Source organism: Delphinapterus leucas, chromosome 3 (genome assembly GCF_059928025.1).
Source record: "Delphinapterus leucas isolate spDelLeu-1000000601 "Yukka" chromosome 3, BTC_Dleu_Yukka2, whole genome shotgun sequence".
Lineage (NCBI taxonomy): Eukaryota > Metazoa > Chordata > Mammalia > Artiodactyla > Monodontidae > Delphinapterus > Delphinapterus leucas.
Genome location: NC_143131.1, coordinates 149,501,711 through 149,573,799, shown reverse-complemented (window position 1 = coordinate 149,573,799; position 72,089 = coordinate 149,501,711). Strand labels below are relative to the sequence as shown.

Genomic DNA, 72,089 nt, shown 5'->3' with positions numbered 1-72,089 from the left:
CGTTCTTCTGCCTCAGTTATTCTGTTATTGATCCCTTCTAGAGAATTTTTAATTTTATTTATTGTGTTGTTCATCACTGTTTGTTTGCTCTTTAGTTCTTCTACGTCCTTGTTAAACGTTTCTTATATTTTCTCCATTCTATTTCTAAGATTCTGGATCATCTTTGCTATCATTATTCTGAATTCTTTTTCAGGTAGACTGCCTATTTCCTCTTCATTTGTTAGGTCTGGTGGGTTTTTGCCTTGCTCCTTCACCTGCTGTGTGTTTCTCTGTCTTCTCATTTTGCTTAACTTACTGTGTTTGGGGGTCTCCTTTTCACAGGCTGCAGGTTCGTAGTTCCCATTGTTTTTGGTGTCTGTCCCAGCGGCTAAGGTTGGTTCAGTGGTTTGTGTAGGTTTCCTGGTGGAGGGGACTAGTGGCAGGCAGATTCTTAACCACTGTGCCACCAGGGAAGTCACAAATCTTTTCTTTTAGCTTCCTCATTTCTCTTTCATTGTTTTTCTTTTGTTTTCTCTTTTCACTCTATACTTCTCTAACAGTAATTTTCTATTGTGCCTATTAATTTTATCTGTAATTCATTCTTGGGATTGTCTAATTCTGTTTTATACCGTTCTTTCTTAACTGCTATTTTTTTTTTCAGTTTTCTAGCTCATTTTGAAATATTAGGTAATAGTTTTCCTCTCACTGGGGCTACATATTTCTAACGTGTTATTGCTTTTCATAGATATATTACTCAGATAATTATCCGGTTTTTCTTATTCTTTGACCACAATCTTCCTCTGTTTACTCATATTTAAGCAGGATGGGTTTTCATACATTTAGGAGGAAGTTCTGATGTTAAAAGATGATTTTCAGAAACAGGTAAAATCATGACTCTCATGCAGATGTAAATATGAACAGACGTTAAAAATTTTAATCTATTTGTTAATCGACAAGGGAACCAGGTGGATGTTATAACCCATTCAAAGAAAAACTCAGAAAAGCACTAATGTATGTGGAGTAAAGGAGTGTTGAAATGAATTGCAAATGAAGACAAACATTCTGCACTTGTGTCGATGGGTATAAGACAGGACAGAATCCACGTGTCCATCAGTTACAAACTACTTACAAAGTTGTAAAAGGAGTCCCACAGAATCAGTCTAATAAGGCAAAGGGTGTGCTATAGAATATGCATAATTTTCCACTAAAGTATGAGATTTTTTTCTACCCTGTGCAGGAGATGGGGTGGGCTAGCTCTCCCAGCTACTGTGAACCATGGACTCCCCTATAGCACAGAGGATTTGCCCACACCATGGTAAGAGACTTGGCTAAGCATTAGCCTGGCTTCCACCTGCACTAGGCCATGTCTCAACGGGTGACCCTAGGCCACTGTGCTGAATCTTTGTTCATGTCGACTGAAAAAAATTGCGCAATGTGAGAGTTGTGAGTTAAGTTTTATTTGGGGCAAAATGAGGACTAAAGCCCGGAAGACAGCATTTCAGATAGCTCTGAGAAACTGCTCCAAAGAGGTAGGGGGGAAGGCCAGTATATATGTGATTTGGGTGAGGGGGGAGTACATGCAATCAATCATATATATTTTGCAGAAGCTTGCTGCTAGTCACGAGGAGCAGACGTCACCATGAAGGATTTTAGTGTTTTCTAGATAAAAGGAGATGCAAGAATTGGCTCATAAAATCTTCTCCTGGAAATATCTAACTATCTGAAGACCTGTTCTGCCAGTTTTTTCCCAGAGCGCCTTGCGCCTCGTTCCTGCTCTCCACCCTGAGCTCCTTTCGGGGGTGTTGAAGGACAGGGCCCGCAGCAGCTCATGATTTCATCCTTATAGAGGTAGATGGGAAGTGCTAATTTGTAGTTGGCACTCAGAAAAACATAATACAGCCAAACCACAAAATGTACCTTGTCCCAACCCACATGCTCAAACTATTTTCAGTAATTCTTCATGGAACTCCCTTCTGTGATTTTCCATTTCCTCATAGCCCCTTTCTGTTCTCCCTTTAAAAACTTCAGTCACCTTTGTCCCAGTCAGAGTTGAGCTCAGTTTGTACCTGGGTTTCTGCCCTACTGCCCTGGTCTGAATAAAATCTGTCTTGCTGCCTTTAACATGTGTCTGGTACTGTTTTTCTTTGACACTCCACACTTTTCTCTCTCTTTTCTGTTGCTTCCACAAAGTATTAAAAATTATTATCTTTCAGTACAGCCAGCTCGCTTTTTATTTTTATTTTTTAATTTTTTTTGCGGTATGCGGGCCTCTCACTGTTGTGGTCTCTCCCGTTGCGGAGCACAGGCTCCGGACGCGCAGGCTCAGCGGCCATGGCTCACGGGCCCAGCCGCGCCGCGGCATGTGGGATCTTCCCAGACCGGGGCACGAACCCGTGTCCCCTGCATCGGCAGGCGGACTCTCAACCACCGTGCCACCAGGGAAGCCCCCAGCTCCCTTTTTATTTTCAGAGCTCTGTATCTTCCGGTCACTTCCCTCACAGATAATTAAACCTTTTTTCACTTTTACTCACAAACTTTCTACCCTGGTTGTATTGCGTACTATTCTCAGCAGTTCCCCCCATGAGTGACTCTGTCTCTTTCCTGAGCATTTTGGAGAGCTTCGAGGTCCCAGGTTATCCCAGCACCCAGACCCCTTCTGTCCCTGTGCAGCCACCTGCAAAGCAGAGCCTTGTAGGCCTCTCCCAGTTCTGTGTACTCCAGACTGTTTCCGGTGAAAGTGAGGTTCTTGTCTCATCACAGAAAGAATTCAGAAATGAGACGGGGAGATCAAGAAAGTAAAGTGAGGATTTATTTAAGCAAGAATACATTCTCAGAGGGACAGCAGGCAGACAAGCGAGCAGCTGCTGTCCTGAGTTTCTTTGGCAAGCCGGTTATAAGGAGCGTACAAATGAAGGGGCAGAATAGTCATTGCGGAGGAAGAGGTTTGGGGGGTCAAATTCCCTGATTTTCATCCCAGCTCCACCTTCCCTAGAGGGAAGGGAAGGCTTTCTGCCCACGATTCAATCGCCTCTTTTATTATGCAAATACTCCTTATTTAGCTTTGATTGATAGTATCATGGCATGGGTGCATGATGGGTACTTTTAGCTGCAAGGCTAATTTTATTGTAATGACAGCATAATGAGCAAAATGTTACATTTGGACACTGGAGATTCCTGCCTTTTCCCACCTTTCTTAGTCTGTCTCTAGGGCACTTATCAGCCCCAAATGTGTGGTTTCCTGTCAGTCTGGAGGTTCCTGCTTTTCTTTGTCTGCCCGTAGACCCCCGCTGTTCACAAGATGTGTGGTTTCCTGCCACCTGGCTGGTGCCCCCCCGCCCCCCCCACGCCGTTTCTCTGCTCATATGTAGCTACATGCCCGCTGTAACACGTCCACCTCTCAAGGACTCGCTGTTGCAGTCTCTGCAGTGCCTGGCTCTTAGGACGTCTGGAAGTCTTTGTTTTCCCTCTATCTGCTCCCAGGTGACCTTGTTGCCATCAGCGGTGTCACTGCAGCCTCCTGTATTCTGGGATCCTTTGTCCCCTGGTTTTATTAAATATGTTGTCTGTGGCTACTTTTCTTTTGCTCTCCTAGTTATTCTGTGCATGTGTGTAAGAGGAGGCAACTACACTGCCACTATCTCTTCCATCCTTGACTGTGCCCTTTTAGACAGGACACATGCAGTCCACGGTGCCAAGGTCCCCACCAGGTGGCTTCACTTCCTTACTCAGGACGTATTACCCCGCTGGCCTCCAGAGGTCTGTTTCCACACAGCCTCTATTTTTCTCAGTGTATTTCTGACGCTCAGTGTGTGTTTCAGAATCTATCTGCTTATATTTTCTTTACATTTTTTTCTCTTTATAATAGCTAAGGAGTCAACCCCACCCCCCTTCTTTCTTTGTTCATGTGTTCTTTTTTGGGGGAGGCAGGTATCTGTTTTTGTTTTTTTTTTTCTATATTGCTTTCTTTGTAGGAAAAACAATGAGATTCAATCCCTTCCTCAAGCACTTTCCTGGGACTTTCTTGAACCACCTCCACCTCATTTCCTCATCTGTAAAATGAAAATAATATAAACACATCAAAGACTTTGAGAAGATTAAGAATATGGTAGGTCCTCAAGTAGTGCCTTTCTGCCTCTCTAACTGGTCATAATGTTGAAACCCAAGTACATTTCCCAGTGTTTTGTTTGCATTTAACAAGCAGTTTTACATCTTGTTGTTGTTTTTTTTTTTTTTAAAAAAGGATGTGAATTCAGAACGTTTTAAAATTCCACTTTGAAGAAATACCCTTCCCTCACCCCCTGCTGGGGAAGAAGAAGAAGAAAGGAAAAAGGAACCAGGAAATCAGTTCCTTTTCCTTCTGCTGCTGTCAGTCACTGCTGTCCCCGTCTGGGTCAGGGCCCCTCACAGCAAAACAAACAAACAAACAGAGAGAGAGAGAGAAAGAAAAAAGCCTTTCTGCCCACGATTCAAATTAACCCCTTTTATGACCATTTTTTTCCCCTCCTGAATTGGTATCTCCCTGTGACACAAGCTTTAGCCTTTGAAAAAACTGCTAGAAATGATTAGAATGGAGAACAAAAGGATTGCAGCCTCTGAAAGGTAAAGACTGTACACGTTTGAATTCAGTCACCTCTTTTATTATGCAAATACTCCCCCTTGGATTCCGCCTTTCTGTGTGATTAAATGGAGACTCTCTTAGGATAAACAGAGCACAGATGCTTAAATAAAGGACCCACATTTCTCAAGTCCCCTTTCCTCAGAAGCCAAATAACTCTCCTCTCCATAGTCCCAGTTGTTTCTTTGGAAAGTTGTCCATGTTCCCTGGGGGAAGATAAATTTTGAATGACTGTTCCTGGCCATGGGCTAAAGACAAAAACAAAACCCCAATTCTCTGGTTTCCTAGAGACTCCATCATCCAGGTTGAGATCTGGGTGGTGTTCCCTGCCCCATAGAGGAAATAATGGCTCACATTTTTTTCTCCCGAGCACTTCCTGTGTGCCAGGCACAGTGCCAAGCCCTCTCTCTCCATCCAGTACCTCCTTTCCTCCTCCCAACAGCTGCATGAGGTGGGCACTGGTTTGGATTATCTGATTTTGCAGATGGGTGGGGGGGGGCCCAAGACTTACCCAGGTGGAGTCACTCAGCTCGTTAGCGCCAAAACCAGGATTGAAACCCACAGGCAGAATCACAGAGTTGGCACCATGTGCAATGCACAGAATCTCATGGGCTTTAGGGCAGGGATGCAAGCCTGGGTTTTGTGTCCTGGACCCTGAGCTTCTGGAAACAGAGCCAAACATGAGGACTAGCATCATGTGCTCCAAAGAAAAAGAATGAAAGAATAAACGAACAAATGAATGGATACCAATCTAAGAAAAATGCAGGATGATGGAGCAGAAAGAACATGGGCTTTGGGGTTGGGCATCTGGGTGACAGTCTCAGATATGCCAGGGGCTTGCTGTGTGGCCTTGTGCACATTATCTTTCCTCTCTGGGTCTCTCTTTGCTCTCTCAAGGTTGTGGGGAAGATAAAATAAAATTATCCCCAGGAAGCTCTTTGGTAACTAGCATTTTGTAGAGGGGGACAATATATTGTCCAAACCAGGATGATTAGGAAAGGGGCGCTATTACCAAGGACACCCAGTCAACCTGAATGCGGGACCATTCTCTTCTCAATGTGCAAATGATCTCCTGGCTTCCCTGAGAATAGAAGAGAAATCCTGCAGGAGGAGACCCTTGGGAAATGTTTTTAAGGTCAGTAACTCAGCCCTCTAGGCACCTGACTTTGAGTACCTTGCTCTGTCCTACTCACTCACTAGATCTCTGGGTCACTTCATAGAATGGAGCCGTTTTTGGTTTAACTCAGCAGTGGTTGGGATGATCGATGCCAGAGTCTTTCTTTTTTAAACATCTTTATTGGAGTATAATTGCTTTACAATGGTGTGTTAGTTTCCGCTTTATAACAAAGTGAATCAGCTATACGTATACATATGTCCCCATGTCTCTTCCCTCTTGCATCTCCCTCCCTCACACCCTCCCTCTCCCACCCCTGTAAGTGGTCACAAAGCACCGAGCTGATCTCCCTGTGCTAAGCAGCTGCTTCCCACTAGTATCTATTTTACGTTTGGTAGTGTATATATGTCCATGCCACTCTCTCACTTCGTCCCAGCTTACCCCTTCCCCCTCCCGTGTCCTCAAGTCCATTCTCTACGTCTGCAATGCCAGTCTTATTTTGAATATTTGGATCTCTTACAAGCTGTGTGATCTGGGACAAGATACATAACCTCTCTAGGCCTCATTTTTGTTTCCTGCAAAATGGGGCTATGAATCCCCAAGTGCACAAGTTGTGTGAGGATTGGGTGCTTAGCATGGTCCCTGGCACACGGAAGCCCTCCATAACTGGTCGTTTCCCTTCTTTCCTTTGCATGGACCCTGGAGGCTGTTCGAGTATTTATTGAAATCCAAGCATCACAGAGGACAAGGAAAATCAGACTGAGTTGGTCATAGCAGTCTGTTATATTTAAGTGGGTAGTGAAAGAAAAAAATACCGTACTGTGCATACTTGTTGTTACTAGTAATAATAATGGTAACCGTAACAGAAGTGATTAAAGCCCCGCTGTACAAGCCCCTGGCCCTCCAGGGTTGACCCGAAAGCTGAGCACCTCCCTCCTCGAGCTTCTGCATCTCTCTTCTCTGCCAAGGGCTTCTCTCCTCATGCAGCTGTGCCCAGATACGCAGTGGGGCTGGTCACTGCCTCCCAGGGCAGACCCCTACGTCATGGGGGTGAGAGTCGGGGTAAACGTCCCAGCCTCCTTCCCGTCCTCCGGGGGGAGGATACTGACATGATTCCACACTGTTTCTCAGAGGCTCGCACGAGGGCCTGAGCCCCAGGTGCCCCCAGCAGGAACCAGCTCAAAACAACACCCAGTACTGGCTTGGTTTCTGTCACACTCCTCCCTGGACCCCCTGTGCTTCCTGGCATCACCTCATAAAAAAAACACGAGCCCAAATTCTACTCTTTGATGAACCCCAGATGAGATGGTAACTGCTGTAGTCTGAATGTTTGTGCCCCCAACCCCCCAAATTCATATTTGAAATTAACCCCCAAGGTGATGGTATTAGGAGGTGGGACCTTTGGGAGGAGATTAGGCCTTGAGGGCAGAACCCTCCTGATTGGGATAAGTTCTCTTATAAAAGAGACGCTGGACAGCCAGCTCGTCCCTTCCACCCTGAGAGGTTATAGTGAGGAGATGGCCCTCAATAAGGAAGCCAGTCCCCGCTAGACGCTGAATATGCCAGCACCCTGCTTTCCACTCCTCAGCCCCCAGAACTGTGAGAACTAAATTTCCATTGTTTATAAGCCACCCAGTCTATAGTATTTTTGTTACAGCAGCCCTAGCGGATCAAGATAGCACCTAACACTTAAGTGTTGGCTGTGTGCGGGTGCTGTGCTTAGCCCTCCATAAGCATCATTGAACGTGATCCTCCTGAAAACCCCATGAGGCAGGTCCTATTATTAGCCCTATTTTACAAATGAGAAAAACCAAAGCTCAAGAGGGAAGTGATTTATGCAAGTTCACACAGTGACTTAGTAATTTTCCAGGACAGAGATCCTGGGCCAGAAGCCAAGGTTGCACTGGTTGATTCTGTTCTATGTCTATTCCATTGATTTGATGTGAAGAGCCTCCTTCAGTGGGGACTTTAGAGACCACCTCCAAGGGGATGGGGGAAGACTATCTAGGCTCTAGAGATCTGGGTCATGAGATATTGATGAAAGTGGGGTTCTGAGTCATAGAAGAGCCCAGTCGAGCCCTGGGAAGAGGCCATCCGTGTGTTTTGATGATATTACTAGAGGCACAAAGGAGTTAAGTTCTCTCAGCCATTCTCTGTCTGCTTGACTCTTGGGAAGGGGGTGCGCCTCCTGGAACAAGAGGGGCAGCTAATGCATCACGTCTGTGGTGGGGCAGCTACCACACTGGGAACCACCCGTGTCATTCTTTGAGGCACATTTCTTTCCTTCCTTCCCTCCCTCCCTCCCTCCCTCCCTCCTTCCCTCCCTCCCTCCCTCCCTTCCTTCTTTCCTCCCTCCCTCCCTCCCTCCCTTCCTTCTTTCCTTCCTTCCCTCCTTCCCTCCCTCCCTTCCTCCCTCCCTTCCTTCTTTCCTCCCTCCCTCCCTCCCTCCCTCCCTCCCTTCTTTCCTCCCTCCCTCCCTCCCTCCCTCCCTCCCTTCCTTCCTTCCCTCCTTCCCTCCTTCCCTCCTTCCCTCCTTTCCTCCTTCCCTCCCTCCCTCCCTCCCTCCCTTCCTCTCTTCCTCCCTCCCTTCCTTCCTTCCCTCCTTCCTTCATTTTTTGTGAGTCTGCTTCTTTTCTGTTGTATTCACCAGTTTGTTGTATTTTTTAGATTCCACATATAAGTGAGATCTTACAGTATTTGTCTTTCTCTGCCTGATTTATTTCACTTGCACAATACCCTCCAAGTCCATCCATGTTGCTGCAAATGGCAAAATTTCATTCTTTTTTATGGCTGAGTAGTATTCTATTGTAGTATACACCACATCTTCCTTATCCATTCACTTGTTGATGGGCACTTAGGTTGCTTCCATATCTTGGCAATTGTAAATAATGCTGCTATGAACACTGCAGTGCATGTATCTTTTTGAATTAGAGTTTTTGTTTATTCCAGATATATGCCCAGGAGTGGAACTGCTGGGTCATACGGTAGTTCTATTTTTAGTTTTTTGAGAACCCTCCATGCTGTTTTCCACATTGGCTGCACCAATTTACATTCCCACCAACAGTGTAGGTTGGAGGTGCATTTCTGGTGCAAGGGGTCAGCCAACCCTGCTCTTCCTCTAACCTACAGCATCTCCCGAACTTGGGTCTCTGGCCTTTGAGGGTTGCCAACCATGGGGAGACCGAGGCAGATCCTCCTCCACTCTGTGCGCACTGAGCGCTCTCCTTCCCACATTCTGACTCACGTCTCCAAGGTGGGACGCCTGATGCAACTTTACGAAGGAGAAGCCTTTCATTTCAGCTCTTGATAAAGAATTTATGACCAGATTACCAGTAAACGTCATTTCCTAATTGGACAAATTCCAAGAAAGAAAGTGTATTTTAAAAAATCTGGAGTTCTGGGGCTTCCCTGGTGGCGCAGTTGTTGAGAGTCCGCCTGCCGATGCAGGGTACGTGGGTTCGTGCCTCGGTCTGGGAAGATCCCACGTGCCGCGGAGCGGCTGGGCCTGTGAGCCATGGCCGCTGAGCCTGCGCGTCTGGAGCCTGTGCTCCGCAACAGGAGAGGCCACAACAGAGAGAGGCCCGCCTACCGCAAACATAAATAAATAAATTAAAAAAAATCTGGAGTTAATGAGAGTCTGGAAAACATCCAGGTGAGAGGGCGGAGCAATGAGAATGCTGGAGGGATGCAGACACGGTCTCCGAGTCCAAGCCTGACTCCTCCTCCCATTGGCTTTGGCCCCCGCAGGGAGCCACATAATCTTTCCACTCCTCGGTTTTCTCATCTATAAAAGGGGGATGATATCATTTCCTACAGCCGAGGATTCCTGTGGGGACTAAATGGCAGTGCATGGAGAACATCAGTTCCTGATGTGTGCTAAAGGCTCGGTAAAAATTAGCAGAGCAACGAGGTTAATGGGCATAATGCCCATGAAAGATAAAAGGGGGAAGAGGCAGGGAAAGTTTCAGACGGTGGTGCAGCTCTGAAGTTCAGCCAAGGCAGCATCAGGTTCTAGAGCAAAGGTTTGTTTTTAGAAGAATCTGCATTGGACAGAAATAGCCAGACCTGAGTACCCTTGACCCTCTCTCCTCCATCCCTCTGCTCTTCTTTTTTTTTTTTTAATAAATTTATTTATTTTATTATTTTTTACTTTATTTTTTTTTGGCTGAGTTGGGTCTTCATTGCTGCATGCAGGCTTTCCCTAGTTGCGGGAGTCGGGGCTACCCTTCGTTGCAGTGTGTGGGCTTCTCACTGTGGCGGCTTCTCTTGTTGTGGATCACGGGCTCTAGGTGTGTGGGCTTCAGTAGTTGTGGCATGTGGGCTCAGTAGTTGTGGCTCACGGACACTAGAGTGCAGGCTCAGTAGTGGTGCACGGGCTTAGTTTCTCCGTGGCATGTGGGATCTTCCCAGACGAGGGCTCGAACCCGTGTCCCCTGCATTGGCAGGTAGATTCTTAACCACTGCGCCACCAGGGAAGTCCCAATCCCTCTGCTCTTAAACTGTGCCTCCCAGCTTTGGGGAATGAGACAGTGGTCCAACACTGAGCCAAATATGTAACGTCTGCTCTCTTAGCTGCCGAAGACCCAGAGGGACCCAGAAGCAATCACATGTAGGGACTTCCTTGAGGGCATGTCTGTCCTTGTGTCTGGGGGAGAGCAACCCAGGAAGGGATCTTCTTTTGAATGCATGAGAAGCTTATGCTTTAGAAGTCAGCCAAGGTGTGTGTGTGGGCTTGACTTTTTTGTTAGTTAGTTAATTAATTAATGTATTTAGCAGCCACTTATTGAGTGTCACCTATGTGCCAGGCACCTGGAAATTCTCTCAGAGGAAAAAGACACCTACTTGGATCCAAATATGAACAAAGAGGCAAGGCCAAGGTTCCTCTCAGAGAGTAATTTAGAATTATCTAGGTCAGGGCCCTAAAGCACTACTTTAGAGAGCACAGACTAAGACAGTTCAACTGAAAAATGCTCAAAGATTAAAGTTATTTTATTTTTTTCTAGTTACGAAATAATTACTCACGTCAAAACATTTAGAAAGCACAAAAAAGTATAAAACAGAAATAAATATCAGTATCACTTCAATATTAATATTTTGGTGTTCTTGTTGGTTTTACCCTGGTCTCAAGAGGGGCCATTTTAACTGGGCTTTGAAGGATGAGTAGGAGTTCACCAGGCATATCAAAGATAGAAAAGCTTTCCAGGAAGACGAAATGGCATGTGCACAGGCCTGGAGATGTGAAAGTACATCGACATGGTTTGCAAAAGCCAACGGGAGAAGGACAGGAGGGCCAGAGAGAGGATATTCATTTGCATAGTCTGGCAGGGAGGAAGTTATGGAGGGTCTCACATGTCAGACCGAGGAGCCAGGACTTTGTCAAATGGCTTCAGGGGAGGGTGTGCCTGCTCAGGCAAATGTGGAGGATGGGCTAAAAGAGCGAAGCCTGGCAGCAGGAGCCAGTGGAGGCTCTGGTCCAAGTAGGGGAGACAATGGTCCAAAAGAGAACGGTAACAGTGGAGGTTCAAAAGATTTACCCCAAGGGATGAGAAGTAAATTTTTAAAAAGTGACCTTTAGATATTTAGTTCTTACAAAGACAGCTATATCCTATCTTGGGGAGGGTGTGGGCCCTGTTGCTAGAGTGAAATACCTTTTTGGAGGACAGTCCATTTACTCCTAGGGTGGTTTGGGGCAAGGGTTTCAACCTCTCTAGGCCTCAATTTATAGAATTCTATGAAGCTCTTAACAAGAATGAGGAAGATCTATGAATATTACCTAAAAAATAAAAAATTTTATGGGGAAAAGGGAGATTGTAGTAGAATATGTATATTTCATTTGTATAAAGTCAAACCAAATACACTTACAGGTGAGCGCATACATATGCAGTGGCCAGATGAACGGAGATCAAAGTCCACAGCCGTTACCCACGGAGAAGGTAGGCTTGGGGTTGAGATTAGGAAAGGAGAAGAAGGAAGCCATCTCTTTATACGCTTCTGCGTCATCTTAGTTTATTCTTATGAGCGTGTATTATTTTGGTGGGGCTTCTTAGGTCAGAGAGGTTGAGGCAGAAAAGAAGGCTGAAGAAGGAGTGTGAGGTGGAGCCTGATGGAGCCTGGATGGGAAAGGAGGCAGGAAGCAGCCGCGCGCCCAGAAGAGAGCACGCTGCAGGGCTCCAGAAGCTTCATCTTTCGCATTGCAAACTCCACCCACACTGGAATCCTTCCAGAGCCACATTGTCCAGAACTAGCAAGCCACTGCGGTCCTGGGCACATCTGTTGTTTGCCTCTGGCGATGTTCCAGAATGCTTCTCCCAGGCCTGTGGGAATGGAGCCTTGGTTGTGCTTACCCTGGGGTCAGAGGCTGGCTCGACCCTCCCCCCCGCCCCCCACCACCCGCGATGGATGGCAGGCTAAGGGGAGGGTCTGGGCAGGACACATAGGCCGAGGGCGTTCTGCCTACCTCTGCCACGCGTGAGCTGGTTATCTCTGGCAAGTCCCTGAAATGCTGCAGTTTCATGTGTGAAGTGGGAGCAACTAGAGTCGCAGTTACTTGACAGGGTGTTGTGACAGTAAATGAGGCTGCGATAGGGTAAAATAATTGCTCAGTGCCTGTTAGCCATCGCTGTCTGTAATGGAGGCTCGACAGTGGTCGAGTGCAAATAAATGATAACACAGGTCCACACTCCTAGTGTCCACACTCCTAGTTCACTGCGGGACGTCCCGTCCCCACCACTGCAGAGCACTAACCACTGCCCCCGCTCCCCAGCACCTCCAAAGCCGTGGAATCACTTTAACGTACTCTTCGATCTCGAGAACAACAGTTCTCAACCCTGGCTGCACTTAGAACCTGAGCCCTGGGGAGCCTAAAATGCCGGTTCCCAGGCCACCTCCGAATATTGGGATGTGATTGGTTTGGATGCGACCTGAGCAATGAGACTTGTGAAAGTCTCTTCAGGTGATTCTGGAGTGAAGCCAAGGGGGGAGAAACCCTACCCTACACCCAAACGGGGGTGCCTTCTTAATGCCCAGCATCAAGGATGGGGGCTCCCCATTGCTGCCTCTTTGTGTCCCCTCCCCCCAAACCCTGTCTTCCCGGCTCTCAACTCCCAGACTTGAGAGCTGCTGTCTACACCTGGTCCAGGCAGCTTTTCTGTCCAGCCTTCTCTCCCTCTCTCCATTTTTTTATTGTCAGCCTCTACTTGGGAGTCCTTCGCTTTGTTTTCTTTTGTTTCCCCATTGTCCAGATTTTGCCTTGCAAAGGAGCCCTGGGAAGCTGGAGGTGCACTGCAGAAGTAGGATCCAGTCCCAGCTTCTCTTTCGGTGACAGTATCCTTTTCCTCCTCATCGGGTCATCCTCACTAGATTTGCCGATGTGACTCACCCCGCCCAGTGAGAAGGCCGTTGGAAGAAAACTTTCTGCTTCTTTCCTATGTCAGCCATCCAGCGGGTAAGCCACCCGGCTGCACCTGAGGCCGCTCCCCTGGGGAACAGGGTTCCCAGCAACCCCACTCCTAGTTCTGGACCGAAATTATTATTCAGGGTTTGTATCAGGAGGTGGCATCCTTTGGAATTTCAATAGCATCGTCATCTTCGTCTCTATTTTTAGCTTTGCGTTATTAAAAACCTTGTTCTCTCCTGCTACCATCTTTCTTGGAGATTACACATGATTAAAATACATTTTCATCATAAATGAGAATACGAGGAAAGAACTTGTTCTTGATTGCAATCACACATGATGAATCGATTTCCTGGCTCCTGGAAACTTCGCACTTGCCAAACCGACACTGTGACATCCTGGAAATGGCCTGCTTGTCTGTCTTTTCCATTTGGTTTATTGCAGAGAAATAAAAGGACAAGGGAAGGAAAGTCACGACTTCAGGTTCTCCATTTACCCATTTTAAGTTTCACAGCAAGACTGTAATGTATTTATTTATTGTCTGTAATGTATGTATTTATTTATTATTTGCAATTTATTGTCTCCATTTTACAGATGAGTACACTGAGGATTGGAGACGGGAACTGGCCGGTCCCATATGACAAAAACAGCAAGTGACAGAGTTAGGATCTGACTGTTGTTCCTCCCCCGGACAAAAGCCTCCAGAAGGAGTCCCTGCTTTCAGGATGAAGCCCGCACTCCTTCCCTGGGCACTGAAGGGCCCTCACGACCCTGAGATCCTGGTGGCATCTTCCCCAAAGTTCCCTCCTTTGCACACACCATTCAGCCACACTCTCCCTGGTTTCCAGATCTTTCCATGGAAAGGGAAGCCCATTCCGGTACGGAGAAGCCCTAGTTTTCTTCTTGCCCCTTTTCTCCTCCCAGTGAGAAATTTCTACTCCTCTTCCCGGTATCAGTTGAGATGCCACTCTTTAAAGCCCTCACTGATTCCCAGCTCCCTTTCCCTGAGCCAGCTTCAGGTGTGATTGGCCTGTGTCGCAGCACTGATGGCCCCGAGGGCAGGGGCTGGGTCTGGTCTACAATTGTTCCGTGTTCCGCACTGCCCCCCTCCTACCGGGAGTCAGGTGCCCTGTACAATAAGTCCCATTCCTGCTTGTTGGCATCTTTCCAGCTTCCTGAAGCTGGAGAGACCATGTCCTTCTCCTGGCTTCCTGCACCATCTTCCCGACCTGGCCTTGGAAATCCAGAGATGCACGTTCGAGGGCCGCAGTCTGTTGCCTTGCGCCACCTGCCGGCAGCTCTGGGGATCGGTGGGCTCCAGTCGCGCGATGTTGCAGGCAATGCTGCTCCCTGGCGGCGTCTCTCGGCGCTGCGGATCTCTCCGGCCTGGAGCTCCAAAACCACAGGTTCAGGCCTGTCTATAAGGTAGATACTGTTTCCATCACTTCCAGGAGAGAGATGGAATCAAGGGGAGGGTCAATGATTGGCTCGGTAATCCCAGAGCTTGGGAGCTGAGAGGCCCCCGCTTCCAAGCCTGAGCTGGGGGTCACTCAACGGCCTGAACTTGACGTGTTTCTGATTTTAGAACCAATACATTCCAGAAAATCTGAGAAACAGAAAGCTGTAAAGAAAATAAAGATGACCTGTAAATCCAGAGATACCAACTGTTAACCATTGTGGTATATATTCCTCTAATATGTCTTTTTATACATATCAGTGCATATATTATTATAAAATTGGGACTATAACCTACAGGGTTTGTTTTTTTTTTAAAGTAGCATTTAGTATGTCCTGAGTTCAGAAACAGAAGTAAATCTGTAAAACTAGAAAAGCATAAAGGAGAAAATTTTAAAATCACTTAAAATCCCACCATCCAGAGATAGCCTTTCTTCCCAAATTAGCTTATATTTGTGACAATCAACTGTTATTTATCCTTCTATCTTGCAAAAATCCAATTCAGAAATTAAAAAATTCTTTTTCCCAAGGGAAAATTTATTCTTATACTTGGGATTACCCACAATAGTGTACACTTTTTTTTTCCTACCTGGCAGTTTCTCACCATCTTCTGGAAATATTCTCCAACCTCCCCCTTCCTTCACTTCCCCCGACCATTGCATTCATACGGTTCCCTCCCAGGAGTAGCCAGGTCTCCTGTGAACCCGAGTGTATCCATCTGTGGGATTAATTCTTAGACGTGAAATTGCTTTAAGGAGGGTACGTGCTTTTATACGTTTTGAGAGAGACACCCAAACTGTCTTGCAGGAAAACTGCAGCAATTTGGATGTCTACCAGCAGTCACGAGAGTGCCTGTTTCCCTGTAGGATCACCAACAGTGTTGTCAAACTTCTGGTCCCGGGGATCACATAAATTTAGCTACAATGCGTTGAGTGTACCCTGTGCCAGGCTAAGTGCTGTCCATTTATTAATTCTCATTGAATCCTCCCAACAACCCAATGACGGAAGTGGCATTAACATCATTTTACAGATGAGGAAACAGGTTTAGAGAGACTAGCCTGCCTCAGTTCATAGAACGGAGCTGAACGCGACTCTAGCATTCATCCTAACAGCCACCCAGTGGTTCTCAAGTTTGAATGGACTGTGTCAGAGTCACTCAGAGGGCTTGTTAGAAGTTGGCCGGGTCCCACCTTCGAGTTTTTGATTCAGTACGAGAGGGCCTGAGAACATGCATTTCTAGTTCCCAGTGATGCTGATGCTGCTGGACCAGGGACCACACTTTGAAAACCATTGTTCCTATTACTCTAATAGAGGATCCTATCTGGAAATGACCTTGCTGATCTGCCTTTGACCTTGGTCGGGTCCTTATTGGAATTCTGTATGTTCCATAAACCTTTTGTTTGTGGGTGTGTGTGTGGGAACGTGAATACATCTTTTATAATCCTTTGAATCCCCCAAGTTAGGTTGGTGGTAAGTGATTTCACTTCTTCAAGACTGTTTCCCCACTTTTTAAATGGAGATGATGCTCAGAGGAACTGTTGGGGCTATGACAAGGAGTAACGTATGCAGAAATAAAAACACGTTGAAGATGGTAAAATGCTGTACCGAAGCTAGTTCTAATTATTCCTACTGATGGAGAAGCTGTGAAGTACAGCGGAAGACACTGGAGTCTGACAGGCCTGGACTGAGATAGCAGTTGGGCCACCGCATGACATTAGACAAATCAGCCCACATCTCTGAGCCTCAAATTCCTTCTCTTTAAAACTGGGCATATCGTGGGCTCCTTGAGGGTTCAACAAGCCCCTAGGTGTATTGTCCCAAGTGCTCCTTCGTCTCCAAAAGCTACAGGGGCAGTGGTGTCCTCCGTGACAGTTGGGCTGGCTCCACAACAATGGTTACAACTTGGATGCTCATTTTGCCTCTCGGTTCCCAAGGATAACATTCATGGCCAGCTCTGGTCCCAGAAACCCTCAGATTCCCTGTTCTTTCCACATCTTGGTGACGACCTCTCCGTGACGCCAAGTGGCTTCCTTTCCACAACTGGATATCGGAAATGTGAAGACCCTTCTTCAGATTCCCAGGAAGAGCCCAGGATGAACCCGATGACCATATGGGGACCCTTCGCTGGTGCCAGTTGTTCTAGGTGATGGAGCTACGGCCGTGGACAAAACGGAAATCCCTGCCCTCGTAAGCTTGTTGACCCTATGTCCCTAAGAACGTCAACATTGAAGCTGGAAGCTTCCTTGGAATCTGGTGAGGGGTAAATACGCAAATTCACAGAGTATTAGAAGTTGATCTGAAACGGACCCAGTGAAGCTCGGGTCCCTGGGAGCGTCGGAGATGTGGCACAGCCAGAACTTCTCCAGCTGTGACGCATACGGGGATCTCAGGGCTCCTGTTATCTGGCAGATGTTGGCTCAGCAGGTCTGGGCTGGGGCCCAAGAACTTGCATTTCTAACAAACTTGGATGTTGCTGGGCTATGGACCATACTTTGAATATCTAGAGCTTGATACTTTATAACATCACTAACAGATGTAACCTGACCTTTCTTTGGCTTTTAGTGAAATTATGAATACACAAGAATACACCAATTTGAAAAACTAATGTTATTGGAGTGTTCCAGTTGTTTACACTTTTTGGACAGGACTGTAGATTCAGGTGTCAGACCTTGGCTGCCACTATAGTTTTCTGGCGACCAGGAGCAGCCTTGAACTTGTGCTACTTGAAGCCCCAGCTTTCTCATCTGTGAGCAGAGACTTTCCCACCTCTGTCTCATCTAGGCAAAACCTTAATCGTTGGACGTTTTAAAAGGATGGATTCACGTGTCTCCCCGTGGCCACTTTAATCTACTTTTAGTGAAGTTGTGGGTTATCTCTGCGGAAGCCGCCAAGACTCTGCAATCTTACCAGGAGATTGATGTACTGGCATTTGGAATGCACGTCCAGCATCTGTAGACAATTGGCAATCGTCCGCTGAATGGTTACTCTGTACCAGGCACTACGTAAACCGCTGTGCTGGAATTAGCTTGTTTACAACAACTCTGTGAGGTAGATTCAGTTATTCTCTCCAAACAATCTAAACTAATAAAACTGAAGGTCACAGAGAATGTCACCAGCCCAGATATGTTTAGTTTAAAAGTGGGGACAACCAAGACTGTAGCGGCTCTGGCTCCTAGGCCCAAGCTCTTGAATATATTTCAAAAATTTAAGTGATAAACAGAGGTCCTGTGGCAACACAGAGCAGAGACGTGACCACGGTGGGTAAAATGCTCAGTTCTTTTTTACGTCTCTTAATAAGGCACTCCCCAATCCTGGGTTAAATTTAGATTTTCTCTGTGAACTATGGTAAACGCTAGTTCCACATTAGAATCTGACAAACAATATAAAAGCAAATTGACCTGACCACATGTGTAAGGGTGTCAGTCATCAGGGTCGAAGGCAGAATCTCATTCCCCCTGTGTCATAACGAACGTACCTGGAATTACGCTGTGTGGGGCTGCCGTGGGGGGGTGGGAGCCTCTATGGTGTTCAAGAAGGTGGAAAACTGGTAGCCAGGACTAGAAATATATTTCCTGCTAAAGGCATAATACAAAAATATCTCTTCATCAGGAGTTACTGATGGTACCCAGATATTAAGTTAGAATGAAAGGTACCATTGAGTATAACATAAAAACTGCATCATCCTTTACATACAAATAAAAGAGAGAATTTTTTTTCATTCTGAGTTTATTTAACATTTCATCCAGTTGAACTGAAATAATACATCGACTCCAACACTGGCCAGACACTGTGCTAATACTGAAAAAAAGCTGCCAGTCGGTTAATACTTACAGTCATAATTCTTTATATCATGTTGCTAGAAATATTAATAACTATTTACCTTTACAAGCATATTGCACTTCGTGTGAACTTTTCTCCAGAAGAGGTATTCCTAAGAGATCAGCAAAGATCGCCAATCTTGGTTCATTTTGTTCCTTTTTATAAACCATGATTCAACTATACAATTCATAGTTCTCTATAAAAGCATCAAGAGTCAGAAGCTTCAACAGATAATGTTTAAAAAGACACATCTCCAGGCTCATTATCCCTTTTGTAATGATCCTTTGGCCATCTCATCCTGGTGTGTATTAAAATTTTGGTCAGTTTGTCAATCTTCCAACCAGGCATTCATTAATTTTTCAACGAAGGTTAAGATTTGGACATGGAGCTGCCACCTGGCTGGGGGTAAGCATTCTGAGATTAGCTGGGGCGAGTGGGGTAGGCCTCAAGGGCTTTAGTTTCTTGTTAAAAGTGCCCTTTAAAAAAAAAAAAAAAAAAAAGTGCCCTTTAAGCACCTCGTGGAGCTCTGCCTTGAATTTCCTGCTTTTACCCATTTTTAAAGAGAAGCATCTATGGCCACAAAAGACATCCAAGGCCAGAATGTCATGGGGAAGCTCTTTTGCTTCAAATGGCTTAAGACAGGAAATCTAAATGAGAATATTCTGGCAGTATATAAAGGAAGGCTCAGAGTGGCCCAAAACCTTCAGGTCCATTCATCGTTTCAGAGAAAAGAGAAACACAGACACGAGGCACACCATTTTTTCTTTATGAGGAAATTCAGTCTGGTCACAGTGTCAGGAAAAATTTGCCCAAACTAGTTTCTACATTTTTTTCCCACTTATAAGTCTCTGAATTACAAATTGAATCGAGTGGTCTATACTCAGTGAAATGACCACCTCACATATGCCTCTGAACCTCTACAGAGTTGAAACATAATCTATTAACATTAAATATATTGTATGTGAAGATACTACAGATGATGTAAGCAGTGGTCCATGGGTTCATTATTTTCAAACAGGGTGGAATGTAATATACAACATTAAGTAAAACTCATTGAGTCCTTGATTCACATACACATTATTTCCGTATCTTTCTGAAAGCCAAAGAGATCTACGAGGATGACAAGAAAAGACATGTAGGCAGAGGGAACTGTTCTCTCACTTCTAAAAAAAAAAAAAAAATCAAACACGCCAGATTCAACCCAGTCATACAGCGTTGGTTTCGAATATACTTCCAAAATTTGACATTTGTGCATTTCCGTTATTTGATTAGTTGATTTAAATGACTGAATATAAAGTCAACAAGTGCAAGGTAAGATTGATATCTTCATAAGAATGTAAAATAGAATAAATTTCAAACTCAACCGAAGAAATCCACCAGCAATACGAAAGCATACAGCTGTTGACAGCAGGGACCTTTCACAATTGTCTATCACTCTGACTTCCGGGAGGTGTATGAAGGAGCTTTTATCCTACAAATGCAACGAACTCATCATCTACTTCGGGTCGCCTCCAGCCCGAACTGGGCAGGAAAGTAAACTGTCCTTAATATTTACGAGTCATTTTCTTTTACAGTTTAGCTTCAGAGCTTTTGTGTTTTCTCAACTCACTACTGAGCTCTCCTTGATTTGAAACAAGAGTAGGATAAAAATTCAGTATTTTAAACAGATTTCCTTTTCGTTGACTGACAGTCAATATACTGAACATCTACTCTATGCCTAGCGGTGCTTTTGAAAACTCTGGGTGAGGGTTGGGATATTGTCTTTGAAAAAACAGTGACTACAAAAGCTACAGGAAGGGTGTTTCTGTAAATTATACCATGATTCAAATGTAAGGGGAGGCCACCCCAGGTGCTGTGCTGTAAGTAGCAGCTTGACTCTAAAAGGCTAATGTGGATCGTTAAAAGGTATCTGTCACCTGTCGACCAGAACCAGGATATTCCTTACCAACTTGGCTACACCACACTTGTGGTTGGTAGGATCCTCTGAAGATGTTTCTTTCCCTACTTTATAATCCCTTGTTAAAGTACACGCGCCGTAATTCAGGATGGGTCTCTTGGATCTTGGCTTGCAGCTCGGCCTCCAAGCTTGTCACAGACATGGAACTGGGAGAAGGGAGAAACGACAGACAGGGTCATTCCACGGGCGGAGGTGGGAATTAGAACCTGGAGAGAGGAGAGAGAGTAGCCCCACCCACCCCCTGTGACTGGGACAACAGAGTCCTGTTTGAAAAATGCTTCACGTGCCCAGAAAACGAGTATCCTGTTCCTCTCAGAAAACTGTCACTAAATATCAAAGAAAGGCACCATCAAAACCCAACACTGAGATACGCTTTTTACCTCTCATCTTATTAAAAGCCTTAAAAACCACTTTTGCCAGCAAGGAGGTATGGTGATGACACTCTTAGACCCTGATGGTATTGGAAAACAACCTGTGGTCACGCCACTTCCCAAGGAAAACAACATAAATGTTCACCGTCAATTAAAAAAAGATATATGCACTCAGTGGAACTTTTTAGCACTACAAATTCACTTTCGTTAATCTGCTTTTGTCCACTGTATAGTAAAACATACTTATTCTAAAGCTTTCAGAAAATACTAAAATGTATGAGAAAAAACATCTCTTGTTGACCACCGTTAGTGCTTGCTTTATACATTTAAAAATGTACTTGAATGTTTTATATGTGCATATGTATTAAGGATGAAGAAAAACTGTCCAGAAAAACTGTGGACATTTTGTTATTGAAAGCAACTCGTTTGCCCCTTTCCTGTTTGCCCATTTCTGTTCCCCTCTAATCTTAGAAGAACCTAATGACAGGGATGATATCACTAGGCGATTAGCCTAACTCCTGACTTGTGCTGTCCTGAATGCACACCATGCCTTGTCTAGCCTGTTGATTCTTTTCCTAGATAAAAAGAAGAATGAAGAAGTAAGCAGTTAAAAAAATGACTAGCTCTCTACCCCCAACGAATCCCCCTAAGCAATCCCGCAGGCAGATCATGTGGGCAAGATAACATGTGAAGAGAGTCAGCCAGTCTGCACTCAACGGAGAATGATGCAGAATCCAACCTCCTGCCTCGATGATTTGCTGAGATTCTTCCCCCTCCGTTTTCTTCCCTTTAAAAACTGTCATGGCTGAGCAGAATCATCAGAGCTGGTCTCTGGACACAAGTCCACCATCTCCCCAGACTGCCAGCTTTTCTGATTAAAGCACCTTTCCTTTCTACTGACACTTGCCTCTTGAATTATTGGCTTCTGAGCGGCAAGCAGCCGAACCTGGGTTTGGTAACACTATATAATTAGTCTTTTAAAAAGATTTGTTCTTTAATATAGTTGAGATGTGGTAAACTCCGAGGTAAAAAAGGTAGGCGGCCTCTTGCCTTCCAAGATGGCCCACACTCTGTCTATGGAGTGTGTATCTCCCTGAATAAACCTTCTTTCACTTTACTATGTCTTGCTCTTGAATTCTTGCCTGCACAAAGCCAAGAGCCCACACTTGGCGGCCACCCCAGGGACACAGACATGACTTGGGATGTGACCATCCTCTCGCACCCCACTCTCTTTCCTGCAACATCTTTTCTGGCACCCAATGCGGGGCCTCAAAGGCCATAATCTCGATCCGCCTATTGGGCTATGGCTCCCCTCTGAAGGGTGGCTGGGACTTATCCTGAGCCATGTAGATTCGAGTAGCCTGTGAAGTGGCAGCTGACGTCGCCTGCAGGATCTGGCAGAGACGAGTTCTCTTGCTGTGAAGAAGCGCACTGAGGCCAAGGTTTTTCCCACTCAGTCTTTCTCATTCTCCTATTGCTCTATCACTTTGGACTTGAAAAGATCCACCCAGATGACCACCAAACATCCAAATTATGACTGCGCGGCAAGTAGCTGACAACTTGGTTGGGTCTAAAGAACTCCGGCCAGGGGGCTTATCTGGTGGCGCAGTGGTTGAGAATCTGCCTGCCAATGCAGGGGACACGGGTTCGAGCCCTGGTCTGGGAGGATCCCACATGCCGCGGAGCAACTAGGCCCGTGAGCCACAACTACTGAGCCTGCGCGTCTGGAGCCTGTGCTCCGCAACGGGAGAGGCTGCGATAGTGAGAGGCCCGCGCACCGTGATGAAGAGTGGCCCCTGCTTGCTGCAACTAGAGAAAGCCCTCGCAGAGAAACAAACACCCAGCACAGCCAAAAATAAAAAAAATTAAAAAAAAAAGGTAGGATATAGATTTATAAACATATGCAAAAAAGAGAAAAATTATGAATCTAGAAAAAAACCACAATGGCTATTTTTTTCCATACAGTGGGAACTTGGGTAATTTTAAAATCATGTCGCTGATGATAATGATAATGGGTATGACCCAGTACTCAGGTTCGTGGTCCGACGTTATGCGTTTTAACCCTTATAAAAACCTGGCAAGTCAGGGATTATCCTAATTTTACAGATAAGGAAACTGGAGGTGTAACTGAGATTTGAAGTCAGATCTTTCTCAACCCAAATGCCATGTTCCTAAGTCACCGAGCACAAGGTCAAGGGCTGAACACACATTCCAATGCGATATACTAATGAAATAAACATTTCTTACCTTAAGCCCTGAGATTCTGGGGTTTGTACAATTAAATAGGTATGAGTGCTCCTCTTTAGGAAATTCATCTGTATTGGGCTTCAACAGAGGTTCTGAAGGTCCCGCCCTCTTCATGGGGGGCTTAGCTATAGGCATCAAGGTGATAAAAGTTCCCTCTCCTTGAAATTTAAATCCCCAACTAAGAACAGTGGGGGGTCAAAGGCAGAAGTGAAAGACCAGATAAAAGATGGATTTTTCTATCAGGTAGAGGGACCTGATGAAGTTAGTTCTAGAACAGAATACCTCATCCCAAACCCACTGTGAAAGCCTAGGGCATTAAAGGCCATATGTTTGGGGCCTGCTGGCCCACGAAGGGCAGGAGTCTGGTAACACAAACCACAGCAAAACAACAAAATGCTGCTCCTCTGTGCCTTGATGTTAGAATAGAAAAAAGCCGAAGCCTTAGATTTATGTGACGCTGATTTAATGCCTGTCAATACAGTTCTTACATCAAAGGCAGGATTCAAGGGCAGCTTGTGATGAAAGACACGTGCACAATCAAGCTTTTAAGGCAAAAAAAGAAAAAAAAGAAAAAATGAAAAAAAAAACCCTAAGTAGGAAGAAGGGAAGCAAATATACCAACCACCAAAGCTAAGTGCATATAACTGCTGTCCCTGGGGGTGGAACTTAAATTCGAACATATCTGCATTATAGATGCATTTGCCAATGGACTGGACATCGAGCCATACTTAACTTTTTATAAGAGCAAATTGGCACCAGAGTTAGCCCGAGTCTTACACAAGAATAAAGAATTTTCAAATATAACAGTAGGAGGTAGAAAAGAGCTGGGCAAAGAGAATTTTGATATTAAACAGACACGCATTTCATTTCTGCCTCTTATCTCTTCTTTTTAGAGGCTTGGCTTCATTATCTTTTTGAGACTCAACTTTCCTACTAGTGAAATGGACCTGTGTCTTCAACTGGTTTTTAGGATTAAAACGCATGATCACTCTGAAGAGTAACAAATACATACCTTTTCTGAGGAAACAGAGCACAGCACAGAGGTGTAGCAAATACCAAACTTAAAAAGAAAAAGAAAAGAATCAGAGCATTTTTGAAATGGTCGACTTTTCAGATTCTTTTTTATTATTTTACTTTGATAACAATCCCCTTTCTTTCTTTCGAGTGTTATGCTGCCTCACAAAAATATGTCCTGTTCGTATAATTTTACTACCAAGGACTGCCAAAATATATATATATTTTTAAATCAAAGAGATAAAGGAGTTTAAAAAAGAATCACACAAATAGCCCCAAATGTTGTAGGCTTCTCTAAAGACAGCTTATGTCTAGCTAATGACTGGGACCATAAGTTCCAGATGTTCTGGGATGGTCTCATTTTCAAAACGTGTATCCCATATTATCCCTCACATTTCATATGCTGTATATTTATCTTAAAAAAAAGAAATTAATGACATCAAAGTAATTCTACTCACCAGAAGCCAACTAATCCAACCTGAATAGGCGCGCTCATCCATGGGAACCTCTGTGTTGAGAAATAAATTATTTTGAGTACTTTTTATACAGGCTCTTAGAAACAATTTCTTCTGCTGGTTAACTGGGACAGGAACCTCGCCACATTACAAGATCCAGCTGGAATGCGATTAGTGAAATGCAGGGGTAACACTGTAACAGCGTTACAGTTAGTCCTGACTTCCCTCTTCGATCTGTCCATGAATGCACAGGCAAAGATTAAGCAGCTTCTCATTTTTCTCCCTTGCACATATAATCTGAGAGATGCCTGGCTATATGGGAGCTGGAGAAATGGTTATCACTTAGCTATAATTTCTCTCCTGGCTGGGGGTCTGTATAGCGTGGTTCCAAGGCTGGAAGACAATGCTGCAATCAAATCTCTGCCCTACCAGTCCATCCCCACTGTGGGAAAAGGGCACGGTCTCCAACCTTTGGTTCCTTCTCTGTAAAATGAGGATCACGACAGCTTCCTAAAAGCGTGTGAGTGAAGATATGCCAGATAACATTCATAAAGCACCTAGTACCGTGCCCGGAACGTAGCAGAAATCCAACAAGTATCCCCCCTCCTCCTCTGCACCTTTCCTTTCTTGGGTTTAGTTGCTGTCGGTACGGCTAAAACTATTGCTGGCATGACAAATTTTTGCCTGTCACTTTTTTGTTAATGGAAATGAATGAGTTGGTTGGTCTTTTAGAGAATAAGTGCTATTAGATTTTTAGCGTTCAACACGGGGTTTTAAAAAAGCATAATATGCAATATAAAGAGCAACGAAATATATAGATTATATAAATAAGGCCACTGAAAGAGCTGCAACCAAGTTGTGAACTGGCTGTAATGAAATCAGCCAACTTAGTTAAGTGTCAACACAAGCTGTTAAAAGATCATGACCCCAAGGAGGCTTGCCTGACAGGCATACCCTGGTCCCCGAGCAGACTCCTCTGGCGAAGAGGTACATCACATGGGTGAACGTGAAGGGAGAGAGGCGTGGACTGGAGAGGAAGAGAGAGATGTCATCAAGCAGAGACAGACCATGGAGCTCGCACAGAGGGGCCCCACCCCTCCAAGGAAAGCAGGAAAAGGAAATATTGTATCTGGGGCAACTGGCTCTGTCTGATGATGAAGGATTTTCATAAGGAGATGGTAAATCCTCTTCCTAGCACTTCCCAGATGTGTGTCATCTGGGCGGGTACACAGGCTTGGTGATGGGAAGGCAAGCTAAGCCCTGAATGAGATCTTGAGGGAAGATGAGCCCATGAGAGCCCATCCTCACGTCAAGTGGACTCTTGAACAGCTGTGTGTAATCTCAACAATGGATGTGTACAAACCAAAGGCTGATGGCGGCTTGTGCAGAGGGTTCTGTTGGAAAGGCTCTCGGTAACGACAAGGATCCTGGAGAATTCTGATCTCTCCCATGAAACCCAACCTGGATGTCATCCCTCCTCCCGACTCCTTCCCAGCATCCCATCCTGCCTCCTTCATCCCTACTTCTTAAACAGAACTTAGTCTGAGATTAAATAAGTGAGCTGAGGATGTATGGTTTTCCCCTAGGTAATCACAGAACTCCGTGAGGGAGGGACACACCTTATTTAGCACAGAATTGCGCAAACAGAGGATATTTTAAATGAATTAAAGACAGTAATCACAAGTTTAAAAGATATATAGTCAATGAAGTAAAAGCTCAAAAAGTTAATATGAATAAATTCTTTCTCCTCCCAATGATTTTTCCTCCAACAGCTTTATGAAATACAATAAATTGCACATACTTACTGTGTATGATAAAAGTTCTGATATAAGTATTCAGCTGTGAAGCCATCACCACAATCAAAATAATTAACAGAGCCATCATCCTTCATGTTTTCCTTGTTCCTTGTGCCCTTGGCAATTCCACCATCTTCCCTAAACCCTGCACCCATTCCCTGGCAACCTCTGATCTACTTTCTGTCATTATATACTAGGTTATAATTTCTAGGATTTTCTATACAGTATCTACTTTTTTGTGTAATTGTTTTGAGATTCATTCATGCTCTTGTACGTATCCATAGTTCAGGACTTCTTATTGCTGGGTTAGGTATTCCACTGCATGGAATGTATTGCTTTGCTACTCCATTCATTCTCCTGTTGATGAACATTTGGATTGTTTCCAGTTTTGGGCTATTACAAATAAAGCTGCTTTGAACATCTGTCTTTTATGGACATATGTTTTCCTTTCTTCTAGGTAAATACCTAGGAGTGAAATGGCTGGGTCACATGGTAAGCATATGTTTAACTTTTTAAGAAACTGCCAAACTATCCTCCAGAGCGGTTGTATCATTTTACATTCCCACCAGCAGGGGATGAGAGTTTCAGGTCCTCCACAGCCTTGTCAACACTTGTTATGGTCAGTCTTTTTGATTTTAGCCATTCCAATAGGCATTTAACGGTAGCTAATGTGGTTTTAAACTTGAATTTCCCCAATGACTAAAGATACTGAGCATCTTTACATGTGATATTATTTTATATCTATATATACTTGGTGAAATGTCTGTTCAAACATTCTGCCCTTTTTTTAAAAAAAAAAAAAAAACTGGTGTGATAGGGAGGGTGGGAGGGAGGGAGACGCAAGAGGGAAGAGATATGGGAACCTATGTATATGTATAACTGATTCACTTTGTTATAAAGCAGAAACTAACACACCATTGTAAAGCAATTATAATCCAATTTTTAAAAAATGCAAAAAAAAAACTGGGTTGTTTTCTTTAAAAATTATTGAGGACTCTTTATATATTCTGGATACAAGTCCTTTATCAGGCACATACTTTGCATAAATTTTCTCCCAGTCTGTTTCTTGTCTTTTCAATCTCTTTACAGTTTTCAAAAAACAGAACTTTAACATTTTGTTGAAGCCCAATTTGTCAATTTTTTCTTTTATGGACTGTGCTTTTGGTGTTATGTCTAAGAAATCTTTGCCCAAGTATAGATCTCAAAGATGTTCTGCTACATTTTCTTCTAGAAGTTTGACAATTGTACATTTTTACATTTAGATTCCAGGAACTATTGGGAGTTGATTTTTATATATGGTACAGTCAGTTCCCTACACATGGCCCACATCCCAGGCAACCTGACCATCTACAAGTCTCCCAACAAGCCGTGCTCTGTGTCTTCTCTGAGCTTCTGCAAAGCAGATGTCCCTGGCCAGTTGTCTTCAAGCCTCTGCCCACCTGTGGCAGTTGGGGGCGAAACCTCTTCTATGCTCCCTCTGTGCCTCACGCTGTACTCACCATGTATTGGAACCATTTGCCCTGTGCCTCTCCCCACCACCATGCTATATGGTCCCTGAGAGCAGGGCCCAAGCCCTATTTCTCTGATGCTAGGACCTAGCACGTTGCTTGGCATGCAACAGGCATTCAACAAAGGGCTGCTGAATAAAATAAATGAATGAACAAATAAACGCTACATTCACACTCCATTAGCAGACAATCCTGAAAATCTACTGAGTAGACAGAGCCGTCCACTTTTATTAAAGAAAATATAAATGAACTAGAACTTAAGGAACGAGCAGCTCTTATCTGACCCAGACCATATCAACTTTATTCCCAATGAAAGTGCCAGCAAAGTAGAGAGACCACAGGAGCTATTCTTCAAGAACACTGTTGGGAAAAGCACCAGATTTTAAGCAGTGAACTTTTTGGTTTACTGCAAAGATTTCTGTGAGTCACCTGCCCACAGCTGATGCTTTTAGCCAGCGCTCCATTTGGGAAAAGCTAAAGCGTGGGGGGAAGGATGAGTCATGCCGAAGGCTCCCCAAGCTCACCGTTTAAAAAAGCCAAGAGCATTCAATTCATTTCATGTTTGCAGAGGAGTCTGGTCATATTCAAGGTAAAAGCCCAGATAAGTACATCCTTGCAGAGAGGCACATCTGGCCGCTGGAGCTGCGGGAACAATCAGAGGGCTAACCGACCCAGGCAGATGCCACCCACATGGACATGAACGGCTGAGGAAATGACCTCTAAGCCTTTGTAAAAGGGCTCAGAAAAGCCTGCCCTTCCAAATAGCATGTGAAAGTGCTCTGCAGATGGAAACATATGGATAGGAAGATAAGCTGCTCTGCCTATGCTTTTGTAATGGCCATAGGTATCAGTGAAGTCCTACAGTCCTCGCTACATGGGCAAAATGCAATATTTTGGTGTAACAGCCACCCTGAACATGGGAGTGGGATGTTATGTCTGAAGAGCTCAACGTTTAGCCATTGCTTTTTCAAAGCAACATCCTCCACAGAAGTCCAGACGAGTTCAGCTGCAGCCAGACCCTTTGTAGCTAGCGAGGTGCTCGGACTGACCCATGAGCTACTCTGACCGCCTCCCCCAACCCTGCCCCATGGCTTCTGATGCCAGCGGCCCCTTCCGGTTCCACATGAGGCCCTTCAGTAGTGGAGTGGGGCGGGCAGAGGGGAATCGAGGTGGCACACCTCTATATGATTATTGAAGGGTATGGTACCAAGCAAAGCTGAAAACCACAAACAAAAACAAGGGAGGAAAACACAATATTTATTCATGTATTGCTGTGAAAAGCCTAGGGCAGTGTGGCAACAGTGGCTAACTGCTTGTATCATTTGCTGGTTGCTTCATGGAAGAAAATGCCAGGCTGTATCTACAGCAATTTCTGTCTGTCCCAGCAAGAAAATGATACAATATGCCCAGCTATGTCTCCTGCCCAGTGTTTGTCACCAAGATATGAGAGTAACCGTGGCAACTTTTCCAACAACACTGAGACCCCAGGAGTTCAAAGGCATGACAGCTGGGAGAGTAAAGGACCAAGTTCATTTCACATGTCTTCCCCAGTGACCTAACTCTTTAGCATGAATGTAGGTTCAAATGCAGACTTTCCTACAGAATTTCTGGAATCCCACGCCATGATCAGCTCACATGTAAGCAGCCATGTGTGCTCAGTATCCACAGCCTGGAGTGAGACTCCGGGGAATAATGTCCCACCAGCAGTGGCAGCTGGCAAGATTAGGAGGCTCCACTCCAGAGCCGGGCTGCTGACATACCTCTGCTAACTGGGTGCTGGGTGACGTTTGAGAGGCAGAGAGAAGGGGATGGGAAAGCTTCAATGGTGGGGACACACTGTCACTGAAGGTGGCCTCCCAACTGCTCTCACAGTCACCTGCAAATTCACGACAATCATATATTATTGATGGAATGACCCACACTTGCAAAAGTATTCCTCTCTTGCAAAAGTTCACTTTTATGCCAGACAAACTAACATGATGAGACGACAATTTCCAAGCCTTGTTATCTACCCAGAAATCTGGTCTTGCTTTAAAAACCTGATTTTGCTTAAATTCCATGGGAGGGGAAGTTGAGTTTATTAAACATGGTTTTTGATTCTCCGTTGTTCCCAAAGTTGGCATGCCAATACCTGAAGAAATTAACAACCAGGCAAATCCAAAGGTTGCCTGGGTCAACATATGCCCTTGCAGAACGACTATAATCCTAATGACTTATCAGATCAAGAGCCAGCGGAGAAGAACCCAGGGCATCAATTCCATGTCTGCAAAGTTATGGATCCACTGGATGGGTCACTTCCTATTAGCATCCTGGAGGATAATGTTGATGGCCCCCTTTCTAAGTTCATTTGATATGTTTTCTCCCTCAAAGCCTAAATTACTTCCCATAAGGAAAGCAGGGATGGATAGAGGAAGGAGCATTAATTTTTTTTTTTTTTAGATTATTTGAAAATCACTGAAATGTCAAAGTTGGTGAGTTTTAGATGTTTACATAAGATCTAGTCACTGTTCAAGCACATACACACTAATTCCTTTGGCAGCTTTAAAGAGTTCATCTGTTTACATAATTTGGTAATTTCAAGATCTAGTCCCTGTTCTAGTACATAAACTAATCCCTGAGCAGCTTTAAAGAATTAATCTTTTCTAAATTTTGCAGCAGAAACAGACTTCAGCAAAGCCTTTTCATGAATCCTCAAAATAAGGGCTTATCGAAGTAGGTAAATTATGTCAAATGAGGTCACATTTACATTTTGGTCATCACTAATAGCGTTACTGATTCAATCAGTGTAACTGTTTTGTATTTTTGTTTAATCTTACACTTTAGGCTGTAGAAACCCTCACAGGAGATGGACGGGGACTCAGAGCGCATTTGAGGATGCAGCCTCCTGGGGTGGCCCAGGGGGTCTCTGGATCCCCCCTGGGAACGTTCCCAGGAGCAATGGGATAGTTCAATCACTACAGAGCCACTGTGACACACTATCTTGCAATTCACATCGACATGTAAGATTGCCAGAGGAAGAATCTCAGGGAATATAATCTGCTCACGTACCCAAAGCTCCCAAGGAAGACTGGGAGGGGGCTGCTGAAGAGAGGGTCCCTTTTCCCTCACATGGGGTTGGTGCATCGACATGACGGTCAAATGAGGCACGCAACACTACTATTTTTTTCAAAGCATACTTTCTTGGCTTATTTTTCTAAGAATGTGATTGTATTGAAAGTATTTAGTGTTGGCCTTAATTTTCCTCCTGGATGGAGCCCATAGGGTGAATAAAGGTCAATGAACATTTACCTGTTGGACACTTAGAATTCTCCTAATCACAGAAATCATTCAGGAAGTGTTTGGTCTGTGAACCATGTCCTTTTTTCAAAGTCCGATACTGTCCTCTCAGTGTGACGGTTCTGTCGCTAAGACCCAAAACAATTCACCCCAAGAGAGCTGCAGTGTTTACAACACACCTGTTCCTCCAGCAAGGAACTGGACCCATTCCTCCCCGCAGGTGTAATGGTGTCAGCTTCTAAACACAGCAGGAGCCAAACGAGTCACCCTATCCCACTCTTTCCTACTTGTTACAAGAACTGGAAAGCTAAGATGTAGCATAAATATGATTGCATTAAATCACGGAAGTGACAAAAACAATGCGGACAACGCACAGAGATTTCTCAGTGACGGTTTCATCCTATAATATTTTCAGACCCTGAGGGGAGGCGGCTGACAGATTAATAGATTATTAGATACGATGACCAAAGAAAAATACCTCAGGGCACTAAATTCAGTGCTCTGTGAAGCTACTACTCCAGATTATTTTTTCCTTTCTGATAGTATGTATCGGGACTTACAAACAAATCATTCCAAGTTCACACCATCTCCTCATTATTACCTGGCTAGGGATCCGACTGATGACTACGATGAATGTGTACCTGGGTTATTACCTCTCAAGAGGAGTGGGCAGCATTCAATAAATGAAGATTTATGAGAGCTTTTTCAAATATCTGATATTAGAAATAAAATATTCCCTGAAGTGCCCGATTGCCACTGGCCTTCAAATTCTTTACTCACTATTCATGTGGGAAATAACTTCAGTTTGAAGTCTGAAAACAAACTGAAAGGATTGAGACAAGGATAAATAGAACTGGGGCTTACCTTGAGAAAGGCTTTCTTTTCCAAAGTGTTCATGATAAATGGAGGGATGGCTGGAAGTAAAGATAGATCCACTTAAATCTTCATGTCTATTTTCAGCTCACTTTTTTTTTTGTTCCCCCCAACAATTTCACAAAAGGCTTATATTACTTTTAGGCTATTTTCACACTGGCAGAGTAAAAGCAATTGCAATAATTCTTTAAAATACCTTAGTATTTTTTTTAAAATCCATTGTTTCCATTCTCTAGATTTTTGAAAAATAACACAACGCTCTTTGCCAGCCAGAAAATTTTATGATCTTGAAGAGAACTTTATATCTAACATTAAATACGCAACAGTACAAACATCAGGAACTTCTCCCTCCTATACCAATGAAACAAATGCAGCCTTCCCGGGGTGTCCATCCCACATAGAGTCCAGTATAAAGATTCCTGCTTTGAGTCACGCAGACCACTTGCTAGCTGGGTGATCCTGGAAAACACTTCTCTGAGCCTCAGTTTTCTGTTTTCCTCATCTATATAATAGGCACAATTGTATCAAACTAGCCAGGATGATTAGATGCAATGATGCCCGTAAAACATTGGATAGTGTTAGTTCATTTATTCATGATTTTTATCAGACTAAACTGTCACATCAATTTCAATATATCAATTACCTTTAGAGATTTCGTGGGGATAGAAAGATTGTGTTCCTTCTCCGGGGACTAAATAATGTTTAAAGTAACCAAGCCACTGGAAACAAATTTGTCGGGCCGGCTGAACTTCAAAGAGGAGCGTCCTTATTTCAAAATGGGAGAGAACAAAACCAAAAGCCCACCCAGGGTAGAAGCCGGAATGGCCACCTTGATTTCGGCAAACTGGAAATCTGGGCTCAGCAGGTGTTCTGGGGCTGCCTCCCCAGCCTCCTCGTAGGTTAGTGACAACGTGCTGGTCCCGGACTCAGGGGACTCCTGGCCTACAGTTCACGACTGTGGTTTCCACCATTCACTCACCCCTACGGTGCACACCGCTGTCTCATGAGGGCACTGAGGTGCTTCCTTGTTAAATCACTTAATGGTGGTTAAATCAGATAACCAATTAGCTGGAGTGCAATTGGCTGGAATGCGCCTCCAAGTTTTCTTTCATGCCCTTTTCTTCAACTTTCCTTTGCCCACTCCTACTTGTCTGCTGATGAGCTTTCCCAGTGACAAAAGGAATTTAGAGACAACAAAAAATAGTAGTGAGAAAGCCTGACAGAACTTGATCAAGTATGCTTCTTTTGAGAGTTTAGTTAATAGCCAAGTGCTGTTTGCATCTGATTTAGACAAGGGAAGTAAACATACTCATTTCTCTCTGTAAAATATATATTTATATTTTTCTGCAAAGAGTTATGTACTCCCGGGCCCTCTGGTTTCTGAGTAAGTCTGAGAACCTTCTCGAGAGCCCTGGTCTGAGGGTAGCTGAAGAAGCCTTAGGAGTGGACCAGAGATTCTCAGGGGAACTAAATTACAGTGGAGATTTTCTGCTTTTGGTTATGTTGAGTCCAGGCCCTAGGGACAAAACTGAGTCACATATTAATAGCTCCTATAACTAACCCAACTTGCTTCATGCTCTAAGGGTTTCCCATTGATACGAATAAATCTTCAGTAGAAGTTATTCCTATTCAAGAACTTTTGGAAGTTTCTTTTCAAGATTTACAAAGATCAAATTCTTTCCCTTCAAATTGTCATCACCTTCACTGTCACTGCCCTGATCCAACTACCATAATCTCTTGCCTGCAGTAGTCAACAGCTTCCTGAGCAGTCTCCAACCACCATTCTTGGTCCCTCTTCAGCCTAGTCTCAACGCGGGACCCTGAGTCACTCAGTTAAAACCTAAGCCGGATTATCATTACCACTCCTGTGCTCGAAACCCTCCACGGCCTCCTACCCCTCAGACTAAAAGCCAGGGATCCAAATGCTTGCAGGGCCATCTGTGTTCTGCCCACTGCGGCCTCGTCGACTCCTTTCTACTGTTCCCACACCCTTCTCTCCCCTCCCGTTGCACCTGCCTCCTGTGATGCTTCCATCACACTGGGCACAGCTCCCTGCTCTCCTGCTGTTCCGTCTGCCCGGAATATTCGACCCTGGAACCACTTGGCTCCCTCGCTCCCATCTGTCCAGTCTACTTCTGTAACCAAGCAGGACCGCACAGGGTCTTCCTGGGACAGACCCCTTCCCCATATCCTCTGCTATATCTCCTCTCTGAAGTACCCAGCTAACAGTACCTCATGGATATTTCCCGAGTTTTTCAGATGCTAAAAACCACCACCCAGTGGAAGAAATTAACTGTTTGATGATCATGAGCACATAGCCCCCAGACCTTCTGGTGCCTAAGGATGGATAATGTTAACTGTCCTATTACCTCACCATCAACCAATCAGAGAATTGTGCATGAGTAGATCACACACCCTGTGTCCCGCCTCCCTCACCTGGCCTTTCAACATGCTTTGCTGAAACCCTTCGGGGGTTTCTGGGGGCATGAGCCACCCATTGTCCTTGCATGGCCCTGCCATAAACCTTTCTCTGCTCCAAACTCCCAACATTTTGGTATCATTTGGCCTCACTATATGTGGGGCACACGGACTTACGTTCGATAGCACTTCCACCCCAAGATCCCCAAGCCTCTCCCCCCCACCCCGTTAGCTCTATAACCATCTCACATATTCATATTTTACTTATTTTTGTTAGTTTTCTGCCTCCCCCACCAGAAAGTAAGTTCCACTAAGGGAAGGGATCCTTTGCGGTTATTGCTCACTGGTGCACCAACGCTTGTTTGATTGAAACGTACCGAATAAATGAATGGATGGCAAAGCTCTACTCACCCATGCCGGGGGCTGCCATGAGGATCCTGGAGACAACTACTTGCGTGATGGCTTGTTTGGCTGCGTTTGCCGACTCGCCCAGGCGGTTCCCGTTTTCGTCTGTGACAGGAATGCCAACTTTGAGTTCCCTAGAAGGCAAGACAACGGGCAAAGAAGTTCACAGGTGCCTTCGCGGAATGGCTGGAAACAGTACTGAAGCTGTGAAAGCCCAAGTCCCTACTTAATCCAAAAATCCACTCCAGTGTCATTTTTGGCACTATTAAGTCTATTTTTAAAACCACAAACATGCTTAATCCTCGCGTGATAGACACACAAGTAAAATAATGCTAGTAAACTTTGTAAAAAAAAAAAAAGGTGTAGCATTTTGAACAACAATAGGACTCAACAGGTGAATACGCTAACTTAGAGATAAGGCTGATTTCTAAGCTCATGTGCAAATTTGAGCAACTTTCCAAATGAGAGATAGATATAATTACTAAAAAATAAACTAACTATACTGACATAGGAGTCACAAGTACACGGAACTATTGCATATTTAACTATGGTCACTACTGCTACAATTATAGCTCCTACTGTTACCCTGTTTTTCGTTATCCAATCCAAAATGCTTTTTTCTCGTTTTTTCTTCTCCTTTAATTTTTGCCAGCACTAAAAAATACTTCCAGAGATATAGATTAATATTACTTGAAACCCCAAGAGAAAATCTGGGGGGAAGGGGGGAAGAACCTATTGTATAGAAGAAGCTTTCTAGGCATAGACGTAAGCTTGAGATCTATTTTTTAAACTTTTTATTATACAGAGGCAGAAAGACTATTCTAAACCCCATACGGCCATCAGCCTGCTTTAATAATCAGCAACTCAGAGCTGACCTTGTTTCATCAATGGACCCATCCTCACCCCCAAAACCAGATTATTTGGAAGCAGATCCCAGATCTCATAAAACTTCATCTGTAAATATTAAAATAAAACAAATTTATTTAAGTTTCAACAAAGCAGATTATTATAAGACCCTACTGTCAAGCACAGGTCCTCTCTAAGAGGGCATATTAACCTTACCTTTGCCTCATTAATGGAATATTAATGCAATTGGCAGCAGCTACCGCAGCGAAGGGAACAAAGCGTCCTATGAGCGGAGTGACATGCTGCAGAAAAGATAATTCCAAAAGCAAGATCTTATTTTTCCTGTAGTACTGAATGCAAGTACTTATTTCTTCTTGAAAACCTCTACAAATGCAGAGTCCTATTTGTATAGAAACTTGGGTCAAGAGTACGTTCAAAACCTGGTTTCCTAGAGGTACTTTTCTATTTCCAGCCTGGGCACACTGGGACAAGGCAGACTTCCAAGATATTTTGATGGCTTTATGTGGCTGATGGAGCAGGGGCTTTGGAGTCCCACAGTCTTGGGTTCAGATGCTGACTCCTCTACCTCTTCAGGGCAGTGCCTGGAGGTACCCAGCCCGGCACCCAGCCTCTGGTGGGCTGTATGGATGGGTGAGCATTTAGCATTGAATACACAGTGCCAGGTACAGACCAGGGTCTTGGCAGATGTTATTAGTGACACTCCTTCCCAAACGTATTGAAAGATACACTTTAAGAAAGCAGTCGAAGATAATGACTATAATAAGAGAGTCATAGGACTTGAACTATTTTTGAGAAATTAACAGAGAGACTTAGAGCCAGGCAGGTGAGAACAAATTAAGAAGCTTTACTGCTATGGAAATAAAAATCTGAGTACCTTGGTTAACGCATTGAGTCCTAGAGCTGTTGCTACAGCACCTGTTGTTGCAGAAACATAAGCTGTTCCCAATTCACTGAAAAGAAGGAAAATGGTACATAAACAACAAGTGTATGTCAGAAAACTCAAGCCCAACATTTTTGGAAGAAATCAAGATTAAGAATACAGATTCCATTAAACATGACACAAATGAACGTATCAAAGAAACAGAAACAGAATCAGAGACATAGAGAATAGACTGGTGGCTGCCAAGGGGGAAGCAGGTGGGAGAGGGATGAACTGGGAGTTTGGGATTAGCAGATGCAAACTGGTATATATAGATTGGCTAAACAACAAGGTCCTACTATATAGCACAGGGAACTATATTCAATATCCTGTGATAAACCATAATGGAAAAGAATATGAAAAAGAATGTATATACATATGTATAACAGAGTCACTTTGCTGGACAGCAGTAATTAACACAACGCTGTAAACCAAGTATACTTCAATAAAATAAATTTTAAAAAGGAGATCCCACAAAACAACATTTGTCATCACTCTACAAGTAGAGATATTCAGAGAAAAAGCAAGCAGACCCATACAAAAATGGCATTCTTCACATAGAACCTAACTACCACGCCAAACGAGTAGACATAGAGAATATGCATGCGTGGTGGTGGGGGGAAGGAAGCAGGGACTGTGCAGGAAGCTACAAATGTGGGAAAATGCATATTAGCTTAAATGTTTGTAGCATATTTGCTTAAATAAAAAAATACTTCTCAAAATATCACTATACATACTGAAAGTAAAAATGCAGTGCCGCCATTCTAAAAATGACATCTTATGGTATAAAAATACTAAAAGTCTCATCCTCAAAATACAATTAAGCCCAAGCAGTTCTCTCTTATTTTAAAATAAATTTTAATTCAATGATTGGATGAAATGAAGGTGTGACCAGCACTGCTGGGTTGCAGATTTCAATATTCTTTGTTGCCTAGGATGATAATAGAAGACTACAGATGGTCAAAAGCAATTTGAGAGTTAAAACAAAAAAGAAAATGCTTTCAAGTGTTACTAAGTTAGGCTCAAAGTTTTGGTTAACTAATCATTTTAGTCTATCTGAACATCTTTTCACAGGAGGCAAAATTTTAAATCCATTCACTTTCTTTTGGGTTCCGGAGGCGTCCTATTTTAAAGACAAATCAGATACAAAATTCCCCTGGATTTCTGCAGAGATCACACTGTTGATTCTGCTACTTTTGATGTTGGTATCTGTCTACACCCACAGGGTGGATGGGGGTACAGTGTGTCATGTCACACAGGCCAGCCCTGAGCTGCCTGCTGTGTGTTCTGTGGGGGCGAGGCAGGGATGCGCCCTAGGGTGTGGGAGCCATGTCCTCCTACCAGAGCCACTAACGGCATGGATGATGTCTGGAAAGGCAGCCTGCAAAAAACCATTACCTACATAGAAAGGGAGGAAAAGAAACACTACTGAAAAAAATGCTCCCTAGGATTCCAAACCATATAAACAATTTGTACGAATATACTTTTTTAACCAGGAGAGCATCACCAGTGAATCAAATGAACCCCAGAGAAGTGCAGAGGACAGTTAAATCTTCCAGTCTTACTTTACAGTGAGGGGAGCATCTCCACTTCTGTTGGTGTAATTGACCACGGCATTGAAGGACTGGTTGATCCACTGCCAGAACAGCACTGCCGGTGTGGTCCTGAAACAGAACAATCCATCACATACCCACCAGTGCTTGTGAACCAGCCGCCATGCAGAATGGACAACGTGAGCACCAGTAACCAGAGAGGAGATGGACTGGAGAAGGGAGAACGCTGGGTCCAGGACTGTGTGTTCTGGGTCAAAGGCCGAGGACCGGTGTGGCTAGGCAGATTTTTATCTTGTCTGATTCTCAGTTTCCTCATTCGTTAGATATGGATAGCAACAAACTCAGAGGGTTAGGGTGAGGATGGAGCTAACTTATTTAAATTTTATCTTAAATTTGTAAGGGAGCCCAGCAAAGAGTGGGCACTCAATTAATGTGATTAATGTCAGGTCCCTTCTCTTAGGGAAAAAAGCCATTTGTAGGCTATTTCTGGTCCCTCCTCACTACATGTCTACACCTATACCTATACTTATACCTATATCATATGAATGGATTAAACAGAATCTGCTTAGAGGATCTTTTTATTTTCTTTCTCATTTTCTTTTGGGTCTAAGATTTAGGGAGAAATTCAACCTCCTTTTGGGCAACAAGGAGAGTTCTACTCAACAGAGGGAAAAGGTAAAACAACCCCCTAGAGTTGCAACATTTATACAAAATGAAACGCCACATGAAATGACATTTATTTCGATAAAACCACTCACATAAAAAAATGTACTTTAAGCTTCTGGAATATAAAGCAAACAAACTGTCGTTACATTGCCAGAACTCACCTATAGAATGTCATCATACAACCTGTGATGGTCATGTTCATTGGAACCTGAGCTGACATCCTTCCTATCAAAATCATCTTTTCACCAGTGTCGGGATGAAAAGCTGAATCATAGATGTACTTTGCTCTCCATAACTCATTTTCTGTGAGACCCGGAGGAACAATTCCTTGCCTAGGAAAACAGCAACAAATAACATGGCAATTGTTCATTCCAAATATCTCACCAGTGCTCTAGAGACATGTAGCTAGAATGTTCTGGAGTTTATGTTTACCTAGAACATCTGTGTCTGGATGGAGTGACAAATCTAACTATTACAGAGTCAGGGAAATTCTAATAACACAAAAGACAATAAACACTTAAAATGAGCATGTCAAACCCATAAACCTCAAATTGCCTATAATTTGGAAAAACAAAAGCATCTTGTATAATAGGGAAGTATTCAACTTTGAAATATTCTTTGTTTTAAATGACATTTAAAAATGTACTTTGAACTCTGTAAATGCTATTTTTAACTCATTAGACAAAAGTTGTAGCAATCAAGAATGTGAATTCATTTTTAAACCTATAGTTTGAAAACCTAGACAAGAAAGGCTCACTATTTTTCCTCTTTATCAAAGAAACACATATTCATTGCAAAAAATTTAGAAAATACAGGAATTTATTAACACAATGAAAATCATTCAAGCCTTTCCCAACTTAGCACCACTGGCAGTGCTTCCGTAAATGCCCTTTCAGGCTTTTATTGGATCTATTATACATGATATTTTTATTTAAAGGCATTGTATCAAGTCACCTTTTTTATTCAATAATATTTTGTAAACATTTCTCTATATCTTTAGATATTCTTCTATATCATCTGTACTGGGTTGAATAGTGTCCCCCCTAAAATTCTTGTCCACCTGGAACCTCAAAATGTGACCTTATTTATAAACAGGGTCTTTGCAGATGTAATTGCATATTTAAGATGAGGTCATGCTGGATTGGCGGGGGCGGGAGGGAGCAAATCAAATGATTGATGCCTTTATACGACCAAGTGCAGCCACGCAAAGAAGGACATGTGATGACAGAAGCAGAGATTTGAGTGACGTAGTTACAAGCCTAGGGCCACCAGAAGCTGGAAGAGGAAAGGAGGGATTCTGCCCTAGAGCCATCAGAGGGAGCAGGGCCCTGCCAACACCTTGATTTCAGACTTCTAGAGTCTGGAACTGTGAGAGAATAAATTTCCCTGTTGTATCAAGCCACTCAGTTTGTGGTAACGTGCTATGGCAGCCTTAGAAATTATACCAATCCCCTACTGTTGGACACTTTAATTGCTTTTAACCTTTTCCACTGGTAAGGGATAAGGAAGTAAATATCCTTATAAATAAAGCTTTTCCCCCATCCAAGATTATTTAGAAAGAAATGAGTACATTTGCTGAGACAAAAGCTATGTAAAATATTAAAACCGTAAATATATCTTTTATCCTTTTTCTCTACTTGAGTATGTCTTTTTTTTTTTTTTTTTTATCCTCAGCAGCAGTAGCATCATTATTATTTAGGTAACCTGTTGTATCCTTTATACAATGTGGATAATTTTGTTTAGTTATGTTATCTGCCACCCTGAAAATTTTTATAATTATGCAGTCAGGTAGGAACAAATGAAGTTTCTGCCTAGAAAGGCGTGACCCACTTCAAGATTATAGGTATGTTCACCTATATACTTCTTTGCATTTTCCTAATAGTTTTTTTTTTTTGGTCACAGTTTTAATCTATTTGAAATTTATCTTAAGATATGAATATGTGAAATTGCTTAATTTTAGATTCCAGTTGGCTGGTCTGCCCTTCCAAGACCAAGATTTCAATGCTATATTTACCGTCATGAACTTTTGTGAATGTTAGGCTTGATTTCTGGACTTTGGACAGTGTGCCCATCATCTACACCTCGTGCTGCCAAACCCACCGTTTTAACTGAGGGTCCCTTTGAATATCTGGTAGAGCAATGGTCCTTCACTCCACTACTCCTCGTCTGCTTTCTCAAAAGTGCCTTACTTACACCCAGTAATTTGTTCTTCCAGGTAACTCTCACAGTTATTTTGTTAACGTTATAGGGGATCGCAATTGTATTTTGACCAAAACTATATTAGGCTGAAGAGAACTGCTATCTCTACAGCAATAAGACTTTCTTTCCAGGCCTACCACATATTTCTCCAGTTACTCAAAGGCATCTTTTAATGTCGCCCAGTGGTCTGTACTTGCCTCCTACTTCTGGGTAAGTTAATTCCCAGGTATTTTATTTATTTATATATATTAAAAATATATATATATATTGTTCTTAGGAATGAAATTGAATAGACTGTCTAATAGAAAACAAACCTACGGTTACCAAAGGGGAAAGCATCTTTTTGTGTTCTATGTCCCCATAACATTAAAAGAAATTAAATCTCTTTATTAAGGTGTCATTTAAATATTATAAAAGTCATTCATTTAAGTATACAATTTGCTGAGTTTTGAAAAATGTACACGGTGGTGTTACCACCTTCAGAATCATGGTATAGAATATTTTCATCTCCCCCAAAATTCCCTCAGGTCCCTTAGGAGTCATTCCCCCACTTCCTGGCAACCACAGATCTGCTTTCTGCCACTACAGTATTGCCTCTTTCAGAATTTCACATGAATGGAATCGTACGAGTGAGTAGTAGTATGTGTCTGGCTTCTTCAACTTTGCATAGTGCTTTCAGATGCATCTTTGTTGTATCAGTGACCGGTTAATTGCTGAGTGGTACTCCATTCAATGACTGAACCACAGGTATTTATCAATTCTCTTTTTAGCCATTCTAGTAGGTATAAAATGGTATCTCATTGTGGTTTTTGTTTTGTTTTTCATTTTTAGACTTTCCCATGTGTACTCTTTTCTGCCAGTTTTGTTGAGATATAGTTGACATACAGCACTAGGTTGAACGCATCCAGCGTAATGACTTGACTTACATACGTCATGAAATGATCAGCACAATAGTTTAGTGAACATTCATCATCTCATACAGATACAAAATTAAAGACAGAGAAAAAAATATTTGTCCTGCTGATGAGAACTCAGACTTTACTCTCGTTAACAACTTTCATATATAACGTACAGCAGTGTTAATTCTATTTACCATGTTGTACATCACATCCCAAGTACTTATTTATTTTATAACTGGAAGTTTATACCTTCTGACTGCCGTCAGCCAATTCCCCCTGTCCCAACCCCCGCCTCTGGTAACCACAAATCTGATCTCTTTTTCTATGTGTTTGTCTGTCAGCTTGTTTGTTTTTGAAGTATAATTGACCTGCAACACTATGTTAGTTCCTGGTACACAACATAGTGATTCGGTACTTCTGTACATTTCAAAATGATCACCACGATAAGCCTAGTTACCATCTGTCATCTTACAAAGATATTAAAAGTATAGTTATTGACATATCCCCACACTGTACTGTACCTCATGTATACCTGTGACTCATTTATTTTGTAATTGGGAGTTTGAACCTCTTAATCTCCCTCACCAATTTCTCTCCTCCCCCCAACCCCCTTTCCTATGGCAACCACCTGTTTGTTCTCCGTATCTATGAGTTTGATTTTGTTTTATGTTCATTTGTTTTATTTTTTAGATTCTACATGTAAGTAAAATCATACAGTATTTGTCTTTCGCTGTCTGACTTATTTTCACTTAGCATAATACATGCAAGTCCATCTGTGTTGTTGGAAATGACAAGATTTCATTCTTTTTTATGGCTGAGTAATAGATGTTTTACATATCTATATATACCACATCTTCTTATCCATTCATCTATTGATTGGCACTTACGTTGCTTCTATATCTCGGCTATTGTAAATAATGCTGTAATAAACACAGGGGTACATATATCTTTTTCTAATTAGTGTTTTTGTTTTCTTTGAATAAATACCCAGGAATGGAATTGCTGGATCGTATGGTAGTTCTATTTTTAATTTTTAAAGAAACCTCCATACTATTTTCCATAGGTGGCTGCACCAACTTACATTCCCAGTAAAAGGGCAGAAGGGTTCCCTTTTCTCCACATCCTCGCCAACAGTTGTTATTTGTTGTCTTTTTGATTCTGACAGGTGCGAGGTGATATTTCATTGTGGTTTTCATTTGCACTTCCCTAGCAACTAACGATGCTCAGCATCTTTCCATATGCTTACTCGATATTTCTATATTTTTTTTGGTTTAGTGTCATCAGCCTATTCAAATCTTTTGACCATTTAAACAAATTGGGTTGGAATGAAAAGAATTCTTTATCTCTTCTGGACATAAGTCCTTTATGAGCTATACGTTTTGCAAATATTTTCTTCCAGTCTGTGAATTGCATTTTTGTTTTCCAAACAGTGTCTTACGAAGTGGAGAGACATATCTTTTCCCTTATTGTTCATGCTTATGTCTTATCTAAGAAACCTTTGCCTATCCCAAAGTCATACAGATTTTATCTTGTTTTCTTCTAGAAGTTTTACAGTGTTAGCTTGTATATTTAGGTCTATCATCCATTTCAAGTTACGTTTATGATTTTGTTTAAAGATTAATAGTCTTTTTTTATGTGGAAATCCATTTTTTCCAGAACCACTCCCTGAACAGAATATTCTTTCTCTATTGAATTATCCAGACATCTTTATTTAAAAATCAATTGACTATATATGTTTGAGTCTATTTCAGGATCCTCTATACTGTTCCACTGATCTATATATCTATACTATTTTGATTACTTGAGCTTTACAGTAAGTCTTGAAATCAGGCATTTAATATTTTTGTTGCTACTGACAATATGAGTTTTAAAATTTCAACTTCCAGTTGTTAATTGTTACGATACAGAAACCCAATTGATTTTTGTATATTGATCTTATATCTTGTGACTGTGCTAAACACACTCTATTTGCATTTTTGGTAGATTCTTTCTATATGATGATCATGTTTTCTGTGAATGAAGAGAGTTTTAGTTCCTTTCCTATCTGTACGTCTTTTATTTTTGTTGCTCTTTTTTTCTTATTGGACTAGCTATGCTAGTCCAATGCTGAATAAATGTAGTGAAAGCTGAACTCCCTGCCTTGTTCCTGATCTCAGGGGGAAAGTTTTCATTCTTTCATCATTAAGTTTGGTGTTAGTTATAGGCCTTTTTTAGATGTACTTTATTCCTTCTATTCCTAGTTTGCTGAGAGTTTTATCATGAAGGGATGTTGGATTTTGTCTGCTTTTTCTGCACTTATTGAGAAGACTGTATGTTTTTCTGTCATAGTCTACTGATACAGTGATTTCCAAATGTTAAAATGAACTTGCAATCTTGTGATGAACCATATTTGGGTTCTGCTTATTTTGGGTATTATCCCTTTTAAAGATGGCTAGATTTAAGTTGTAAATTTTGTTGAGGATTTTTTGTGTCTATGTTTATGAGGGATATTGGTCTGTAATTTTTGTCTTGTAATCCCTTTGGTTTTGCTATCAGTGGTCTCATAAAATGGATGAAGAAGGGCTTCCCTGGTGGCCGAGAGTCCGCCTGCCGATGCAGGGGACACAGGTTCGTGCCCTGGTCCGGGAAGATCCCACATGCCGCGGAGCAGCTGGGCCCATGAGCCATGGCCGCTGAGCCTGCACGTCCGGAGCCTGTGCTCTGCAGCGGGAGAGGCCACAACAGTGAGAGGCCCGCGTACCGCAAAAAAAAAAAAAAAAAAAAAAAAAGGATGAAGAAGTCTTTCCCCCTCTTCTATTTTCTGAGAGAGTTTGTGATGGAATTGATATAGTTTCTTTCTGTGAAGAAATAATTTCTTTCACCTGTGATGCTAATTGGCCTTTGCCATCTTGCTCTTTGTTTTCTGTTTGTCTCATCTCTTCCTTGTTCCTTTTTTTCTCTTTCCTTGCCTTATTTTGGATTGAGTCAAGTTTGGTAATTTATATATTCATAGGAGGCTAGACATTTCACTAATATTTCTAAAATTTTTAGCAAAGAGCTACACAGTAGGCTTCATTTTTAAAAAAATTATTTATTTAACTTATTTTTGGCTACGTTGAGTCTTCGTTGCTGCGCACGGGCCTTCTCTAGTTGTGGTGAGCGGGGGCTACTCTTCGTTGCGGTACATGGGCTTCTTATTGCGGTGGCTTCTCTTGTTGCAGAGCACGGGCTCTAGGTGCACGGGTTTCAGCAGTTGTGGCTTGCGGGCTCTAGAGCGCAGGCTCAGTAGCTGTGGCACACAGGCTTACCTGCTCTGCTGCATGTGGGATCTTCCCCGACCAGGGATCGAACCCATGTCCCTTGCACTGGCAGGAGGATTCTTAACCACTGCACCACCAGGGAATCCCCTTCATTTTTATATTTCTATTTCTCACAGGCAACTTTCTTATCTTCTTGTTACATACTTTGAGTTTTATTTATTTATTTTATATTGATTAGACGTGCCAGGGGCTTATCTTTCTCTGGGCTTATCAGAGAACCAGTTTTTCATGTATTTTTCAATTCTGTTAATTTCTGGCCTTGAAAAAATGATCTTCTCTCTGTTTTCTTTGAAAAACAGTCTATATAGTGGTTAACAGCATGAACTCTGGAGTCAGACTGTTTGAGTTTCTATGCTGGCTCTGCCACTTAACAGTGGCAGGACTTTGACTTTTCTGCCTTAGTTCTTTCATCTGAAAAATGGGCATAACGAGAGCACCTACCTTCAAGGGCTGTTGAGGCTTAAATGAATGCACATGAAGTGCTTCAGGCAGTATCATTACACAGCATGTGCTATTGCTATTTTCCTTTTCTTATTTTGTGCTGTTCTTTAATTTCTTAACCTGAAGTCTCAGTTCATTTGTTGTAAGCCTTTAACATTTAATCAGAGAGACATGTAAAACTATAAACTTCCACTCAGAGTAGAATTTTGGCACAATCCCTTAAGTTTTCATATTAATTTTCTCATTATTTTTACTTTGTAATTTTACTTTTGGTTTTTCTTTTTGTACAGTTAAAGTACTGAACAATTCTGACGTGATTAATCAAGTTCTGTCTGTATTTCTAACAGTCTTTTCTTTGTATATTTTGATGTAACATTAACTAGTTCATGAATACCGAACATGGTCATTTTATAAATATCAAATTTTTCTGATCTATTCGCCCTGAACTGAATTTTGTCCGATTTTCATACAGCTTCCTTTTTATTTGCAGTTACCTTCGTCCTGCTTTGTAATGTTAGCCATTTTTATTACCACCCTTTGGATTCATACTAAAATAGCACGTTGGTATCCCATGAGGACTATAGATTACTGGTATTCATATTCCTTGAAGGTACACTGTACGTGATACTTCCTTGACTCCAACTAACCCTTTGAGCTATTCTCCTCTGAGAGTTCACAGCTAATTTGTCTCTTGGTGGGTAGGGGGAGAACTCTGGGGTATTTCTTATCCATTAATTCACCAATTGGTTTTACTGATGAATATATAGATAAAGATATAGATATAGATATATAATGAATATAAAAGCAGACATGATAAAAGCAGCATTTCCCCTAATCCCCAGTGGAGCAATTTATGACACAGACTCTAAGGGTTTTATATTCCTTAAAAGGTGAAGAGAAAAGAAGGTGAGGTGCTCAACGATTCTTGGAGGAAGTCATTGTATTTTTCCATGCACAATGACCTCACACAGAGATTAGTCATGTAGCTAGCAACCCTCATGCATTCCAATTGGGATGCCATGTCACTGTTGAGCTTTTTAAGTGTTTTTACACAATTTTAAAGTCTCTGATTTTAATAGAGGGTTTTAATCCCTTTTACACATACTGTTATTACTAAGCTGTCTGGCCTCCTCCATCTTGTTTTACGTTATTTTAAAAGCTTCTATGACAGTTTTTTGGTTTTACCTTTAGTTATACTTATTACGCTGTCTTTGTTTTTATGCCTTTGGGGTTTTAGAAGATATATCCTAAGATTTAACTTGACTAGTGGTTACCATTAAGATTCTCAAAACCGGGCTTCCCTGGTGGTGCAGTGGTTGAGAGTCTGCCTGCCGATGCAGGGGACACAGGTTCGTGTCCCGGTCCGGGAAGATCCCACATGCCGCGGAACGGCTAGGCCCGTGAGCCATGGCCGCTGAGCCTGCGCTCCGCAGCGGGAGAGGCCACAACAGTGAGAGGCCCGCGTACAGCAAAAAAAAAAAAAAAAAAAAAAAGATTCTCAAAACCATTCTACGATACATTTCTCGAACATGGTAAAGAGCCAAACCGTACATACTTTTGAGTCCACCTCCTATTTAAGATAAATATTGGTATACTTTTAATTCCTCCTCTTCCTTTTTTTTATTAAAAAAATTTTTTTTGATACTACAATCTAGGGCTTTAGATTCAGATAGCTATTACTATTTTTTACAAAACACTTAAAATTTCTTTTTGCCTATACATTGCTTTATAACTAGAAATGCAACAACTATTTCTATTTTAACAGTTTCAACATTCGTCACTAGTCTGTATTACAGCTTTCTTTTTTTTTTTCCGTAATACAATATATAACATAAAGTTTACCATCTCAACCATTTTTAACTGTACAGTTTTGTGGTACTAAGCATATTCATGTTATTGTCCAACTACTGCCACCATCCATCTATCTCCAGAATGTTTTCATCGTCCCCAACTGAGACTGTATTCATTAAACAATAACTCCTGATTCCCCGGCCCCCTAGGCCCTGGCAACCACCATTCTAATTTCCGTCTCTATGAATTTGGCTACTCCAGGCACATTATATAAGTAGTATTGTACAATAATTTGTCCTCTTCTGATTGGCTTATTTCACTTAGCATAATGTCTTCAAGGTTAATCCATGTTGTAGCACGTGTTAGGATTTCCTTCATTTTTAAGGCTGAATAGTATTCTATTGTGTGAATATACGACGTTTTATTTTTCCATTCATCCATCCATGGACACTTGGGTTGCTTCCGTCTTTGTCTATTATGAGTAATGCCACTTTGAACACGGGTGTGCAAATATCTGTTCAAAACCCTGCTCCCAATTCTTTTGGGTGTATACTCAGAAGTAGAATGGCTCGATCATATGGTAATTCTATTTTGAATTGTTTGAGGAATCACAATATACTATGGATTTCCTATTTCTGAACTCAATTTTGCTTCATCTCCTGACCTCTCAAGAAGGATTTATGAGGAGTTTGTTTTTGATGTCGTTATGTATTTTTCTGTTGCCTCTGTAAACAGAGACACTCTGGTATAAAATTCCTGGGTTACATGCTTCCTCCTAGAAACTCGGCACACGTTCCTTTACTGTCCTCTGGCACTCAGTGCATAGATAAGAAGATTGAGACTTCTCTGTCATTTGTTCTTTTTTAATAACTTTTTTCCCCTGTTTGAATGCTTATGAAATTTTTAAAAGTTGCTTTGTAGAAAAAAGAAAAAAAAAATCTCCATATGTGGGTCTCTTTGCCTGAAACAGGGTGAGCCTAATTTGTGGATGTCTGTCCTCACTACAGGACAATTCTTTTACCTACTTACTATGACATCTTTTGCATTTTTCTAGTTTCTCCTTGAGAAGCATCAATACATTATATCTTCACTCTCCATCCTCTAGTCCCCTGAAATATAATCCTTTTCACACTCTCACCTTTTCATCTATATCAGGAGTTGAAAAACTACAGCCCACGCCTATTTCTGAATAGCTGGTGCGCTAAGAATGGTTTTTCCATTTTTAATGGATGGTGAACAAGCAAAACAACACAGAATGAGACTGTAGGGCCTGCACAGCTGAAAATATTTATCATCTGGCCCTTTGCAGAAAAAGCGTGCCGACCTCAGATCTTCATCCTTGGAGAGTGACTCAGGTTTATCCCCAGCATCTCTGTTTCCACTTTTTTCTTGGTACCATTGATGTCATTACTTCTCCACCACTGCCTCCAGTGAAGATTTTAATTTTGCTCTTACAAGTTTAGGGGCTTTGCAATCTCTTTTATGGCTTCTTTTCAACTCCTCTAGCTGTCTTTACATCTCCACCTCTCCTCTTTTTATGGCTTTTGTTCCAGAATCATGGAACATTGACTTGCCGGAATTCTGGAATGCGCGTCTGCCGTCTTCCTCTGCCTCGTTCCTCAGGGCTTGCTCGTAGGGCTCCAGGATGTTCTGCTTCCCAGGGAGCCCTCTTTCTGCACGGCTGCACATGCTAAGACCTGGCCAGACTCAGTGTTCGGTATCAAAGTTTATAGACCGCCCTTGGTGGCCTCACTGACTACCCATGTGACAGTCAAATACGTACCTTGCATGGATTATCCTTGGCATGTTTAGGCTCACAGCTCCCCCTAATCCAATTCTCAGCTTCTGGCTGACTTTCCCTGAGAGCAGGAGTCAGCAAACTACTGTCTGTGGCCTGTATGGCTGGCCAGCTAAGAGTGATTTTTACATCTTTTAAAGGGTTGTAAAACAACCAAACAAACAAAAAGCCCTAGAAAACAAACAAACAAGCAAGCAAACCCCCAAGACACTAAGAAGACTAGGCAGAACATTTAGAATAAGACAGAAATCCTCTGTAGTCCACGAAGGCTGAAATATTTCTTATATGGTCTTCTATCAAGAAAGCTGCATGTCCATCAACAGATGAATGGCTAAAGAAGATGTGGCGCGCACACACACACACACACACACACACACACACACACTGGAATATCACTCAGCCATAAAAAAGAATGAAATTCTGCCATTTGCAGCAACATGGATGGACCTGGAGGGCATTATGCTAAGTGAAATAAGTCAGACAAAGAAAGACAAATACTGTATGATATCACTTATATGTGGAACATACACATACATATACAACAAACTAGTAAATGTAACAAAAAAGACACAGGCTCAGGCTTCCCTGGTGGCGCAGTGGTTGAGAGTCCGCCTGCCGATGCAGGGGACACGGGTTCATGCCCCGGTCCGGGAAGATCCCACGTGCCCGTGAGCCATGGCCACTGAGCCTGCGCGTCCGGAGCCTGTGCTCCGTAATGGGAGAGGCCACAACAGTGAGAGGCCCGCGTACCGCAAAAAAAAAAAAAAAAAAAAAAGATGCAGGCTCACAGATATAGAGAACAAACTAGCGGTTATAGTGTGGCGGGGCAACATAGGGGTGGGGGAGTGGAAAGTACAAACTATTGGATGTAAGATAGGCTCAAGGATGTATTGTACAACACGGGGAATATAGCCAATATTTTGTAGTAACTGTAAATGGAGTGTAACCTTTAAAAATTGTATTAAAATATTAAATAAATTAAAAAAAAAAAGAAAGTTGTGACCATTGCCTTAGAGCATGTCTCTTCTCTCACTTCATGCCTGGCTTTTTGAACTGACGGAGTCCATCCCAAACCTACAAACTGTGCCACCAGCATCCTTCCCATCTGAGCTACTATATGTGGGGTTTATTCACTGGGGCTTAATCTGAGAAGAAGTGAACAACCTACCCTAATTCTTGACGACTTGCTTTTTGTAAGATGCAGCCTCTATCTGGAGACAGAAAGTTGTGGATGCAGGTGTGGTTGTATTGTCGAGCAGAAGGCAGGGCTCTAGAAAGGGGACCTCACGGATTGGCACCTATGAGTTGGAGGGATGGCTGGCTTATTTTCAGGTTACTACGAACCCTGGATATCTGTGTTAAGTGTCAACAATGGGGAATGAAACACGTCTTCCTATTTCTTATATATGTATATTTTTTATAAAAAGGAATCAATTGCAAAAAAAATGTTGAAAAATCACTAGGGGAAGGTTTAAAGACAATAGGCTAACATGATGATCTATTAATATATTAAGCCCCAAAGCATACTTGTTAATGTTACCTGTAATCATGCACTACTTTCCTTGCATCCTCTAGTTGTTTGTTGGTTAACAGAATATTCCTGGGATCAGTTACAGTGAAGAAATGATTGGCTCGTCCAATGAAAGTGCTTTGATCCCATCGAGGTTCCTTGATGTTAATGTTTGGTGGAAGTTCTCCAGACATTGTCCTGGACTGTAGAGGGTCAAAAGGACAGGCCTAGTTAAGACTTACAAAGTCACTACACATTTAGAAACTTTGTAGTCACACTAATCTTCAAATAAAGAGTTATGTACATTCCTATTTATGAAAATAATTTTGCTACAAATGGCAGAAAGGCTATTTAAATCCAAAGCTAAATTTGTCTGTAAATCTCAATTTATCTTAATCAAATTTCAATGATTTCCCACATAGTTCTTTTTATAAGGACATAGTATTTCATCATCCCTTACTTTGGAAATCTATTCTTCAGAAAAAAATAAAAATATAAAAAGTTAAAAATAACGTCAACAATAATAGTGTCTGAAGTCTGAAACACTTTTTCTGGATGAAAGAACCAACATCAAACTACTGCGGCATTCTGGTTTACTAAATTTGTTCTTCCTACAAGTAGAAGTGACTAATTATGCAAAAAGGCTTACATGCTAAAAATTCTAGAATTAAAAGAAGATTCAGATTCATTCAGCCTTATTCAGCGTATAGACCACAATCAAAAATGAAAAATTATTCTCCTCAATCTAACAGAGTCATAGTGGGAAAAACACATTTTGACAACCCCATAAACATTAATAACATAGAGCATATTATTTTCCTCATAAAATACTTATTTTCTGGCTAAGAACCATTACTTCTTTCTAAAGTAACTAGTTTCTTTCGCTGAGTAATATATGCTTATTTTTAGAGCTGCTTTGTATTGCTGTAATACATGCTTATTGCAGTATTTTGAATAATATAAGCTTATTGTAGAAAATAAAGAATAAAGAAACAAAATCTGCTATAATTTAGCCATGCTGAAATAACCATTGTTGATGTTTTGATATATTTCCTTGCAGACATTTTCTATACATATTATTATCCTCTAACAAAAAAAATAAAGTTGATATCATACTCTACATTTTAACATCCTGATTGTTTCCTGCTGTACTTATTTCACGAGCACTCCCTATGGCACTAAATATTCATTTCAGGTATTTAGCAACACCTTCAACCTTTGTTATTTTCAGTTTTTCACCATGAAAAATAATGCTGTATCCTTGTCTATTAATTTTTTCCCTCATAACTGGTGACTTCCTTAAACTAGATCTCTCTATGTGATATTAGCAGGTCAAAAGATCTTATCACTATTAAGGCTTCAAACCATTGCTTTCTCATACCTCTTTCCTCTTTCTATATTTCTAATACTGGTTCTTATAGTGGCTTTCTTTTCCAGGTATTTTTCATTAAGTTATTTTTCAGTGCTTCACTAGATCATAGGTCTGTTAAGATGTCAGGTGCTGACGCCTGTCATTTGAACTTTATCAGAATCTCAAATTAACACATTTCACGGCCCACTGGATCAAAATCAAGCATGTTAGGCCCAGAGATGTGAGGAATCTAGTATATGTAAAACAGCTGGTCAGTTGAGAGTAAGAAAGTAAAAATCAGCCCCATTATTCATAAAGCAGGCTGGGATGACAAACACAGATAAAGTCAGCTGCAAAGCTGACAGGAAACCATATTTCTCCCAAGGTCACACTGAAGCTAAAAGGTGTCCTAACAACCCCCTTCTTTGGGTGACCACTGCTTTCTTATCTCATTGAGAAACCTTGTTCTCCACAATCACAGACTGTCAGAAACTTTGCTGTTTGAAATCATACTAGGAAGAAATGAATCATCCCACTTTGACACAGAAAAGGAGCCTGGATTTCCAGCCCAGATGCAAAGTTTCAGATTAGGGAGTTTCTGGACACAACATTCCATGTCTTTTTTCTTTGTTTAAAAAATTAATTTATTATTATTATTTTTTTGGCTGCGTTGGGTTTTCATTGCTGCACGCGGGCTTTCTCTAGTTGTGGTGAGTGGGGGCTTCCCTTCCTTGTGGTGCGTGGGCTTCTCATTGCGGTGGCTTCTCTTTGTTGCGGAGCACGGGTTCTACGTGCATGGGCTTCAGTAGTTGTGGATGGCAGGCTCAGCAGTAGTGCCTTGTGGGCTCTAAAGCACAGGCTCAGTACTTGTGGCGCACAGGCTTAGTTGCTCCACAGCATGTGGGATCTTCCCGGACCAGGGCTTGAACTTGTGTCCCCTGCATTGGTAGGAGTATTCTTAACCACTGCGCCACCAGGGAAGTCCCTTCCATGTTTTTCTTAACTCTGTAGTTTCCAAGGAAACTTTGTAGTTTCCAGGTCACGGGCTACTTCACAGTTCAGATCTTTACACCCAGCCCTGCTTTGAGCCAATCAAAATATTGCTTCATTAAACTTCCCTAAGTTCCACCATTCTCCAAGATGCTCTGAAAGACCTAACTTTTCCTTTGTTGGTGAGACACTCCCAGTTCCTCCAGTGCGTGGTCTCCCTCATTGAAATACACATGACTTTGTTTAACTAAGGTTTGTCCCTGCTGGTTTTCAGTCAGCTGGGCTATGATAAGAGAAGTGTCTAAATTTCAAATTAGGACACCTCTAAGTCATGAACGTCAAGTCCAGGGATGTAAGGATATAATTTTCACTTCAAAGAGCTGTGTCATTGTATGAAGAAATGTCTCAATTTTGAATAAGAATGTATCAAATGTATTATTTATAAAACATACAAAAAGTAAAACAAAAACTCTAATTCACACCCAGGAGAACAGTTTTCAGACTTGTGTGCAGGGACCTAGGGCTCTGCTGAGGCATGTTAGTGACCTGCAGGGAGTGGAGGGGATTCAAGCAGGTGGGTTCTGAGCCCCTGAGTTTATAGTCAACTAGAGCAGGTCTGCTTTCATCTGCTCTCTACATCTGGGTTTTATGGCAATGATCATTTAAAGGGAGGGTTCTAATGCTTGGGGGGGCGGGTGGGAAGAAAAAGCAAAAAAGAAAAAAGTTGAAAATCGCTATAGGAGAGGACAATCTGAAGATCTATGAGACGATTCATAAAGGTCCGGAAGGTTTCAAGCTTTTTTTTTTACTCCAGCTTCCTAAGTCAGCCCCAGCATCCATTTGATTAGTGCCTCTTCACCTATGTGCGGTGAAGGACCTGCTTTGTTCTAATTTCCGGTCCCATCATGAACCAATACTTTTGTAAACTATATTAAAAATAAATTTTGAAAAAATGAAATAAAAAGTGGGACACATATAAAAGCCCCCATTTTTATTATTAGGTTCAGCAGATATACTAGAACTCTATCATATTGTTATGAAAGTTCCTAAATGCTTACCCCCAATTTCTGTATTTTCCCCAATATGAGGACACTGGCCTCATCCAAGGGTCATAATTTGAATTTACACTTAGGCGTATAGATCACAATTTGTTTCTATACTTAAACGTCACCAAATAAATGCTACATATAATCATGTAACTAGAAAAGACAGATAATCTGGTCTAACTCACTTCTGTTTTTGAATGGACCACTAGAAGGTATAATTCTTACCCTCAAGTAGATCACATACTAAATACAGAACAGATGAAATTCTGACCAGGACAAAACTTTTAGCTTTGTTTTTTCTTTAAGGTCTAGAAAGTGCTCCTACCTTTAGTGTTCACTGACTGGGCACCCACCACGTGACAGATTCTGGGGCTAAATCAGTGAACAAAGGACAAAAATTCCTGCCTTGGTGGAGCCGATGTTGGGTGTTGGCAATGGAAGGGTAGACAGACAATAAACAAGGTAAGCCAAGTATCCACTGTATTAGTAGGTAATAAATGGTTTGGGGAAGAATCACAATGGGAAGCATCATGAGGACAGACTGCATTTTTAAACAGGGCAGCCGGGGTAGGCCTCATGGAGAAAATAACCATGGAGCAAGATCAAAAAGAAGTGAGGAGGGCTTCCCTGGTGGCGCAGTGGTTGAGAGTCCGCCTGCCAATGCAGGGGACAAGGGTTCGTGCCCCGGTCTGGGAAGATCCCACATGCTGCGGAGCGGCTGGGCCCGTGAGCCGTGACCGCTGAGCCTGCGCGTCCGGAGCCTGTGCTCCACAACGGGAGAGGCCACAACAGTGAGAGGCCCACGTACCGCAAAAAAAAAAAAAAGTGAGGAACTGAATCACGTGCGTATCTAGGGGAGCAGGAACTGAATCACGTGCATATCTAGGGGAGCAGCATACCAGGGAGAAGGAACAGACACTGCAAAGGCCCTGAAGCAGGTGTCTTCAAAGAACAGCAAGAAGGCATGCAACTGGGGTGGAGAGAGGAAGAGGGAGGGAGACAGGAGATGAGGGGTCAGAGAGGTATGGGGAGGGGTTTAGTTGGAATCACACTGTTTGGCGCCTCGTGGCCACCGTGAGGCCTTTGCATTTTACCCAGAGGGAAATGGGAGTCATTGGTGGGTTCCAATCAGAGGACTTACAACTGAAAAGGATGTCTCTGGCTGCTGTGTGGAGAATGCAGTGGGGCTATAAGAGTGGATGCAGGAAGAGCAATTGTAAAGCTCCTGCAGGCATCCAGGAGAGGGCTGATGGTGGTGCAGGTGGTAGCAAGGAGGGGCAAGAAGTGCTGACGTTCTAGACATTGTGTTGATGGAGCCAACAGGATTTCCTGAAATCTTGGATGTGGGGTGTGAGAGAAAGAAAAGGCATGACTCCTAAGATGTTTGACTGGAGGAGAAGCAGGTGTCAGGGATCAAACAGCAAGTTCAGGTTTGGATGGATGGAGTTTGTGACGCCTAGGGGACTTCTAAGTGAAGATGTCCAGGAGGCGGTTGCATACGAGAGTCCAGAGTTCAGAGGAGAGATTTAGTCTGCAGATCTTCATCTGTGAGCAGAGACGACTGAAACTCATGCAGTGGGAGAGCGACAGGCATGTGGACGTAAACAGAGAAGAGATCCAAGACCTCCAATGTTAAGAGGTCAGGAAAGACTAAGTTATAGCAAAGGAGGCTGAGAAAGAGTGACCAGTGGGTAGGAACTTGGCAGGGCGTGGTGTCCTGGAGGACAGGTGAAGTGAGTCTACCTGTAGTCCCATCGGCCAAAAGGAAGAACACCTTGGTAGTTGGTTACTCCCATCTTGGGCTAGTGAAGAGGGGGATACAACTCCTGAAGGGCCATCTACGGAATGGGAACGCTACAAAGATGGTTATCTTGGCAAATTCTAAAAATTCTTAGCAATGGTGATGGCAAGTAGGGAGTGAATGCACAGCACATTAAACGCCCCCTCTTCGGGGCACTGTTTATTCCTGCAAGGCCACCGGCACAGACTGGTGGTTCCTCACCAACAGAACGCATTGAAATCACCCGGAGAGCTTCTGAAAAAGACAAATACTATCGCCCTTCTAGAGATTCAGACCTAGGAGGTCTTACCTAAGGCTGGGCATGTGATTCTGCAGGCGCTCTGGGTCTGGACCTCCAGCTCTCTGGGCACCAGGCTGTGACTCTACATGAAGCTGGGAGCTGTTTCCTTCCCTGCATCTTTCTCTGTGCTGCCTATGCCTTCCCCCAGGCCTGAGCAATCTGCAATGCTTCCCAGTGGATATCTGATACTGATTGTTGCTCATAAAATTGAGTACCAAGCAATATATCTTCCTTTTAAAGTATAATTCTCACTATTTCCCCTTCACACTTAATACACTTAATATATATAACAATAGCACGAACAAAAAATTAAAATGTAGCTTCCATAGAATTCTAGTTCTTAATAACAAACCATCTCCAATTTGTTAAATATAGGGCAAACTTCAGGTCAAGCTGTTGAAACCATGATCTGGTTTTACAACATGGTGCTTCATAAAATAAAGATGTTCTATTGCATAAGAGCTGGAGAGGATCTTAAAAATAATCCACCCAATGTTCTCATCATGTAGGAAACAGAGGCACAGAGGGGGAAATAACTTGTCCAGGGTGTGCTCCTGGTGATGGTGGCAGAAGGAAGTGGGCGAGGATGCAAAGCCAGACTGAACTCCTGAGCACTGGTCAACCAGTTTACTCTTTCTACTCTATTACTCTCTTTTAGCTATTCCCCTCCCCCCCCCCGCCCCGCCAAAGTACAGCAATTAATGTCTGCACAGAATTGGTATCTTTGAAGCCCTCCTTTTTTCCTTTAAATAAAAACAGCTTTACTCACACCACGAAGCTTCGCTAACCCTCTGGAGCCTCCATAGTATATGTGAGAAGAATGCTGTGGAGGCCTCACAAAGTCTCTTTTTTGTTTTTAATTGAAGTACAGTTGATTTACAATGTTGCGTTAGTTTCTGGTGTAAAGCAAAGTGATTCAGATATATATATATACACACATACCTATGTATGTAAGTATATGCGTATGTGTGTGTGTGTGTGTACGTGTGTCTGTATTCTTTTTCAGATTCTTTTCCATTATAGGTTATTATAAGATACAGAATACAGTTCCCTGTACTATACAGTAGGACCTTGTTATTTATCTATTTTATATAGAGTAGTGTGTACAAAGTCGCTTCTTAAAAAGGCAAAGAAAAAGGAGATAGATGGGGAAAGGAAACCCCACATTTTCGGCGTTTCTATTACATACAAGGAACTGGGCTGGATGCTCGCCTAAGAGTGCAAGCCCCTACTGTGCGCCAGTGGCAGAAGAGTCTATGTCAGTTTTCGCAACGCTGTGCTTTACGCATACTGTGTACATTTCACAGAAGAGGAAAGTAAGATTCTGAGATGTCACTCACAGCTACCCCCTTATCTCCCGGCAAGGGAGGAAGCAGGCTTATCATCAGGCTACAGGCCAAGCCCACCAAAACCCCAACACTGAACGCTTATACTGATCCACTTCGTATAGACCTGGGGTGGGCAGAATCGTGCCCGCCCAAAGATGTCCACCTCCCAACCGCCACAGGACCTGAATCGATTACCTTACGCGGCAAAGGTGGTTGCTGGTATGATTAAGTTAAGGCTCTTGAGACTAGGAAACCACCTTGGATTATTTAGGGGGGCCTGATCATCACAAGGGTCCTTATAAGAGAAAGAGGCAGGCAGGAGAGGCAGAATCAGAGAAGTAGATGTGACAAGGGACCAGCAGAGCTTGGAGTGATGCAGGGCCACGAGCCAAGGCAGGTGCACAGCTTCTGGAAGCTGGAAACAGCAGGGAAACAGATTCTCCCTTGGAGCCTCCAGAAGCAATACAGAACCATTTTAGGCTTCTGCCGTCAGAACAGTAAGCTAATACATAGTTGTTTTGTTTTAAGGTACATTTGTGGTAATATGCTAAATAGCAATAGGCTACTAATTCAGCACTCTTTTTCCCTACTTAAAAGGATTTTATTTTGTACATAAGTTCATTTAGAAAACAAACTTACGGTTACCAAAGGGGAAAGGGGGGGGCGAGGGAGGGATAAATTAGGAGTTTGGGAGTACCATATATACACTACTATATATAAAATAAACAACAAGGACCTACACCTATAGTTCCCTGTGTGTACAGCACAGGGAACTATACTTGGTATTTTGTGATAACCTATATGGGAAAAGAATCTGAAAAAGAACATAGATATATATATATCTCTCTCTCTGAATCACTTTACTGTACACCTGAAACTAATACAACATTGTAAATCAACTATACTTCAATAAAAATAAATAAATAAAAAATTTTTAAAAGGATTTTATGGCCTTCCCTGGTGGCGCAGTGGTTGAGAGTCCACCTGCCGATGCAGGGGACACGGGTTCGTGCCCCGGTCTGGGAAGATCCCACATGCCGCGGAGCAGCTGGGCCCATGAGCCATGGCCGCTGAGCCTGCACATCCGGAGCCTGTGCTCCACAATGGGAGAGGTCACAACAGGGAGAGGCCCGTGTACCACAAAAAAAAAAAAAAAAAAAGGATTTTAGTAGAACTCTATACTGGCATAAGTAATACCAACTAGACTTGAGAGCCTGTCCTGCCCCCACCAATTTCAGAACCATAAGGCTAATCAGGAATACCATATGAACATTCTTACAAAGACAGCTGATCTCAAACCAGATAAAATTTTAATTATTGACTAGGACTCCCATGTTCCAATTAGACAAGCATTTTCACACACCAACCTTCAAGCCCAGGAACAGTTTTCACTTTTTTCCCACTCTAAAAAAATAACCAGTTTCTATAATTAGGGGTCCAGTTTTCAAAAAAATTATTTCTTATTTTGCACTAAAAACCCAGTGCATCCAGGCGCTGCTGCCCTGGATCACTGGTCTCCCTCCAGTTGTGGCCCTGGGAGCAGCTCTGCACATCCGGCCAAGAGGCAGGGGGCCACGGCTGGGGCTCCTGACCCAGTAGTGGCCTCCGGGGCCAAGGCACCCCCATGGCCTTGGTTGCTATGCGGGGGTCCCTGGGGTACATCACCTTCCTACCTGCCTCATCGCCAGGGCTTGGTGGGCTGGTCACTTGGTCGGCAACCTGCAGCATCCAGGACGCCCACCGGCTGCCGGGGTCTGCGCTTTGGGGTCATCCACCCCACAAACTCGGTACCAAGCAGTGGGCCAGGGGCTGGGGCCACCGCGGGCACCTTCGTGGGAAGGAAGCGAAGTCCCAGGGGTGGTAGGGGAAGAAATAGATTTGGTTTCCCCACTGTCTGGTTTATGCATGAAGAGCACAGCCATCCCTGAACTTGTGGTTCCTGGACTTTCCTCTCTGTCTCCTCACCAAGGTTGACATTGGTTAAAGATCAGATCAGATACCTTTCCAGAGAGTTCTTAAGCACCACTGACCATGCAGTTCTGACAGTATTTCATGACAATGTATGGTGACAGTTTAGAACAAGTGCTTCTCAGCTAAAAATTTCTGCAAAGTAGACTGGGTAAGTCATTCTGCTGTACAGCCCTAGCAATGATACTGGGGACCATGCAGACGATTGCAAAGCCACAATGGCTCAAAAGAAAGTTTCAGAGAACAAGGTATATATATGTATATACACATACATATATGTATATATCGTCCAGTTTCAGGGGTGGCAGGGATAAGGGAAAATGCCACACCTCCAAGGGACAGACTGCACGGGACACCAAACAATGTGTTCAAGAAAGTGCAAGTGTATCAGCTTTACAACAAGCCATGCAAGTGAAAGATGCCATGGACGGACTCAGAAGACATCAATGGGAGGATCTTCTCTCTGCCACGTCTATCTGAGGCTTTGACAGTTATGCAGAAGGGCGGAAATATCTTCAGAAATTTAGAGAGGCTATAGAAGGAGAGACAGGAAAGGTGGAAACATCACAGCTACAGATTGATTAAGTGAAGGGCTTCCCAAGGAGAAATTTACTAACCAGTGACCAGCTGACTGAATAGCTGCAGATGGTCAACTGTGGAATGTTATGGTTTACACATAACCATATCAGTAGATTTCTGATGTTCAACAAACTCAGTTTCCACGACCTGAAGAAATGATGGAATAGGGGGTGTAGAGAAGCAAAGGAGGCTGGAAGATTCTGGAACAGAGGCGTTAACAGGAACCAACCTGTGAAAGGAGGTCTCTGCATATTTAAATAGTTATAATGTTGCTTTTTTTTTTTTTTTTTCGGTAGGCGGGCCTCCCACAGCCACGGCCTCCCCCGCCGTGGAGCACAGGCTCCGGACGCACAGGCCCAGAGGCCATGGCTCACGGGCCCAGCCGCTCTGCGCATGTGGGATCTTCCCAGACCGCGGCACAAACCCGAGTCCCCTGCATCGGCAGGCGGACTCTCAACCACTGCGCCACCAGGAATACCCTATAATGTTGCTTTTTGACACTTCACCAACTGAGGTGTTAATTCTGACTTAAGAATCTTTTTTTTAAATGAATGATTTCAAAGAAAAATTTGGATTGTAAAGGTATGAAAATATTTTTTTGTATGAGAAAAAAAGTGGGATTCAAAAAAATTTCTGTAGTGACTGACATCACTTACGCTAAGAAATAAAGTTAAGGCTTTGTTACCTAAAGACAAAATCAATAAACTAAGAATGACAGCTATCTGGGGCCATTAATAATTATAGCATTAGATTGCATTTAAATGAGTCATTCCTAAAGATATTATTTTACAGATTATATACGTTAATACATTAATTAACCCCTCAAAGGGGATAGAAATAATCTCTTGGAAAAAAAATCCTGCTAAAATTCAATCTCTTGGCTAAGGGGTTTTGGGTAAATATAGTATCATGAAGCCTCATCAAAACTCATCAAAATGAATTTCTCCAAGTTTTCTTTATTCGTTCATTCATAAACAAAATTAATATATACATTCAATATGCACTGAAGGCCTCTCCTATACCCAGCACTGGCTTGGCCCTGGATTTGGAAAGACCCAACATGCGGTAAATAAACTGAAAGGCAAACACATTCTAATGAATACAGCCTAAATTTCCCCAAATGTACTTATAGACACCCTTCTCATATAGAGCTGATTACGGGTGGACATCACCCACCTCTGTCCATGCAGTCTTCAACTGAGTTATCAGATTACTAACCTGGGTAAACCTTATTGAAGACTGTGATACGAATGATTCTCGTATCCAAATCTGTATACACTTTTCAAAAATATATATTATTTCAGTGAAGTAAACCTGGTTTAACATCCACAATAACTCAGTCACAGAATTTATAAGCTTTTAAAGTAAAAATGAGTGCCATGACCAAGATTCTCTAGTCATAATACTGTATTACACATTATAGGCCTACTGGAAATGGTACTTAACTCCACCTTTTTTCAAGTCATTATTTAAGTTACATCACAACCTTCATCACCAATTCTGGGAGGGCAATACTGTCTCCCTTTTAGGTTAGATGTTACACAGTCAGTGCACAGCTATGCAAGGGCGAGGACCACCCCCTGACTCAGAGGCCCAGGACCACTTCCCACCACATACATGCCTTCATGGCTGGTAAACAGTCTGCTCCAATTAGACAACGGTGATCAGTTTCATTGCCAAATAACTTTACTGAACCAGTTGGTTAGTGGAACTTGAATTTCTGGCTCCAAGCCGCACCTCCCTAACTGCCCTGTAACCTGGAATCCTCCGATGGAGGTGATGAGGGAAGGGGTGTGTAGTGGTTAGGGGCTTATGCTTGTGGAGGCAACAGACCTGAGTTCCAATGCCAGCTCCACCGACGACTCTGTGACCTTGTACACATTATCCCACTGCCCCAAGTTTCTGCATCTTTATCAGCAAAATTAGGATGCTGCTTAATAATAACACTAATGTTTAACAACCACGTATCCTAAGAGCCCTCCTTATATTACCCCATCTAACCCTCATAAGGGTTTGGTTACAAGGAAGCGGTGCTGCCAGAGTGTGACGTTTTATTACCTGGCTCCGGAAGCCCTGCTCCCTGGGGAGGTGGTTCTGACCTGGAAAGCAGCTTTCCTGATTCAGTAAAGCGGGGGTGGAGCCTAGGAAGGTGATCCTTAAGAAATACACCAGGGGTATCCTATGATCAGCTAAGTTTGGGAAACACTACGTGGGAAAGGATATAAAACTTATAGATAAATAACCAAATGCCCTACCAGTTAAGGGAAGATTCTTACCCTCTTTCAGGGGCAGTATAAATATTTAGATGACTCCATGGCCACTCAGGCTGGTTGCTGGCTGGGTCCTGTCGAGGAAGGCTCCCTGCCCTGTAGCCTGGTCTGCTGAGTACCTACCCTGACAACCCACGGAATTGAGAACTGGACTTGAACCACTGCAATCTGGACTAGAGTCCTGACTCTGTCTCTTCCTTTCTAAGCATGTCACTGGGTAAGTCATCTCACCTCTCTGAACCTCAATTTTCTCATCTGTAAGATGGAGATGAGAGTTGGCTGACACAGTTGGAAGAATTAGGAAACTGAGGTGTGCAAGAGGGCTTTATTGACCTTTATTAAGTGTAAAGGGCTAAACAAAGGTAGGGTCATTACTAACATGTCATTCTCCAAGCAAGGAATCTCCTGCCCTCATTGGCTCAAGTCCTGCACAGAAACACAGTGGCTGGTAGTATTGGTGGGGTTGGTGGTGGGGGGAGGGTGGGGAATGGAATGGCACTTGGCTTCCTGAAGATGATGCCTAAGAAAAATGATTTTCTCTGAGATAAGCTTTATTTCAAACTTTTAGCTACATGCCAAGAAAATGTTTAGCTACATGCCAAGAAAATGCTTAACGACTGGAAAAAAAGAAGAATTTTCCAAAACTTCACAGAAAACAAACTAGCAGGGAATGTGCTTTCTCAGGGACTTGGTAAGAAAGACCTTTAACCCTGGCTAAAGATTAACAACGATAATTAAATTATTAAACTGGAAACTTATTGTTAGTTATGTTTTAACTAATATAATGCAGTTGTTTACTGCATTTGAAAGAGTTGAAAAAGAGTCTGGTTGCTCTTGGTTTATTTAGTTAGGGCCAGAGAGGTGTGATATACCCTATCAAAGTCACTATAGGGGGACGTGGCTGAGCATCCATTGTGTGCCAGACACAGGGTGTTCCATGCGTTACTAGACTGCTAAATTCTCACTTCAGCTAAGAAATTTCCCCCTACTTTGCAGAGTTACTCAGAGAAATCAAGTGCCATGCCCAAGAAGGCAGTCCGGCCTGACTTTATACCCCACTTCTGACCCTTGTGGGGCCAGAAGTGATGTGTCTGGCAAGGGCAATCACATTCATTGAAGGCACACATTTCCTAATTTGGCTTTGTGATGGTCGTCCACACACAGCATTTCTTTCTTATGGGCATGGCCACACAAGAGATCAAATTATAGATCAGAGGGGCTTCCCTGGTGGAGCAGTGGTTGAGAGTCCGCCTGCCGATGCAGGGGACACGGGTTCGTGCCCCGGTCTGGGAAGATCCCACATGCCGCGGAGCGGCTGGGCCCGTGAGCCATGGCCGCTGAGCCTGCGCGTCCGGAGCCTGTGCTCCGCAATGGGAGAGGCCACAACAGTGAGAGGCCCGCGTACCACAAAAAAAAAAAAAATTATAGATCAGAAAGTTGAATCCTGTGCTAAGAAGCAGATTCTTTCAAAGGGCATTTCCACTCAGCAATGGTTTTCTGTTGCATACCCTCCTCTATTCCAGGGACAGGTCTGCATGGAGACATGGGGCCTGTGTAGTAGAATCAGGAAGCCATGGGGAATGACTGTCTTCTGTCTGTCTCCCTGCCACCATACTCCCTGCCTCCACTCCCCATCCGCATGGCAGATCCCATTCTTCTATGAACTTTAAAACACCCAGGTAATAATACAATCATTGTTCATACTCTGGTGAACCTCAAGATCAACTTAGGGTTTCCTAATCAATTTCTTATGATGAGTGAAGTTCTTATCCATTTCTTAAACAAAATTCTATTAGTTTTTACTTGAGATGGTGGTATCAGCCTGTAAAAATAATAAAGTACTCCCGAACTGTAGTATTTTGGACATATTCAGTTGAATATTTTCCCACCTACTTTAAAGAATCAAGTAACAGATTATATATACTGTGTATGAAAATATTTCACAAAGTAATAGCAGTTAACTAAAAACTTAATAACTTTGAACTTTGTATAATTAAGTATAGGTTTGATATGTATTCTGACAATAATTTTTCACTGTCTAGGCAAGAGTCAGCCTTTTAAAAAAATGACTCAGTGCTGATTTCTTACATTTAACCTCAAACAAAAGGTTGGTTCTATTCACAATTATACTCCAACCGAATGCATCTAACCACGGCTTGCTTAGTAGGATGTAGATGCCGTATTTCATTCTAAAGCATCAGAGAGCAAAGAAGTTGTATGATGGATCTGCTCTAAGGATCACTGCTGCTCTGGTTGTCTTCTCAGCTTCCTCTGCAGGAAGTGAGGAGGGGGAAGGGGTCCCCTCCCTCTGACAACATCTTTCTATACTCATCCACATGGGATTTCATAAAACTTTTACCGAATATTAAAAGCATTCTAAATATTTTCCTGATCCTGAATTACATCTACCCCTTGCTATACAGCTTCTTCTCTGACAACTGCAACCACAGATACCCCTTTCCTGAAAGCCCATGGGACTTAAATGCTTGCCTGCTCAAGCAAACCCTTGAATGCATACTTAAAGCAATCATATGTTAGAGCTGGATAGAAACCGATATATCCTCCTCCCCAAACACCATCATTTTTTGCAAACTAGACAACTGCAGTCCTGAGGGGAGAAAGGAGCTGCTTGAGGTCCCAGAACCTCCTGGTGGAGCCTCCACTCATCCTCCCAGATTTCCCTCTCAGCTTACAGCTCTTACATGGCAAGTTCAGCACCATAAGAGCTGCAAAGTCTCCTTATTTACCTGTATACCCGCCTTGCACCTATTACAGTGCCTGGAACATGGAAGCAGCTCAGCAAACTGGGGATGGGCAAAGGAAGAGAAAAGCTGGAGACACGCAAGTAAAAATCTAGAAGATGAGGCAGAAGAGAGATTATGACTTTGAGAAAAGTAAAAACAAAATGCCATGGGGCTTCAGAAAGCAGTTGCCCATGGAGTGGTTAAGTGCCCGAGCTCTGAAGTCACTCATACTGAGCTTTCTCATTCAGGCACTCAACAAATATTCAGTGAGGGTCTCCCTGGTGCAGGGAACAGAGAGATGAGCAAGACAAACAGAGGCCCTGACCACAAGCAGAGAATCAAACAAGCAAGTAAACAGTTAATTTCAACTGGTGACAAATTCTCTTAAGGAAAAAGTCACAGGGGTAATCTAACAGAGGATGTGTGCATGAAGGGGCAATTTCAAACAACACAGCCAAGGGAGAGCATCTCTGAGGAAGTAACATGTAAGCTGAGACTACAGATGACCAACTGTGTGACTTTAGGCAGGTTACACAACCTCTCTGAGCCCCAGTTTCCTTCCCCATCTGGATTAGGAAGGCAAGGCCAAGTACCTCACGGGGCTGGAGGAATGTAAAAGTAGACGGACCTGAATCACCTGCAAACTCTTAGTAGGCATTGTGTCTACTGTCATTCTGAGAAGGTTAGAGGTTCGTGACAAGTGGGAAAGCTCAGGCGGTGAGCACGGAAATGCAAGATCCGGGCAGGATCACTCCTGTTCCCATTACCTTTTCCCATTTTCTCTTCCCTACTAGATTGCGAGTTCTAGGGCAGGGGCCAGGTGGTCTCTGATCTCCGAGCCCCCCTCTGCGCCAGGAGGAGAAGCCAGGAGCTAGGAGCTTGAGGGGCGTGGGGGTCGGTGCCACCGGACCACCTAGCAATCGCTCGCGCCAGTCCCCGCCGTGGCCTGTCCCCGCGGCAGCCATCTTGGGTGTCCTCCCCGTGGCAAGTTTCGTCACGCGGCCGCGGGGACAGCGTGGCAGGGCGTGTGCGGGCGTGGATGGGTGAGACCCCTCCCATGCCGGGAGACCCACTCCACCGCGGGAGCTCAGGGGGAGCTCAGAGGAGGTCAGGCTGCTAGAGATGGGGAGCTCAGGCATTGGGATGGCAGGGGTCTCCAAGGTGCAGGGACCCCCTGGCCCGGGAAGTCCCGGGCATGGCGAGGGGGCTTCTGACCTCCCAGCCCCGGTGTCTCCTGGCAGCCGGCCCGCGGGAGCGCGCCTCCGCTCCAGCCCGCGTCCCTCCGCCAGGCTCCCTGCGCGTTTCCAACCCACAGCACCCGGGCCCGCGGCCCACGACTCACCGCTCCCCCCCGGCCACAGCCCGCGCCGCTCTCGGGACCCGCTCAGCGCCGCCTCCAACGCCACCGGAAGCGCTTCTCCCGCCAAGGCGGCCCTGCGCGCCGCCGCCGTCCGGAGCGCGCCCTCAGAGCGCGTCCCCGTGCGGAGCCCAGAGGCCCGGCTGGGCTGGGCGGCGGCCGCGCGCGGGAGGTCCCGGACGCGCCATCGCAGTCGCTGCGCTCTGGAAGCAGCCTCCGCCTGGCCCAGGCGCGATCCTCTGTGCCCGCGCTTTTGCTTCTGGCTCCATCATGAACTCCCAAGTTCACCCTCACCGTGGTGCGGGCTCCGTGCCATGTTTCCCATTTTGGTTTCCCCGAGACCGACCCCTTACTTGATCATTTCTCAGTTCCCAGGGTCTTACATAGTCAGCATCCTCTCATTCATTCATTCAAACCATTGTTTCCCAAAGTGTGGAATTTGGCACCACTGGGGCTACAAGGCGATTTTAGGTGGTACAAGAGCCATGACCTGATTTATGTCTAAACAAGAATCATCATCCTGGCTGCTGTGTGAATAGGCTGTAGAGGAGATGACGTGGAGGCAGAGAAGCCAGTAGGGAGGCTGCCCGGGGCTAACCAGGGGAGGGATGACGGTGGCTTGGACCAGGTTGGTAACAGGAGAGGCGGTGAGAATTATTGGATCCCGGGTATATCTTGGAGACAGGTGAAATTTAATAAGTAGTGAAATTACATCATGTTCATGGATAGGAAGATTCGATTTTTAAAGTCGTAAATTCTCCCCAAATTAACCCAAAAATATAATGCAATACCAAACAAAATTCTGTCAACTCTAGTGGGTCTAAGAGTTTGGTGTATAACTTGACAGGGTGACTGTAAAATGTATATGAAAAATAAAGAGCCAGAAATAGCCAAAACTATTTTGAAGAAAAAGAGCAGGGTGGAGTGACTCATCCTATGAACACAGAGAGGTTGTGTGTGTTTGTGCAGGGATCAACAAATAGTGCAGGCAAACAAGAGGCACCAGACACACACCCTGCACATACAGAAACCTATTAGCTGCATCCTAAGTGAACGGGAAGGTTAGATATTCATTAAATGACGCTGGGGCAATTGAACCCCTACCTTAAACCATATATAAAACTGAACTTCAGGCACATTAAAGACCCAAATATGAAAAACAAAACTCCCAACTTTTTAGCAGACAATATAGGAGGGTATCTTTATGACTGGGGATAAGGATGCATTCTTAAATAAACACAAAATGGATGGAATATAAAGGAAAGATTGAAAAGTTAAACCTCATTAAAACTAAAAAAGTCATGCTCACCAACGATAGCATAATAAAAGGGAAAGAGTTCACAGACTGGCAGGAAATATTTTCAATACATGAATCTGGCAAAGAATATATATGGAGAAAATATTTAAAAGTTTTCAAATTAATAAGAAAAAAGAGAAACAATCCAATAGATAAACAAATAAAAAACAAGAAGCATGCAATTCACGGAGACGGAAAAACAAATGACCCTGATACCTAAAAACAAAAATTCAGCCTGGCTAGGGATTTGGGCACTCAGCGTAGGTTTCACAGATAGTTTTTTTTTTTTTTTTGTGGTAAGTGGGCCTCTCACTGTTGTGGCCTCTCCCGTTGCGGAGCACAGGCTCCGGACCCGCAGGCTCAGCGGCCATGGCTCACGGGCCCAGCCACTCCGCGCCATGTGGGATCTTCCCAGACCGGGGCACAAGCCCGTGTCCCCTGCATCGGCAGGCGGACTCTCAATCACTGCGCCACCAGGGAAGCCCTACAGATAGTTTTTTTGGTGGGACTCCTCATTCTCAGAATTCCTAGGAACGTTTAACCGGTTTCTGTTCTTTACTACACTCTGTGCCAAGTGTTGGGCTCAAAAAGATTAAAAAAAATTCCTCCCTCAAAGAGCTTAGTGTCAAGGAGATATATATATGTAAACAAGTAGTTACAATAGATGATTACAACTCAGTATAAACATTGCAACAGCATACTTTGGGTTATGTAAGTGCGTGAGCACAGGAGGGATGCCTCGCTCTGCCCGCAGAATGGTGATGTGAGAGAGGTCTGGTAGATACAAAGTGTATCCGTTATCTGTTGCCACGGTGATGCTATAGCAGAACCACAAAAAACCTCAGGAGTATACAAAAAAAAAAAAAAAAGGTTGTTTTTGTTTCTGCATCTATGGGTTGGCTGGCGGTTCTGCTGATCAGAGCCGGGCTCTGCAAGGCCTCCTAAGTTGGTGGCTTTGTGGGTCTTGGCAGGGTTTTCTCACTGTCTGAGTCTCCAGATAGGACATGTGGACTGACTTGGCTCTGTTCCAGGTCTCATTTTTCCAGCAAAGTTACGGAGAGAGAATCCTCAAGGCTGCCTTCACTTCTGCTTTAGCCTATTGGTCAAACCAAGTCACAAGACCAGCCCAGATTCTTTATCTCTTGATGGGATGAGCTGCAAAGTGACATTATAAATAGATGTGATATATAGACAAGTGGAGACTTGGGGGCTTTCTTTTTCAAAAATTCTTTCTTGTGTGTATTTTGCCTTCCCAGCCTCCCAGTTTCTTTTGGGGATCTCCTCTCTCTCACTTCATTTGATCCTGGTCAGATTGTCAGTCATGGGACTTTCATCTTCTCACGCCTGCCACTGCCATGGGTATGTGACCCAAGCAGAATCCCGCTCTGAATTTATATGTAGACACTGGGAAAAAGGGAAGTCATCCCCCTCCTCTGACCCTATAGGGGTTGCTAAGCTGGGAGAATGTGGATCAGGGGCTGCCAGGGCTGCTCTTTTTGCCTGTTTGCAGAATTGAAAGTAAGCTGAAAGAAGGCAAGAGAGAGAGTTCAGATGACATCACTGCAGGCCCTGGGCTCAGCCAATCCTGAAGCTAGGTCTACCTCCTAGGCTTCCAGTTATAAGAGCCAATAAATCCACCCACATAGAGTTTTTGCTTGTTTGTTTGTTTGTTTTAAATCATAAGCTCTGTTGAGTTGGAGTTCTCTCTCTAACTGACTGGGGCTTCATTTTTAAATCATAAGCTCTTTTGAGTTGGAGTTCTGTCTCTAACTGACTGGGGGCTTCACAGAAGTGGTGACATTTGAGCTGAATGAAATCAAATTTGAAAAATCAAGGAAAAGAAGGAAGATGAAGGAAGAAGAAATGAGCTAAGGTTTAAAGAATAAAAAGCAGGTGTCCACATGTGTTCCTACCATTGTTTTAAATAAACGTCTTTCAGAAAGAGCTTCCAAGGAAGCTAAAGTAGTATTTTCCACCTTTGTTGATAAGGAAACTGAGGGCTTGGGAATTCTTGCTAGTCTAGCATTGGCAAAGGTTGCAAAACCCTGGCATTTTAATATGGACTTTGAACCGTTCAGGGCATGGCAAAAACGAAACAACGCTTAAGTCAGCAAAGATAGGAGGACATTTCTGAGCATAGCAAAAGTTCCGTGAGCAGAGCAAAGATCTTGCAGAATATATCACAAGGTGAGAGTTTCTTCATGGTAGAACAGAGAATTCAGTGAGACTTAATATGTTTCTTTTAAATTAATATTTAAATGAAAACCTTAAGTTACAGATTCAATTAGCAAATTTATTTGTGATGATAAAAGAAATGCATAATCATATGAATTTGAGAGGTGTGGAAAAGTTCATGTACACACTCCATGCTGTTCCTCAGCTCTCTCCCTGGGAGACTTTTAGTATGTTTCCTTCTAGGATTTTCTTTTCTTTTCTGACCTAATCAAACTTCTGTTCTTCCTGAGCCTTATAGGAGAAGGAACATAGGGGAATAACAGTCATTGAGTGCCCACTGTGAGTTGGGCACATAGTAGACACTTTCACAAACATCTTTTCTAGTCCTCAGAGAAACACTGAGAGGTTAACTACTTGTATTAGTCAGGGTTCACTGAGAGAACAGAACCAATAGGATACATCTCCATCTCTATAGCTATCTATCTATCTATCTATCTATTTTTCCTAAGGAATTTTTTCACATGATTGTGGGAGCTGGCAAGCCTGAAATTTATAGGACAGACCAGCAGGCTGAAAGCTCCTGTTGATGTGTTGAAAGGCTGAACTTCTCTGGGCAAATCAATTTTTGCTCTTAAGGCCTTCAACTGCTTAGGTGAGGCCCACCCACATTATGGAGGACAATGTTCTTTATACAAAGTCAACTGATTACAAATGTTAACCATATCTACAAAATGCCTTCACAGCAGCACCTAGATTAGGGCTTAATTGAATAACTGGGTTTCTAGACTAGCCTAGCTAACACATAAAACTAACCATGATATTACCCTTCCCCTGACTTTATATCTCCATTCACTCTTGCCTCTAACAATTCATCCCCTGATCTTTTGAAAATGTGAATCAGATCAATTCTTGCCCTGCTTTAAAATCCTCAATGGCTACCAGTTTTATTTACAGTGAAACTTGAACTTTCCATCATAGCCTATGGACCCTCATGATCTGTCCTGTACTATTTCTGTGGTTTCATGTTAATATCACTAAACGTCCTGACTTCTGAACAGGCCAACTTATTCCTACCTCAGGTGCTTTGTATATGCTGGTCCAGCTGCCTGGAATGCTTTCAGGTCAAATATCACCTCCTCAGAGAAGCCTTCCTTGACCACCTGAGTAGGAGTAGCCCCTCCCACTCCCACTGGAGCTCATCACTCTTTTATTTCTTTTACTGCACTATTACTATCCAAAATCACCTTGTTGACTTATTTGTTGACTTGTTTCTTCTCTGTCTCTTCCACTAGAATGTCCCACCATAAGGGCAGGGGTCCTGTCTGCCTTATCTGCCACTGTATTCTCAGCTCCTTGAACAATGCTTGCTGCAGTTACCCTCCCCGCTCAAATCACGCCACAGCACCACTGTGGTGAGGACCCTACGGCCTCCATCCCGGATGTCGGACCCTGCAGCTTACACAAGAGTTACTCATGCTCCTGGAACTGCTTACTACAGACGCTGCTGGAATGGATACTCCACCACCTGGGCATGTGCGTCTGATTGGCTGAGCCGCGGTCACATGCCAGCGCCACATCAAAACTTTTCTGTAGATGTCTAGCCCTAATTTCTAATTAGCTTTGTCTGTTCTGGAACTTTAGCTAAATGGCATCATATAGTATGTGCTTTTTTGCATGTGTGTCTGGTTTCTTTCACTCAGCATGTTTCTGAGATGTATCCATGTTGTTGGATGTAGCTGTAGTTTGTTTTTTCCTAATGTGTAGAATTCCACTTCATATGAATAGACCACAATTTTTGTGTCCATTTCCCAACTGATGGACATTTACAGTGTTTCCAGTTTTTGGTTATTATGAATAAAGCAGCTGTGATATAAACAGTCATGTACAATCTTTTTATGGATAAAAGAGCAGTTCTTTTTTTGCATTTAGTTCACATGTTTGGGGCATGTGTTTTCACCTAATTTCTGCCTCCAGAGTGATGTTACCAAGATCTGAAGCTCACGTCACTCCCCATGTGAAAGTTGGTTCTTGCCTCCTGATAAAGTCCAACCTCCCTGGTATGGTATTCACGGCTTTTTGATACTGACCTTAACTTCCAATCCGTTACATCTTTTGCCTTACACCCTGATACAGGCACATCGACCAACTCACTGTTTCTAGAATGTACCAGGTTGTTTTCTTCCTCTTTGCCTTTGTACAGCTTTCGTCTGGAATGCCTTTCCCCAGAGAGTCTTGATTCCTGGACAAACTGTTACACATCCCTCAA

General features: G+C 43.1%; 1 protein-coding gene and 1 pseudogene across 9 annotated transcripts; one reads left to right on the top strand and one right to left on the bottom strand.

Moving 5' to 3' along the window:
- Positions 1–13,212: 13,212 nt before the first annotated feature.
- SFXN1 (sideroflexin 1) lies at positions 13,213–66,450 on the bottom strand. Of its 9 annotated transcripts, XM_022595082.3 has the most exons (12): positions 66,337–66,450; positions 50,668–50,840; positions 38,862–39,032; positions 38,047–38,145; positions 36,437–36,512; positions 35,758–35,843; positions 34,702–34,829; positions 31,864–31,913; positions 25,374–25,446; positions 24,423–24,472; positions 23,963–24,010; positions 13,214–20,478 (listed from the first exon to the last, which is right to left on the bottom strand). In XM_022595082.3, exons 2-12 carry the CDS (start codon positions 50,829–50,831, stop codon positions 20,416–20,418), a joined length of 1,008 nt encoding a protein of 335 aa, XP_022450790.2. In that variant the 5' UTR covers positions 50,832–50,840; positions 66,337–66,450; the 3' UTR covers positions 13,214–20,415. The 9 variants fall into 9 exon arrangements, with proteins under 9 accessions (XP_089765813.1, XP_022450790.2, XP_089765806.1 ...); XM_022595081.3 differs by lacking the exons at positions 25,374–25,446; positions 66,337–66,450 and adding an exon at positions 64,998–65,776 and having other exon boundaries at positions 13,215–20,478; XM_089909680.1 differs by lacking the exons at positions 23,963–24,010; positions 25,374–25,446; positions 66,337–66,450 and adding an exon at positions 64,998–65,777.
- Positions 59,678–60,147, top strand: LOC149749730 (nuclear transcription factor Y subunit beta pseudogene; annotated as a pseudogene).
- Positions 66,451–72,089: the final 5,639 nt, after the last annotated feature.

Bases quoted from the DNA above. Each gene is read 5' to 3' on its own strand.
- SFXN1 (XM_022595081.3), bottom strand. From the start codon at position 65,162: ATGGCATTTTGTTTTTACTTTTCTCAAAGTCATAATCTCTCTTCTGCC. The intron at 50,841-64,997 runs GTAAATAAGGAG...GACCCTCTACAG, and splicing joins GGTGCAAGGCGGGTATACAG to TCCAGGACAATGTCTGGAGA. The intron at 35,844-36,436 runs GTACTCAGATTT...TCTTTTCTGCAG, and splicing joins GACTCAATGCGTTAACCAAG to CATGTCACTCCGCTCATAGG.